Here is a 58,030-nt window from a genome sequence, read left to right on the forward strand (position 1 = left end):
CATATTTATTTATTTCAAACAAATTATGATAAATGAACAAGAATTAGTTTAAGTCAGAGCTGAGACTTAGTTCAAAATATTTGAATGGTGATTTAGGAATATAAATCAATGCATTTTATTCTGGCTAAACTGCAAGAACAACTGGATCTTATCAAGAATGAGCTGTCACAACCCCGAAACCATATTACACCAAATCAATGGCTAATATTATTGGACTGTGAGCTGGCAGAAAAAAAAAATCTTTTCATGCATAGCTACCATTCACTCATGAATCATCCAATAAATATGACTGCACAGATCTTTGTCGTGACACAGAAACACTAACCATTGTGTAACTGGTCAGCCGCCCGTGACACAGGACAATTAGCTACACAGTAGAGCATTACATTAAACAAAGACATTATATAATCATGCATTGTAAGATAATGTGCAATACAGGGCTACCAGTCAGTGTCACGCAGAGGTTATTTCTCTAGATATAGCAACACTTGGATATGTATGTTTATCCTCTTTAACCTTAAAAGTTGTCCACAGGCTATAAGAAGAAAACAGCAACACAAGGTTACTTTCAGAAATATAAATAATGACTTATATATAAGTGTCCTTTAAAACTTTGCATGAAAACTCATGCATTGTGCATAAAAAGTGTTAAAGGATGGGTAAAGAGTAAGAACTTTTCCTGTTTGGGTGTGGTGCCAACTTTGTCTATGTTCAAGTAAACGCCTCAATTCCTTTTTCACAAATGCAGGTGTGCAACAGTGCAGATATGCAACTATGCCAATGTGCACTTCCAGTTCCCTCAGTATGAGTCATGAGTTTGCTTTGAAGCAATTTATGATGCACAGCGAGATGTTACCATGAGACAGAGTGTGCAGAGAGAACTGGATAGTGGCCTAATAATAACTTTTAGGTTTTTTTCTACATAGAAGGTAACAATTAACCAAATGCATATAAAATACGTGTATCATGTTTATGTGCATTCTGAAATGCTCCCGCACACACACACAAGCATGCACACACGCACACACACACGCACACGCACACACACACACACACACACACACACATAACAGCTCTGAACTCTTAATTTTTTCCAGCTCTGGGAAAAATGAAGAGACCATATTGCACTGAACCCCATTGAAAGCCTCCTGGTTATTCCACCTAATATTGATTTCTGAACTCTTCCTAAGTTAAAGCATTATTATTGTTGTTTCTAAATTAATATGTTTTGCATTATCTGAAAGCACTGCATCCTTTTTGTTATTTGACCATTTCTCATTTTGTGCAAATAAGTATAACATTTTTGCTTGGAAGTTTCGAGACGTTTTGTCAGTAGTTCATAGAATAAAAGAACAATGTTCATTTTACTCAAACATATACATGTAAAAAGATAAATCAAAGAAACTTAATTCTCTTAATTATTTTCAGGACGCATTGCAAATATACATAAAAAAATATATAAAATCTTCATATATTACCCTAATTTAGCTCTGAGGGGGCTGCGCAGTTAGTAAAGCTGTTGCCTTGCAGCAAGAAGGTCCTGGGTTCGATTCCCGGCTGGGGGTCTTTCTGCATGGAGCTTGCATGTTCTCCCTGTGCATGCGTGGGTTCTCTCCGGGTTCTCCGGCTTCCTCCCACAGTCCAAAAACATGACTATCAGGTTAATTGGTCTCTCTAAATTCTCCCTAGGTGTGTGTGTGCGTGTGTGTGTGTGTGTGTGTGCATGGTTGTTTGTCCTGTCTGTCTCTGTGTTTCCCTGCAACAGACTGGCGACCTGTCCAGGGTGTACCCTGCTTCTCACCTGGAATATGAGCTGGAGATAGGCACCAGCACCTCTCGATCCCTCTAAGGGACAAGGGAGTACAGAAAATATGGATGGATAGCTCCAAGGAACTCAGAGCCAGCACACAAACAATCCCAAAGACACGCCCTGTGACACATAAATGAAGATGTTGGCTTTTTTCTGAATGACAGGAACTGTCTGTCATTCAGAGGGCCATAATGTTTTCTTTAGTTGCAGCAGACGTTAAGCAATCTCTCCACTATGAAAACACAACCACTATAAAAAAGCAAAAATTAAAATATGTTCCCATACATATTCTATGCATATACCATAAATCCACTCAACAACACAAGCAAACTATGTTTATTTTCATGTAGCACATGTCTACTTTCCCATTTTGATTCAAGTTGGAAAAAAGAGAAAGAAATAAAGGAAGAAAGAGTTAAGTTAACATGTTTCAGTGTTGCTCTGGCAAACCATAACACAATTAAATCCAGTTTTTATTCATTTCTTTGATGTAGATTAATGAGACAAAGTTTTATGGCTCTTCCTGCAGTGTAAGTGGCTCTCTGCCCTCAGGATGTATCCATCAAAGAGAAATTATGAAATACCAGCACTGCTTCTGAACATTGCCTGACTTCCACGATGAGCTGTAAATCTAAAGTCCTTTTCAGCTACTAGTCAAATAGTTTTACATTCAGAAAGTTCCCAGCATTAACATGTTCTGTCCAACTTTACTTTCATTCACAACACAACACTGAGCATCATGTAGGGTACTGGTGGTTTGAACTTCTTTATACTAAGCATGAAACATAGTTTCTTTTCTGATTGATGCACACAGGATCTCAAATACTAATCAGCCCACAACATGCAGAGGGAAACAAAACAAAACAAAATCCCAATCCTTTTTAAAGCTGCAGTAGGTAACTTTAATAAAAAATATATGTTCTCTACATATTTGTTCAAACTATCACCATGTCATAAAAGTATAATATGAGACAGATAATCTGTGAAAAAACTCATCTTCTCCACCTCCTCACAGTGCTGCTATTGTCATCCAAAGAAATGGACCAGTTTCTGTCAAAAACAACCAGTCAGAACCAGGAAGAATAATCTTGGCGCTGTCAATCATCCTTATGAACGCACTGCTAAATGTGCTAATGGCAGAGGAACGACTCATAGTTACAGGAAAACAATTTATCCACCATTACTAGTGGCCATGCTAACCAGTCTTATATTTCGCAGCAGGATCTGGTGACGGGGAGAAGCAGAGAGCAAGAGGGTAGAAAGGTGGGGAAGGGGGGACAGTGAGTAGCATACATGATTGGCAGCACTAGGAACCTCCTCCTGGTTCTGATTGGTTGTTTCTAGTTAGCACTGTGAAAAAGCCAAGGAGCTCAAATTTTTCATATATCATCTGCCTAAGGTTATATTATTATGACATGGTGACAGATTCAACAAAATTGTAAAATAAATAAATAAATAAATAAAAAATTATATATATATATATATATATATATATATATATATATATATATATATATATATATATATATATATATATATATATATATATATATATATATATATATATATATAGGCTATATATCAAGATTGTTACTTCAGATGCCTCATGATAAGTTCAGTTTTAGAGTGACTTGCCAAAGTATTCCTACTCCTTGAATCACATTTTGCTGCATTACAACCACAAACCTCAGTGTATTTCAATGGGATGTTATGTACTGGCCAACCTGAACTGGTGCATAATAAACTATTCCATATTAGCTCTGCTAGAGTTAATTTAGAAAGAAAGAAATACACACAAAAACCTTCACAGACTCATGATAAAACAAAGTGTCTAACTTTTGAAAGATTGCTATAAAAGCTGTCATATCTTAATATTTGCACCCTCCTTTATGTGAAAGGTTTTATCAGCCTGTTTTCCAGATGAGGGTCCTTTGAAAATACACTAACAGAGTCAAGATAGAAAGCCCTGTCTGACCCAGTGTACGTGTCTGAATCAGCAGCAAGATAAGTGGCTGTGCACGCACCAGTCTTGACCGTCTATGTGATTTGTGCTGCGATTGCATTTAGGCCATTATAGGTTATCAGAATTTTATCACTATTATCCAGCTCTGGTCTATTCTAAAAATATCAGCATGCTCTCAGACTTATGTAAAAGATAATTCTGGGACAGATGCAGCTGATTACCTGCTACTAAAAATCTCCAGCTACTTGACATGCAGGAGATGTTATAACCTGCACTTGTTTTGAAGAATGTGCACACTTCAGGGACAGACGTCATCAAAGTATTATTAATATTTTCTTAAAGGATAAAATGGGGCAATGTGAAAAGGTGTCATTGTTCTGCTGACAAGGAAGTTAATGAGTGGGGGACTTTGCAGAGAGAACGACAGCTGTGAGAACAGACAGTCTCCAAACATTAATCAGCATGGATTGTTCACACTTAAAACCTGAGAATACTGAAATTGTGAATGAAGCATTTTGGTGCAGAGCTCAGCTAGTGGCAAGTGAAAAAAGATTAGAGAAATTATTTCTTTTGATTTACTAGCTTCGTGCAAATATTTCTTAATGATACACACTGATTTCTTATCAGTGATCTTGCTTAGCTCTCTCTGAGCACAGATTTCATAACCGACTTCCGTATAGAGCATTTTATGATCAGTGAAGATGAAAACTTCCTCCATCGTCTTACATCTCAAACTTCTTTCCATTAAACTACAAAAATGACAACTAACTTCAACCTAGTAACATTAGAGTATGTGCACAACTAACTATATAGCTTTAGATTCAGGGTCTGTCTACAGCTGTAATACTAATGTTTAAAATTTTTTGCTTTCTGCACTTTTTCAAACAACAAACGTTATTTTTTTAAGGTATTTTATGTGTTTTTCATCTTTGATGATTATATTTAGTTTATCCTTCATGTTTCTCTGCTAACTTTCAGTTGCTTTCTAAACTGTCCTCTTCTCACATCTTTTCATATTTCAGATTTTTTCTTCCTGATATGTAAATGAATACAATTATGAAAATCTACAAACTTGTGCACAACTATGTGACTAGTTGATGGTCCTGAAGCATTAGGCTATCTTGATTTTATTCAAGTAGAGAGCTAGGATTTATAATTTGAATATTTTTGCAAGAACTAGCCCAATGCCTCCTGTGCCGGTTTTGCTAGACATCTGGTAGCGCTGGAATCTCACATAATACTTTTTTTTTTTTTTTTTTTTTCTTATCAAGGAGCCTTCAGACCACCCACAGTTAGCACTTAAGAGATAAAAAAAAACATGTCTGACCAAACAAGTCAACACAAATGCACACGTACACAATCATGGTAGACATAAAAATATGCACAATTCAGTGACATGGTGCATGTGTCAGATTAATTTAACCCATATTTGAGATGGATATCTACAGAAGTTCATTAAAGAGTTGCATTGACACAACCATTAAATCATTGAGTTTGAATCAACTTTTCCCATTAGGACTTAGTAATAGTTATTTGCAATTAGGTTTTACCTCAATGGATGATACGTTTAGTCATTTTAGCTATCATGCCCCTGCATGTTGTTTTGAAACATTTATGTTTTCAAAAGTAAATTTATCTTTGCTGGAAGAAAATATTTTGTCCTGATGGAAAATCTTCACGGCTTACTGAGCTAAAAGACAAGACATATGTGAACATGCCTGAAGAAGAGGCAAACAATGAACAAATCCACAAACATGTAACCACTTGCTTCAACTTTGCAATCTGGAAGTCTCTAATGACCTTTTCTAAACCCTCTGCAAACAAGCATGCAAGTTGATGCAAATTCACATCCCCTCTAGACTCAACCTTTCCAACCATCAGACTTTCTGCTTTCTTGTTTTACAAGCCAGTTCCTTAGCAAAATGTCTGACTTTATTTTTTACAAGCTACTCACAGCCGTAAATAGGAGCAAAGAGATTCAAGTAACATTTATGTTGAATTTCAGTGCTTTGGAAAAACTATTTGTAGGCCTTGAACAATTTCAGACTTAATCACAAGAGAAGCAGAAATCTCAGTGCATTTCACTGATTTAATGGAAGGTAAAATGATACATAGTTTTCAAGGTCGATTTGTTTGTTTTTACAAAACCTGAATAATATGTAATGTGCTGTGCCTATACATTCAACCCTTTCATCCAATACATATTCGAAGCATCTTCTGCTGCAGTATCAGCTGCAAGTCTTGCTGTATGTGTCTAGCTAGCAACGTCATACATTTGAAGACTGGATGTTTCTCGTTCTTTTGTTAGCAGCTCATGCTCAGTCAGTGTGAATGAACATCAGTTTCCTGGAAGGTGAACATCCTTCTTTGTCTAAAGTCCACTTTAGTTTCATCAGACCACAGGACAGACCTCCATAAATGAAGTTCTTTACCCCTGTAAGCATTTGCAAATTGCATATGCTTGTATTTTGAAGTAAAGGCTCATTTCTCTCTGAGTGGTATTTCAACCTATGTTGGTACAGGACAAATTTCATTGTAGATAAATCTCACTAAACAGCTTTAGCAGCATCTTCACAAGGTCTTTGTCTTTTGTTCTGGGGTCATTCTGCACATTTCAGACCAAACTTATGTTCATCTCTGGGAATATGACGCGTCTCCTTCCTGAGTATTATGATGGTTGGACATCACTATCATGTCTTTACTTGCATTTAATTGTTTGAAAGCGGCACCTTAAAGCATCTGGAAACGGTTCCCAAGGATAAAGCAGATTTGTTCAACTCCACACATATCTTGGCTGATTTCCTTTGACTTTGATATTCATGTCAAACAAGAAAGCAGTGTGTTCCAGGTGTGGCCTTAATATACATCCAAAATAAACTGTTTCCCTCAATAAACTCACATGTATCAGTTAACCAACAAGACATTTCCAAAGCCATGACACCATCATCTGGGCTTTTGCTTAGAGGCAGAAATAATTTTGTTCCCCCCAAGATCTTTGATATTTAGCAAAGAGTGAGGACAAAATGTGTATGTGTCTTTTTGTATGCATATAGTGATACTTGCAAACACACACAAAAAGACAGAATGGGAGAGCACAACTATAAATGTCCCTGTAACCGTTAATGTGCATCCCTTTGATAAGATAACATTTGTAAAACTGTTACTGCCACAGGCCAGTGAGGGGTCAAGTAAGAAGATGAATCTCTTGTCCTCACGCAAAGCAGCACTGCAAATGCAGGCAGCACTTGTGTTCTTGTCCAGGCAAAACAAAGGGAGATGAAGACTTGCTCATCCGGTTTTTTCACACTGACTTCTGAGCTGTGTGCATGCAAACAGCTTGTAAATGACAGAGGAAGCCAAGGTGTATTAAGATCAAATGCCTCGGGCCAAGGGAGTTTACACAGCCTGCTGCCATTAATCCGCCCTCTCAGATTTTTCAATCTGTTTCTACCATAACCATCCCAGGCAGGAGCAACTTTCTTGAGAAGTAAATTAAAAAGGCTTCAAATGAATTGCTGGTTTTGCATTCTTGAATAATCAGATATTTTTCCTGTTTAAAATCTTCCTGGAATATCTAGGGTGGTGTATCAGATGTCTTTAGTGACATTAAAGTAGTAAATAAATCTTCCTTTTCATTTGGTGGAAGGAAGTGAAAATTATTTGCTTTTGTTCAATACAGAAAGAATGCTTCAAACATTTTCTTTTTATCTGCATTATATGTACATGTATGTAACCAGAAGCTTAATTTGCAGTTTTTATGCTTCAGAATCAGGAGGTGTTGCCAGTTTTAATCATTTCATCAAAGGATGAGGCCTTCTGGGAGATCATCAGTCAGCGGCTTCTGGAAAAGACTAATGCAGAAGCACAGATAACATACTAATCAAGGGATTGGTGGCATTCTTTTGTCAATGGTAATAGGTCCATTACTCATTAGAAAAGCTAAATTCTCAGGCGTCTTTGCAAAGCTGTTATGAGCAGAGAGACATAAGGCGGCCTAGAATCGGAAGAGGGTGCGTCCAAAGACAAGCACTAGAGGAGAAACAGGCTTCAGAGCAAACTGGAGTGTTTATAGCTCATGCCCTTAGGCACGTAGCTCAGATTTAAGAATGAGTTAGCGTGTCAAGATGGCGTGTATTGCAGCAGACCACGCCTGCACCTGTCAGGTGTTCTGTGGTATGCCTAGGTTTCGTGAGGGAAAACGTGTGCCTGTGTGACTTCGTGCAATATGTGTGCATGCTCCCTCTTCTCGTTGCATACATCTGAATTCTCCTGTGAAACGCAGGTGATTTATCTAATGCTTACAACTATAGCACATTCCCAGAACTAGTGATAGAAAGTATTTTGTCAAAGAGGGCAGTGGTTAACTTGGAAATCTTCCTTATTCTTTAGCAGACAAATAAAATCTGAATGTTGAAACTTTTTGTGTCACTTTAAATAGTTATACTTGCACTTAAAAACCTGCTGTTATTTTTATTCATGCTCTGGTTTGACATTCAATGTAGATGATGAGCATGAGTACTCTAAGCTTTAAAATTTGGTTAAATGCATTATAATAAGAGGGAATCTATGTACGGTACATGAATGTTAGATTGTGTCTTCAAATATAATCTTCTATTTTATGGACAGCAAAATGGGTGTATTTGTAAACCATAGTTATTGTCATCTTTAGAATTACAAGTTTTTCAACCACAATTTATATTTTGCTTCCCCTGATTTAAACTTTCTTCTCATCATCAATGCTTTGCAAGGCTTTCTGAAAGCCATTTAAGGATTTAACACTAATTTCTATAAAACCTTTTCAAATGGCAATTGGAGCATTTTGTGTTGGGCGTGCATGAAAAATATGAAAATCGGTGGAGAAAATAAACGTAATTTCTGAAAAAGTGGCATTTTTAAAATACCAATAAAAATCAAAGCACTTATTTCCAGAATTAAGAGATACACAAGCCCTAGTACAAGTTTTTCATTAGTACTGATCAACAGTTTTTGCAGATTTGATTTTGCGGAAGCATAAAGAAATTAACAACATCCAGGGCTTTTTAGCAGAAAAGGTACATAAGATTCAGATCCCAGCCAAGGCCTTTAAAATATTTAGAAATTTATTTTTAGCACTGGTGGCCTTTACTGAACTGCAGATTTACAGGAATAGCAGTAGAAAGAGAATAGGGAAAGATGTGCAATGAATGGCCCATGAATCAAACCCAGGATTTCTCTGTCAATTTCTCTATCCTCTCTATGAGCTAAGCTTCTCATTGTCCCTTGAAGCCAGGGTCATGGAGCTTCATGTGTACATTTTGTAGCTTTTTACTAAACATTATGTATTCTGCTCAAGAATAAATAAAACCGAACACTTTCAGGGCTTCTTCTGGCAGAACAAAGTCGTGCCATTTTCTGTCAAAGACTGATGAGTACTGTGTGCATATCTGCGTGTGAGCTCAGGAGGAGCTGTCACGCACAGATGTCAGTCAGTGTGGGACCTGTAATTGATAATATATGCCTCTCCCATTGCTTTAACCTGCCAATATAAACTGAAGGCTCAGGACATATCTATAAACATGTATTACGTGCAACTGGTTCTGTTGATGCGTGTGAGTCTGCTGCAGGCAGGTGTATTTTTGTGATTGCAACAGAGATGAGAAGAGGATTGAAGCTGCACCTTAATGTATTCTAAGATTTCTAACTTTTCCTCCTGGTCATCATAAAGAAATAAGTACAACTGATTTAACAGCACAGAAGTTGTCATTAAATGATGCGATGACTTTGATAGGATTTCACATTGAAGTGAAGATGTACTTATATCCACACTTTAGACTTTTTTTTTTAGCATTTTAGAATTTATTTACAACATATAAGGCAGGACGATTTATTACTCTAACATTATAGCAGCTTTAGAACTTTCTAAAGATATATAATATGCGAGCAAAGACAACAGGAGAAAATTGAATAGATACATTAAAATATCATTTCAAAAATGCATGTTGGCGCATAATGGGGGACATTAAATGAAGAATGATTGTGAGGTGCATCATGGTATTTTTGGATTAATTTCAGACTGTGAAGGTGGCAAAGAATGGACCAAAATTTATATGATTTTAAGGTTCGCTTGAAATAAGGTTTGGTACACATGAAAAGCCCCAAAACAGAATTACTACTTTTGTTTATAAAATTTGTAAGAAAGATCATAAATTATAAAAGTCAGAAATATAATTAAAGGACTTATGTATGCTGGTAAAAAAATGGTTACTTGCTACCAATTTCTCTGCAAGTTATTGCCGTGTCACATTCCCCAGGAGAAACAGGTGAAGTTCACAATAGCAAGTGTTTTTTCATGCAGAGTCAATAGAAAGGCACAAAAGCAAAGTATTTTTAACTGTATCAGAATTGTCCTATTAGAAATTGGTGAGGTTGGTTATTTGATGTTAAGCAGTATAATCTCCATTTCACTTTCAGAACTGAAAAGTCAAAGATCTCCCATTGTTGTAATCAGCTCTTTCTCTAGTCTAAATGTGAATATCAGTAAAATCAGAATGAACACATTAGGAGCACATAAATGCACTGAAGTGAAGGGGAACCATTTTTTTATATATATATTTGAAAAAAAAAAAAAAAAGTAAGTAGAGTCATAACCCCATGTGTAATTTAATCAAGCAACTCTTCTGTGATGGCATTTCTTTCCCCCAGAAAACATAAGTGAACAAACTTTCTAATGAAGAATAGGGATACACCAAACAGGTTATAAATAAAGATGAAAAGAATTTCAAAGTACATTACTTATATAATACCCGTTGACTGAAAACTGTTTATTCATTCAAACTCGAAAGACTATGGCACGGTGTAAATTATGCCAAGAACTGACTACTTAATTTAACAATTTTTGCCCATTATTTGAAAAAAAACAAGCAAACATAAAACATTTCAAACCAGGAATGATTTAAGCTTCACTTCACATTTATGTCCTTCCATAATTTTGATCTATTACCCTGTACCCTCCAAATATTTTACGTGCAAATAACAGACAATACTCTAAAATATGCCATGTTGTCTGGTCTGTATCAAACATGTGCTGAATTTATGTTATTTTAGGCAGCGCCCACTTTAAAAAAAGAAATTCCTTTCATCTATGTGTCCCCTCTCATGGTGGTTTCTTTGAAGCTTACCATGGAAAAAAATAGGTGAGTGATAAAATCACAGCTATGTCAACCTTCTCTGAGAACCTGCATCAAAAGCTTGCTAATGTATCTTGAAAGTTAAACAAGAGGAGCTATTTTTAATGTGTACGTGACTAAAAAACTGACGCACCAGCAAAGGGTTCCACCTGATGTGATAAGTCATCTACTGGATTCACTTTGTAGCTCAAAAATAGAACACGTTTGAATAAGGTTTTTCTCTTATAGGGGTTTCCCTTTTCCACTTATAACAATAAAAGGTGTTCCTAAAATTTGGCAAAGTTTTTCTGAGTGAATAGACGGAAGGTGTTTATGTTTATTGAAGAATAAGTTATGTGTATAAAATGGTTTTGAAACCTCTTAGATGAGAGATACTTTAGGGCAACAGGAAACGTGTGAAAACAGATTGGGAACAGAATGAAACAAAGAATATTTCCCCCCAAATAAATAGGCATTTGCTGTTGTTCTTACCACCAGGCAGTTCCAAGGTTCTATAATTATTTCAGTACTTTTATATCTTCTTTTTCATAAACCTCATAAAATTGCTAACATGTTCCTGTAATAATGTCATATTGCAAAGTAGGCTCTTGTGCTGTGCTGCCTAATTACCGAAAGAAACAATAGGGAAGTATGGCTCAAAGTGCTATGATCACCATATTAACTCCCTGTTGATGCCCTTGAACATCTTCAAACACACTCCAAGTTTATGGACTCTTAGTTTTGATCACACTCATGCACTGCACACTGCACACATTTACACACACACATGCTAACAGAATCAGACTTTTTGGAGCAGCAGTAACATCGTGCAAGAGATGCATTTATGGGTGGCCACAGTGTGTCAGTGCGGAAATTCCTTTCATACTAGGAAACATCTGGCTAAGCTTTGGGAGTTGTATCTTTATTGTCATCTAAAGATGTCAGCAGATAGTTGCACAACTTAGCTCATTGTACAACATATCTGGAGTCTGGCATCCCATGAGTTTGGGTTGAAAATCTGATAAATTCAGTTTTTTTTTATGGTGCCAGGAGTCTCAGTGGACTTGTTTTAAAAACAGTGGACCAAATGCCAGGAAATAACATGGTTCTCAAAAGCATCACTGAATGTAGAAATTTTATTAAGAACTTCACAGACATCGATAGTTTTTGCTTCACCATCTTCTCAGTGTTGAAGTCATAGCCAACAGTGACAGAAAAGGGAAAAATTAGTTCAATGTATGAGTTCCACTTGTGGAATTAAATCACTAAAGTAAACAATCTTTAAACTACATTTTTATTGAGATATCTGTTTAAATAAATATATGGTTGCTTTTTCTTATGCTGTTTCCTGCATTTCAATAGATAAAACAGGTGTATTATTCACTATGCTACTGCTGCAATGTGAAGTCTGTTGATTCTGTCTCTGCTGTCCCCTACAGACTGAGAGCGAAGCTTCCCATTGCATGACAAGCACTGAAGGAAATGAGAACATCTCTTTCAGTCCCTTGCCTTTCTCTACTGACACGGTTTTCAAATTGTTTCACATTGTTTTTCCTGATCCCTGTTGACCTGCTGGAGATTGTGCTGAGAGCTGTGGCCGCACGGCAGGGGGCGGAGCTGTCAGGTGAGAAACCTGTAACATGCACGCAAAGGTACTAGGACACGAACACACGCTGCATATTTCATATCAGAAAAAATTTATGCATTTCTTTTGTTTTGACTGAAGGATAAAGAACAGCAGAGTCTTCTGTGTCTCACGTTAGCATCAATCTAATTCTTGAGAGTTTAATTATCATTTCTTTTCGTGACTCGTTATTAGCTATGTTGAGGTAGTTTTATTTCATATGATCAGTTACAACAACAAAAAAAATAATTAGTTTTTATTAATCTCTGAAGATATAAAACTTTACAATGTAGGTGGATCTCCATCATAAATTTCATTTGTTTCAATAATCCTATATAAAAACTTAAACTCACAAATTATGTGGATACTTACACACAGATGCATATAATTAAAGTACACATATACATATACATATATATATATATATATATGAGGCCAAACAAGCAAACTTAATGTTTGTTTGGCACTGCTTTTGGCAGAGGCCCTACTGTATATATATATATATATATATATATATATATATATATATATATATATATATATATATATATATATATATATATATATATATATATATAAATCAGCAATTCCATAAAGCTTGTCAGTAGAAGGAAGCAGAAAGTGCTGTATAACTTTCTGATACATGGTTATGCTGACTATTGGCTTGCTTAAATACAGTAGGCCAAAGTCTGCAGATGGCGTGACTCTCCAAACTGTCACTGAATGTGAAAACTTTCCTAACTTAAAGCAAACAAGGCCAGGTAAGAGGCCTCTGATGCTGCTCCTGGTTCAGTAGTAACATTGACTACAGCCAATTTACCCCTTGTCAATTTCCTCTTCACTCTTGAATGGATGTTTCTTCGCCATCCTCTCAGTGCTGAGGTCACAGTCAACATTTGTGTGTGGAGCCCATAAGCATAGAAAAGGGTCTGGAAAATAAATACTAAACACCCAACACAGGACTATAAGCCAGACATCTGAAACTGATTTAACTAGAATATCCTAGTTAATTAAAATAGCTCTATACTTTTTGACTCAACACAATTACCTATTGCAGATATCTCTAATTACATTCTAAGTAGTATAAATGACATCTGATTTACTGTGAAGTTGTATGGAGCCAACAATTCAAGATTTCTACAAAAGTTCATATTGACAGTTAAATTATGACTAGTCATGAGTAACTTTGAGATACTTTGCTTTTTGTCCTGACAATTCATAATTTCAGTTAAATATGTCTTGAATAACACCAATATTAGAAATTTCTCAGATGTACTTTTAAATAGACAATACATAAGATTCAACTAGCAGAAACTAAAATGCAAATAACTTGAAAGCTAATAATAACTAGGCAAAACTAACTTGGCGATATCTAGAACTGTCTTTTTGACTTTAAGAATTAGACTTGAAATGAACTAGAGAGATCTTGAATATTTTTAATCTAGACTACTTTTCTAGTTCAGATATTGTGAACTAACATTCTGAATGATATCACTGATATCTTCAATAATTACTCTGTCTGGTCAAAACATTCCAGATTTACTTAGCATTTGGAAATTTCAATAAAAAAGAAAAGAAAATCCTCTTTTGTCACTTTGGGAATGGGTTGATAGAGGCACTCTTACCTTTCCAAAGCTGTTTTAAGTGTAATGTGTGTATCAGAAAAAAAAAGAAGTATCTTTTCTTATTTTTGAGAGTCTTCAAGTTCACAAAGTTTACCTTTTCCTCATATCCCATATTGAGCTCTTTCTGGATTGTGGCATTTTCAGAAATTGTTTGAATTCTGCAGGTGAATGTTTGGACAGCTCAGTGGTACAGTAATTTAAATATCTAAAAATGTAATTTTGACTAGTCACCATTAAGTTTGCAAAACCCTGATTTGTATTTGTATTAAGTGTGATCCTTCATTTTAGATATGTTGAAAGGCGTTTTAAGTCAACAAAATATAATTAAAGATAGATTTTTCTTCTTACTAGTCAGAATGTAAATGGACATATTATTCAGGATAGTCAGAATATAGTGGTGTGTATCATATCTTTAGATATCTAGAAAGTAGTTCCAGAACACTGCTTGCCAGAACACTTGACTTTGAAGTGTTTTATTCATTGTTGATGTCGAACCCGGGTAAGATCTGCATGGACTATCCAACATGGTCAACCCAATAACATTAAGTTGAAGTATGTTTTCCCTGTTGTTACCCAGCACACCTTTTCCTTCCACCCAACTTTCCATGAATATCTTGAATATGCTGCTATTTGAACAAACTGAATGTAGTGCTTTCATAAGTTCTAAGCTACAGAAAGCCAAATTAACATAAATGAATTACTAATATATAATACTGTGTGTAATGAATCTGCTTAATGTATGTGTTTCACCTTTTGAAATAAATTACTGAAATAACTTAGCTGTTAAATTATATATTTTCTTTAAGATACTCTTGTATGCTTAAATAAATATAGTATTGTTTTTGTTGTGCTGTTTTCCACATTTCAATAGATGCAACTGGTGTATTAATCCTAATGCTACAAGAACTTTGTCTCTGCTGTCCCCTACAGACTGAGAGCAAAGCTTCCCATTGCATGACAAGCAGTGAAGGAAATGAGATCATCTCTTTCAGTCCCTTGCCTTTCTCTTGCTGACTCGGTTTTCAAATTGTTTCACATTGTCTTTCCTGATCCCGGTTGACCTGCCAGAGAGTGTACTGAGAGCTGTGACCGCACGGCAGGGGGTGGAGCTGTCAGGTGAGAAACCTGTAACATGCACGCAAAGGCACTAGAAGACAAATAAAAAATGCACCCGCATATTTCATATCAGCAAAATCCATGTGAAAATGCATTTGATTTGATTGCAGGATAAAATACAAAAGAATATACTGGAACTGTTGGGATTAAAACTTTAAAAATACTCCGATCCAACGGTGTGAATCAAATCGTAGCATCTGTCTAAATCCTGAAAGTTTAATTACCTTTTTTTTTTCTTTACTTATAATTTGGTAGTGTGTTGAAGCCCAAACAGTTCCTCACTTACAGAATATGGCCAGTGATCATCCTTCCAACTCTTTCTATTCAAATGCACTGACCTCTGACCTCTACCTTTTCCACAATGTATATACTGCAAGAAAAAATATCTTGCCACATTAGTGTAAAGGCATGATAATTGTGAATGTTTGATATATTTAACTCCTTCTGAGAGATTGAAGAACTAGATATTTATTTGCATGGTAAACTAATTTGACAAAACAAATGAAAACCTCACTGGGTAAAGTTAAGTTCTTGGAAGGATTTTTTTTGGAGTTTATTAGTAACTTATAGCACCCTCTGCTGGCAGTGCTGCGGGCTTTATGATCACAAATTGTTAAAGTGGAAAATCACTGCTTCACAGTTTGATTTACCTCACAAAGCTTTCTCAGCTGGGTTTGGCTCTAAAGTATCTAACCTGTAATTTTGGGAATATCTTTGAAGTTTGAATAGCAAAAGCTTTCATAGAAACATTTTTTCTGAGTGAAAGATTTTCTAGTTCCAACTATTTATGTTGGAACATCTGCATGCTTGCAAAATAGCAACAAGTATTGCTGTATTCAATTTATTAGATTTGTTAAATATTCAACAAATACATACAGATGTTGGCGCCAGTGCTACTGTTGTGTGAAAAGCATTCAAATAAACTGATCTTTCATTACAGCAGCATTATCTCACAGATTTTTCTTTAAAATAGTCTAAACATTGACTTAAGAACTCATTTGTTTTGCTCTTGACTAAATCCCCACTGAAAGTTCTAATTGTACCTGTGCTGTCAATATTCTATACATCCTCTTCTTGCCAGTCACTGATTGATCTCCAATGATCAGAACTCATGAGACTGGAGCCTGCAGCCAGAGTGATCACTGGCCTCTTTGCACAATCTCTCTAAATCACACAAAGTTCTTTCTTCTTACTCATCTTTATTTCATCTCACAATTTTCCAGATGATTAAGGTCTGATGAACAAGATGATTATAAAAGAAGTTTGATTTTGTGTCTGTGTGGATTTGCTTTGGGCCATTATTTTTCTAAAACACTTTCACAGACTTTCTGTTTACTGGAAGAGGCCACAGCAATTTTTCCCTTTAATGTCCTGGACTTTGAAAGAGTTTGTGATTTATTGCACTCTAATGTTTCTAAGGCTTTTGGAAAAGAAACAGACCCACAGAATCACAGATCCTAAACCATACTTAATAGTTCATATGTGCTGTGGTTTTTGAACAGAAAACTTCTCATCCTTTTGACTGGGCATGATGACATTTGTTTAAGATCCATGAGTATCACTCTGACATAGACAAGTTAAGGTCAAATGCTCCTTTCTTTTTGGCATTTCTTGACTAGAAAAGATCAATAGAGTTTAAATGGCATGTTTATTCTCTTTTTAATTTCAATGGGTTCCAGGATCATGTTAGATTTTTACCCTTGCAGTTGTACAGTGTATCTGTGAAAATTTCTAGATGATCCAATCAACTTTAAAATATAAAAAACCCTTCAGTTTCATTTGGATTTTCCTTTTATGCTCTTTTTAAACAGTTATCACGTATTCTGAGAAGAACAACTGTTTGTGTTGCCTGACCACAACAATCCAGGCCGACAGATTTTCCTCAAATGGAAATTTGGGGTAAATTCAGACAAAAAAAAAAAAAGGCATTGTGTGTCCCGAGCTTTGCGTAGGTATTTATGGGTTTCCATTCCTTTGCAAGTCATTGTGATCTACTTTCAAACATTTTTAAAAGAACCTCCAGAGAAAGCCGACTCGTGTTTAGGATTAGTCATTAAAGCAAGCAATAAAATATGATGTTTTAAAAATAGATTCAGCTTTCAGATTGAGTTTTGTTTCACACTTTTTTCTTTTCACAAAACCATAATCAAAAGAATTCACTATGGTACCTTGCAGCTGCTTGGAAAACTAAAAAAAAAATACTATTTTCAAAGTTTTCTATAATACATCTGCTGGGTATGGATTATATCTAGGAGAGAACTTGTAACTTGTTTACATAAGCAATACAATTTGATATAAAATACTGAGTATAAAAGTGTATTTTAAATATCAATTGTGTTATATTATTTACGTATAAAAATGTCAGTAACCATCTTTTGTATTTAATTCCTGCATCATAATGTTAAAGCAACAGAAGCCACGAGTTTTTACTTGTTGCATAGAGTTCTTTTCTAATAAAAAATGAAGCCCCAATTGATTTTTGTACAATCATAACAACACAATGCTCATGAATCTCATGAAATATTTCCTGAGTTTCCTCAAAGAACGGCTGCAAAGGTCAAACCTCTGCACTGGACACTACAGGTGCAGGAAAAGCAAACCGTGCAGATCCTATGTTGTAATCCTTTTTCTTTTTTCGGAACCGATGCCCCCACAGGCAATTCATCAGTGGCAAAGCAGAGCTTCCATGGACGGACACAGGAAGAGGAAGAGATGCAGACGATAAAAGTCATCGTTTGAAGTGGTTCAGCTCAAAGGCAGAGCTCAGAGGCTCAGACAGGCGGGTTCATAATGTATCTTTCTCACATGATGCCCTGCACGCACAGGGTTTTTACACACTCGCAGAAATGAAAAGCAGCAAAACTGCGTTGGCAGCAGTTTGAGAGAATTTTTAAATGTCTGCTATCTCTAATTGGCATAGTTTGGAGCATTGTCAGAGTTCCAACAAGACTCATTGCTCCATACAGTGGTATGTTCATTTTCTGGGAGGTTGCTAATGGAGTGGGGTAGTTCTGAACAAAACTAAAAGGTAGGCACTGTGTTTGGTTTTCTGGCCTCGAATGCATGAATGACGATCTCTTAGATGACTGTGAAAGGCTCAGGTTTTGAGATCTCCTTGTCCAGAGGACCATTCAACAAAATCCTCCTCCCCGCTGGAATGAGGAGGACTGTCTAGGGAGATTCCCCTCCGCTCGCCAAACACCTTCTCCTGGAGCTCAATGATGTCATTACGGATGTCAGCCATCACTAGCAAAAGGAAGTCGAAGGAGCCAGGTGGTCCCTGTAAAAAAATCATATAAAAGTCTAAATAATTCTCTTGATTGTGAATATATGCAAGTTTTAAACCATATTACAGAACATGGTCAGTACAGTGGACACCTATTCAAAACTTTGCATTAAGGTTACTTTTTTGACTAGAGATGACGCTGCATACACTGCCACCTACTGGGAAACAAGTGTAAATTCACAAACAATTTACTGAAACTCGCATTGGCCCCCAGGCAGACAAAAATACCCAGGTAATTGCTAGGTACAGATTTTTTACTGGGTGGAAATCCCAGTCAATTGTTTTTCAATTAAAGTCAACATCATGTATCACTGTCTAGATTTTGTCACACAATTTCTACCATTACTTTTATAAAAAAAATCTCCAGCAGTAGTTATTTTCTGAAGCTGATAGCACATGGTATAAAACACCTGTAGGTAATGTCATTGGACTAATATCTAAGTAAAAATGAGCATGGTGTTAATGATAGGGTCTGCAGATGCCTTTAAAACCAGGAAGGATTGGGATGTAGTGAATGTCTGATTCTAGATTCAGAAGTAGCAGAAGAGGCTGATATCAAGGAATTCACTTGGTTATACTCACAGGGGGTCCACTGGGTCCTGGAGCTCCTCTGTCACCCTGTTGGTAGGAAACAGCAAAGATGAACCAGTTTCTCTCAACTGCTTAAAGAGTGAATGTTGTACAGAGAATATTATCACACATGTGGAGCTTCACTTGGGAATTTAAGAGTCAAAGTAGCTAAAGATGAATAAGAAACAGTACCAATCTAATAATTTAAGCTATCTATGTGTGCTCACAAAATATTAAAATTAAACACAGAATTACAATTTATAGGTTGGATTTGATAGAACAAGCCTAAATTTAATCCACATAAAGTCAACTGAATCAAAGGAACTGATAGAATATTTACTCATTTATTTATTGTGCACTTTGAAAAGAATCAACAGATGACTTTTGTGGAGATCTGCTGCCATTGTAGTGCAAATAAAGTGAATACACCTGAATTGAGTTGGGTTTTTATTAAGTAATCAGTAGGTTCCCATGAGGGAACCCATTGTACACAAAATGGACCAAATGGATGCTAAATAAGGATCTGCAAGTTATGGTGTCCAACTCAGAGTTTGTGGTTAGTGTTTATATGCTACAGGGTGATCTTTGTATTCTTATAAAATCTCACGTGTTATATGGATACTACAATGTTAGAGCAGACAGAGTAGCAGCTAAGTGTCTGCATTGCATTAAGGCAACACAGGCACCAGATGGCGACTGCAGCTGCATATAAATGCAGAATCAAGAAGAGATACAAAATTAAAAACAAACATGTACTATCACAACCTTTAATCCGTCTCTTCCTGGAGCCCCGGGCAGTCCCTGTTAAAATGATAAGAACATTTTGACTTTATTAAAGCATATTCACCAAACAAGCACAAATCATCTGCAGTGCAAATAAAGAATTTTTTACTGTAGCTATCAAGTGTCACATACAAGGCAGCCATATTGGATTTTGAAGTGGTGGATTGACTTATATCCTCCCTGACCAACCTGCTGTTCCTTGGACTTCAGAATGCTGTTAGTAGTTTTTCTATTAGGTTACTTATGGATTTTATTCATCAGTGTCAGATTAAGGGAGTCAGCATACAAATATAGCCACAATTTAAAGAATTTTATTTATAGGTTAGTTTGAAAACACTGATTTTCTTGTTTCCCATCACATAAAAACCCAGTAAAACACATTGAAGTTTATAGCTGTTCTTAACCTAAATGTGGAAAATCTTTAGGCAGACGAATACTTTTTCAAAGCAGAAATCCTGTGGCATCCTTCTCCACTGTCCTAATAAACTCCCCAATGAAATCCTCAGTTCTTTAAAAGACTGACTTGTTTTCAGAGGTGCAGGTTCTTTATTTTATCTGCAGTTATCACTGATATGTTCGTACTAATGGAGAAAACTCCACTCTTTGTGAACTGCAATACCATTGAAAGGTTGCCTACGTTTTATTGAAATATAAAGTAATGCATGTGAACTGAAGCAGAAAAAAGGGGGTATTTTGGGTGGAACAGCTGTGCCATAAACTCATCATGTCCTCTAGTTTTATGATGTGCAGGAGTGTTTGATTAAGTTTTTGATCTAATGTATATTTAATGCTCTGAATTAGTGACCTATACCGTAGATTGTTTTTTTGGATTTTTCTTACCATTGGTCCCCTGCGGCCCCTCTTTATGTGCCTGAGGTCTGGTTCTGGTCCCATGGGCCCCATGTCTCCCCGTGGACCCCTTGGACCAGGTGGACCTCTTTCCCCTGGATCTCCATTGCTTCCTGGATCTCCTGGATGCCCTGATGAAGACAGGCAGATTTTATAAAATGGAGTAAAAGTAAAATGGAGGAGTGGGTGATAATATTAAAGTGAAACAAAATGCCACTCTAATTTGTCTAAATAAAATAATTTTCATGATAACTACTATGGTTTTAATCTCTTCCATAAAATGTTTTGCATATGTTATATTTGAGTTGTCACAAGCATCCTTGTCATTTCATTCTTACCTGGGAGACCAGGAGCACCTGGAGGGCCAGGTAATCCAGGAAGACAGGGGCTGTCCGTACTTTTTCCTGCTCGAATTGGCTTGTTGCTGTTGTTTGCCAGACCAGATACCTGCAAACACACCAGAAGATTTTGGAAGCATTAGCCTGAAGTTAAATTCGAGTCAGAGTGATCTTAAGCCTTGACATTAAGCTCACTTGTCATCCCTCAGCATAAAATTAAAATGTTCTTATGATATTTTTGGCTCAAGTGCTTTAAATGTGACAGATTTCTTACCTGGTTGTGCGACTGTGTATTTCCCAGCCGCAGCTTGAGTTGAAACAGGCTGCTTTTCATGTTCATGAAATCTTGACACGTGAACGAGCAGGAACCAGCACTCATCAAGGTGTCGGACTTTCCTGAAGAACTCACTGCACGACAAAACAAACATTCTTTATCTTCTGTTTGGTGAAAGCCACCCATTTAAACAGGATACGCACTACTAATGTTTTTGCAAACACGACTTTGAGTCTTAAGAATGAGGCAAGTTACTACTTGTGTTTTAAAGAATCTGTAAACATCAGGCTATTCTGAGGACTACGTTCCCAAAGGTAAGAAGCTTTAAAAATGCTCAATCTTGTGTTTTCCCAAATAGAAGAAAGGTTTCTCCATTGTATTCTAAAGGATCTTTGTTCTTTTTTTTTGTAGAATTATAGTGTTTAAATAATTTGTCAAATGTAGTCCAAATTCCTTAAAAAAAAAAAAAAAAAAAAAAGGGAAATAGGCCTTTATTTTGGCACCATTTAAAAAGTTTTAAGCCAGACTTTGTTACTAGTATCGCTAGTAACAAAGGTGCATAACCATACTTCTTTACAAAGGTGAAACTATACAAAACCTGAGGGGGTGTCACAATTTTTCCTTCAATGTTCTGTGGATGGAAAATCAAACCAAAATGTGGCGCTCATTGAACATGCAAAGGTACAAAAGTTCTTCAGGGCACAACTGAGAGATAAAATTGAACACTGTGGCGTGACTCCTAACAACAGTCAACTATGGGCAGTAGATAACAATGATCAAGTGGAAGAGACAAACAATATATGCCAAATATTTTTTGTATATGTTCAAAATACCCAGATCAGTTTCAGAAAACATATGTCAACTCACAGTTGTGGACTAGGATACAGGACCGCTGGTCTGGTGCCAGGATGTAACCGGTGCGGCAGCGGCACAGAAAGCTCCCAACTGTGTTCACACATTCATGGTCACATAGACTTTTACCAGAGACCTCACACTCATTGATATCTGTATGTAGATTAAAACATGCAAAGAGACAAAGAGAGGAAGTACAGCTATAAACTGCGACATGAAAACCAATAAAATCTGCAAGACGTCTGATATTTTACATGCATAATATGATTTACACAGAATACTTTGTGGAGGCTGAAACTAGAGGTGTTCATTGTTCAAATAAAATCAAAATTTCTGTGTTATTAGAGGCAATACGTTATAGGAACTCTGGTGATGACGCATGTAGCAAAACTAAGAGAGAGCCATACTGACCCATGCAGTAGGGAGACTTGTGGGTGCGGTGTCTCTCCCTATCAAAGCGATAACCTGGGTAACATGTGCAGACGACTCGACCAAAGTTATCTGTGCACTGCTGCTCACAGGGTGACACGGCGCACACATCCACACCTGAAGACAATAAGAAAAGACCAACTCATTCCATTACTGGGAAATGCTCCAGCAGCTCATGGAAGAAAATATCAAGTCAGTCAAACTTATACAACTTATCAACGAGCTAAAATCCCCCTTTTATTGTGTTACACCACAAATATAACAAGAAAAAAAAAACTGTAAAGTGAAAGAAGCATATGAATACTATAACTAAAGTTAGAAACTACAATATATAGAATGGCATAAACAACATTATAATTGTAAAAACCAGTACATCAGTTTAGAACAAGTAGGAGCAACTGTTTGTGCACTATTTAAAATAAGAACAATTAAATGGTATTACATTTTTCACAGTGAAATCATGTGATTTTTTTTCCTCATGGTTATCATAGTAAGATACCTCTCTGTAGTGTGCTTAGATAGTGAGCACTATCTACTTTAGAACTCATAGTCTAAATTTTAGTTTCTAATATTTTATTTTTGACAAAATCATGCTAGATTAAAGTTCCAAATCTGACACAATTTAAACCACAATTTATGAATTAACTTTTACAATATCATATAAAATTTATCTGCTGCAACATACTTTAAGACTGTTATCGCAATGTTGAGCTGGATTGTGTTATTTCAGTGTAAAGCGAACATGAAATCTACAATCTGACCCCTAAGGGCCTTGTTTTTGAAACTGCTGCTGCCTTTAACTCTTTAGATTTTGTGTAACAGAGCAACACAATAATGTTTACTTTTCTGGAAGTAATATTCTCCTGGTTAATGCCCATAATGTTTGATTTCACCACAATACGCATTTCTTTCTTTTTAAATCACTCCATTGCAAGCGCTTATATTCAGCCTGGAGGCACAGCACCATCTAGTGGCTGATGCAAAATAAAGTTCATGCATTTCACAAACAATGTGAAAAAATGTTTAAATATAATACAAGTAAGCCAAACTTTAAAAGTGGCCTTGATTTATTGTTTATTAGTATTTCTGGAGATCTTGTAGAGGTTTTATTTGAATTTTTTAAATATTTTGATATATTTTCTGCTCAATTTCAGAAAAAGTAAAGAAATTCTTCTGACCCTTTCAGTATAGTTTACACATGAAAGTCTGTTTCTAAAACCTATTGTAAAATCACAGTAAAAAAATTAGAATATGAGTTCTGATATGCTCATCTATTCAATCTAAAGCACCACGGAGAATTACAACCAGCTACTAAATATTCTTTTCTTTAAGCACACCTTTCTACATTAATATAATGTATTTTAAATGTTTTCATTAGCTGCAAACATCCTATTTGATAGAAATAAATGCTTCAAATTGTCAGCTTGTGTCTGTAATCTGCAGTTAGACAGAAGTGTGCATACATAAGACGCATCACTTTTGTTTCCTCTCAGACAAAACTTCTCTTGTTTTAGATCAGTTGGAATTTTCTGCAATTATTTCTATTTGCTCAATTCCACATTAGTAAGAACAGATCAGAGTATGGTTTACCTACTTTCAGGTATGCACTGGCCCATCACAAACCTGAATCCATCACAGCACTTCCTCCTGCAAAATAGGAAAAAATTAAATGTAGGTCTGTTCACATGATCAGGAAACAAATTGTCTTATTCAATACAACTTATTCTACTGGATGAGCTTTTTTTTTTCTGTGTTCCAATAACCACAGTGCATTTATTTGTAAACAATACAGCAGGTTTTAGCATAGCTACACAACATAAGAAATATTTCTTAAAGCTTTGTTAGTCACAGCATGACTTAAAAAATATTTCAAAGGAATAAAATTGCATGAATGAACAATACAAGTGTCAAAATAGCCGGCATAAAGACTTCCTTCTATCCAGACAAAACCCCACTGAGAAGCAAATTTTCAGGCTGGCAAATAAAAGTAAACAGAGTAAACTGTTGTGCTACCAACTGCATTTGTTTTAAGAATAGCAGCAGAGAGAAGTGTTGATATTTCACATCTGGAAGTCAGAGGACAACAGACCACACAGAGGAATGTGTGCAGCTGATGGAGTGACCTATAGATCATTTACAGTAAAGCTGTGGAGTTCTGGGGCACCAAACACACTCATTAGGAAGTCCGGCTTGCAGTTCACTCACCCTTAAAATGAGTGAAGGCTGTTTTACTAATGGAATGTGTTTTTTACTTTCAAACTACTGCTGTGAAAGGCATAGTAATTATCCACAAAAAAAAAGAACGTGAAGGAGGCTGCTCTTGCTATAGCTTGTCTGATTTCCTGTCTGTCATGAAAATTATGCTTTGTGCACATATTTCCCTCCATCCATCCATCCATCCATCCATCATTAAATTAGTAAATAAATGATGAAAACACTGTCCATCATTACTTAAATGCAGTGAAACATTTTATATATTCATAATTTATTTATATACATTCCGTATCTAATTTAATTTTGATTTACTTATTTACTTTTGAACTTTCACTTATGTATTTTTTTCCCTTTTTAATTATTTAAAACCTTCAAAATTGACGTCTTATTTTTTAGGTTACTTTTTCATTTAGATATTTAACTTTCTGTTGACTTCTCCGTTTGGTTACTTTCCTATTTATGCATAAATTACAGCCCTTAATTGCCCCTTCCTTTTCCTGTTTTATTAGATTCTGTTACAGACCTCAGTGAAGTAATTAGCCTGCCACTGACAAGCACAATGAAGAAGAAGTTCAGAACATTTCCCTCTGATTGGTTTAGATTACAGTTGTAGAGCATGTATGGTTACTCTCCTCACAGAGGTTTGGGTCACAAAGGGTGGAGGAGTTTTATATGAAGATTTTTTCTTTTCCTTTTTTATTTTTTTTGTTTTTTATTTTTTACCACAAATGATTTCTAATGTTTGGAAGTGACACTAGTCCAGCCAGCCCACAACAATTCACCACATTTTACAGACATTACAGCTGGAACGAAAAAGCAAGGAAATGGCTTAGAAAGTGGCCACGGTACAAATATTACATACGAAACTCATGCAGACATTTGAGCGAGAGGCAGAAGGGGATTTAAAATGATGCCCCATCTACAGACCTCTTTTTGATAGAATGTTGCTTTTATTGTCCTCCAGCCTCCCTACAATGTAGCTTTAAATCACAGTGAGTCCCCCTCCATGCCTCCTTCTTGTGAATGAAAAATAACCTATAAAACACACCGACTGGCCCACACTGATGAGATCCAGATGAGGGTAGCTTTAATCTGCAGCTTGTCGCTGAGAGTGTTGAGAAGGTTGGATAAGGCCAGACATGGAGGTGATGTGGAGAAAGGGGAGGATTAACGCTGAGATTAAGACTGACACTCATTCAGTCAATCAGTCAATCCATCCGTCAGTCAGTTGGTCTTCAGAGATGAGTTAATGTGTTACAGATGCTGAAAGTTCTTCACTTTGCATGAATATAAATGTTTATCTGGTTTAAGAAGTCTGCCTTTGATTTGTATCATTTCTCTGATAGGACCATGAAAGTTTCAAGTAACCACCTTTTGTAATTGATCTAAGTTTCAATTTTTTTGGATTTGTTCATTTTAAAGAGAAAATGTTGCTACTTGAGAGCCAGAAAATTGTACATAAGGTCTGCCTCACTCGCCTGTTAAGGTCAGTTTGACTTGTTTCTTCTGCAGAGAGTCGTCTGAATTTCTCCTTTGCCACAATAATCCTCCCTGAAATTCTTGAGGTTTTTCTCATGAAGTGTTGGTCATGTGGGCACTCTTACGTGCTGTCGGATGACTTTATGTGCTGCTGGCTTGGTTTTGTGTACATGCTTCTTTCAAAAACTACAAAAACAAAAACTACATTTTACTACAGAATGTATTTCCTTTTGCCACTTTGAATGTGGGTAAAGCTGGGCAGCCATATAACAAGATATAAGGAAGAATAGGAATCCTAACCTAAGGAAAAAGAATCAACACACTAGACTTAAACTTTTTCTGCATGTAAAAGGGCCGCTTCATACTGATATATTGAATCTGACTCTTTATATCATAAGAGGTAGCAAAAAAATAGAGAAAGGATCAGAGGTTCACTTTACAGAAGGACAACTGCTCTAATTACACCGACTTTATGTGTAACAACCTAAATTCAATTGAGATTCTGCAGCAAGACATGAAAAATGTTCACAGACGTTCTTCATCAAATATAACTGAGTTTGAGCTATTTTGAGAAATAAACCTTAAGAGTCATATCCCACAAGACCAGCAGCTGCCCCAGAAACTTCTGATGGGCAGAAGAGTGGAGAGCAGGATCAACACTTTATGCTTTTGCTTTTGGAAGGTGAATGTAAACTGTTAAGAGAGCCTGCAGGCCAATTCAACTTGACATAAGCACTGAAAAAAAGTTTAAATGAAATATAGGTTACTGTTTTGGAACTCCATCAGTGTATGTAAAACTGTTAGAAGCATTTTATTGGCATCAAATGCAGACTATTAGTCTCATTTAAAAGCAACATTACAATATTCTGACTCCCAAGTGATGTGTGAGGGCTGGGATATTATCCAATAACGAGGTGCAGCCTTTTAACGTCAGTCAGGATTTATTCATTAAACAAGACACAACTCTAACAAACTGTCTCTCTGCCATCGTCCTTTTTCACATCCTCTCAGCAAACTTTGTTTGAGATTCGAGACATGCATGCATAGTTTTAGGCCAATGTCAGCATTGTATTTCTCTGATCATTCTAAACTTTCACTAGATGTTGACATAATTTCTTTTTCTCCATTTGGTTCTTCCCTCTTCTGCTCTGATTTAATTATTATTGGCTTAATGTTGCTCTCTCTTTGTGGGGGTGACCTGATGGCTCCTACCATTTCATACAAAGGAATATCCATCAAGTTCAGTTGGACTTAGACCAGGACTTGTCCAACCTGTAACAGCTGCTTTTATATAAAAGAGTCTTTGTTGCATGATTGGTTGCCTTCATTTAAGTTATTTAAACAGTGGAAGCCACTGTTATCCTAAGTTAGAGAGAAATACTCTGAAAGTTTCCCATTAGCTTCAGGTACCCTTGGACTGTTTCATTATTTTTACTTAGATGATTTTTTATTTATAGGGAATGAATTCAATCTGATCACATATTTCTATATTGCCATAGGAGCTCATCTCTAGCAGGCGGATGGGCTAAGTGTAAGACCTCAATAGAACGTTAACTGGAAAAATGTTAGATGTCTTATTTTGGTCCAAAAATGTAGATAACTTTTGATTTAATAGCAAAGTTTTGAATTGCACTGCCTTGCATACATAGATCTTGAAAAATTTCAGAACATTTTCAGATTTTGCCTCTTTTTTACATCTTCAAACATATGTTGATAGACCAAACAATAGTGTAACAAAGAAGTGAAACAGGAAGGAAATAGTTTGAGAAGCAGAACAACCACTTTAGACTGGATATCCAAATTCTCTATCAAATCAAGCTGTTGGGAAGTCCTGGAGAACCAAGTTAGAACAACTCCAGTGCTTAATATTACTGCAAACATCTTGGTGCCAGATACCGCAGCAAACTATGAGAAGTCTAGTCGAGTCCATGCCTTTAAAGATCCCTTAAGGTAGGTGGTTGGAATATTATGCTCACTGCATTGTGAGCATGGTTTTAACTGTATTTTACCCTTTGGGTCCAAACCTGCCTCTTTGTATGATGAAAGGTTCCAGATCCCTAGAACAACAACTGTTCACTGGAAAATGGCAATGCAACATGACATTCTTGAACTGTAATCAAGAGTACCACTTTAATGTGAGCTCATTCTCTAAACTGATTCTTTGGATAGTATCCATTGCATCATAAAAAGCAGAACTGGATTGTTTAGTTGCCTTTTCTTTTACTAATTGTTTACTGTAAGTGTATTAGAGTGAAATGGCTGCCATGTTGAAGTTATTTATGTCTTTTTAATGGTGTTCTGGTGTCGAGTTTTGGCTCAACCTGTGTGTGCATGATTTGAAATTAGCAGCGCTGGGCCACATGTTTTACAGTAAATCAGCCATTGAAAGTGTGCAATAATAATAAAAACAGAATGAACATGATCAGGCAGTCCTTCTTGGCCTCTACCGATACAGTCAGTATGGGTATCGTCAACCATGACAGTGGGGTCTGACATTTTGTGTACCCAGAGCCAATAAATTACAATAAACAGGACCAAAGATAGGGTATTACATTGTGCACGCTGAGTTATGCACTGTAATACTTCCATTAGCTTTGATAGATACAAATAAAGCAAAAATTTCACACACTGACAGCAGCAGACAGCAATAATCTTTTTGATTAATGGTGGGAAAAGGAGCCTGATCCGAACTTTGGGTTTTTCTTTATAAGTCTGATTCAGTCAAACAGCTAACAGACAGTTGCTAAACCAAATAATCAATGTGGATATAAATGTAGCCCAAACCAGTTCAGAGTATACTGATCTGGATCTCAAATCTGTCTTTTGATCTGGCCTTTTTCAAATAAATTTCTTCTATCAGTCATCTCAGCTGGTGCGGAGTTGACCCAGTAAAAGGTGTAAGCAGGCTCTTGTGTAACCTCATTCTACTGGTGCAATTTCAGCCAAAATCAGCTTGAAAGCACGGCTAGAAACACAAAGACAAGATCCAGAGGCAGGCATGTGCCCAGATCACTTTACACTGAAGATTATATACTTTAGAAAGTGGTCTCCTCCCACAGAGGGGATGCTCTCTATTATGGTTTCTGCTACAGCATTGCCATGATTTATTTGAGCAATTGCAGACAGGAATGCACTAAAAAGGATGTTACAGAGTAAACCCTCACTGACTTTTACCCCGGTATAAACTGCAGTTGTCCTGACAGCCTGGGTGAAGCTTTCCTTTAATGCTGCTCTGTTAACTATGCATAACAAGCCCAATCCTCCCAACTGCTAGGTAGAGCTAAAATGACGCATTTGACTCCGGTAAATTGTGTGAAAAGCACACAAAATTAATCTTTTATTGCAGTGGCGTAATCTCAGAGTGGAAAAATGAGAAATTAAATCTTTAATTTGAGCACATGGAAACATTTCAGTCAACACTTTATACAACTCCTCCCAAATAGGTCAAAAGACAACTCTTAGTCTTTTATAACATTTCTCAAGGTTAGAGCGACCACAGAAAAGGATATATGATAATTTTTCTCTGCACAATCTCTCAGAATGTCCAGGTACTTTCTACTTCTCACCCCACAGATTTTCTGTAGGATTACGGTAGGCAGGCCTGGCTGACTATGGAAGAAGTCTGATTATGTGTTGGTGAATTTGACCATATGTTTAAGATCAATAGCCCTCTGAAAGACCTAATTATCAGTTTTCCATTTTAAAATCACTTGTTATTTCAAGCAGTCTCCACTTTTGTTTTTATACTAAGCCGGTTATACTAACTGGGTTCTAGTGTTTGGTTTTAGCGCTGGTTCTTTGTCTGAAAAAATTGTTTAATCCTGGCCCCAACTTTAACTTTGGCCAGAGGAAAAATCCAGTTAAACTAGTTGAAGGTGGATATGAGGAGTCCAACAACAGATCAAAATATACAAAACTCCAAAATTACTTTTTAATTTTGACCTGCCTGATTTAAAAAAACAAGAAGAGCAACTATCTTCTGCTTAAACATCACTAACCTTTTTATACAATGCCTTTAAGTGGCTGACCCATTAAGCAGCAGAGATGGAAGCTTATCTAATATGGATGTTTAGATGAAGAGGAAAGAGAAATAAAACTATGAAAGGAAGTAGAGGATACTGGCATGAGGAGGAGGATGGTTTTTGATTCAGGGATGACGGTTGTTGTGAGCTCACAGCATTCCCTTGTGGGACTGCCGTGGGAGGAACACAGGAAGTGGAGCTCAGTGGAGGTCAACGGCCTCTTGACATACCAGGACAAGGGCCCAGCCATGTGTGTGCCACTTTGATGGATGTATCTAACTAATGAAGCTCATACGTGTTACAGTTAGGGCATGCTGTATCCATCAGCCGATATGTAAGTGATTTATTTGTTTAAAAACCTTTGCAGATGAAGAGAGCTGTAAAACTTGGCTCGCCGTATTGCACTGTGCATGGTTGTGGGGTGATGCATTACACTAAAACACATTAGCATGAGGGAGACAAATAAGACGGGGTTTTGGAGGAGAGCCACGTTTTCATGTTCCTTTTTTGAAGTCAGTATTTGTTTCATACACAAACAGTTTTTGTTTACGTCTTTTCGACACGTTGCTCATTTTCTGCTAGTTGTGAGGTGAGAGAAGTTTATAAGGTGTCTCAACTGTTTTCACAGTTCTCACTCAAAGCATGTTTAGAAGACCATTATTTATACTTTTACCTCCCTTTAGTTTCACAATAGAAGCAAGAAATTCAGTATGTTTGACATCCATCTTAAAATACTCTAATGATAGAATCTCTTCTTTGCTATATCTCAGGTTTCGTTTTTGTTGAAACTCTGCAAAAATTTTACAGCAAATTCTTCCTAAAGATGATAAGGTGTTAGCACAGCAGCAGGTCAGTTCTAGAGGCATACATGTGTGTTCTTTTTAACTTGTGTTAGTATACATGTGTTAAGGTGTTGAGTGTGAGCGCCTCCTCTCTGTTTATTTGCTCTGCCAGTCCACTTCCAGGGCCCAGGCCTCAGGGGAAGCATCAGACCTGCCACCTAACAGAGGAAGCTTTGACTGGTAGCTCATCAAATGAGGCCTGCACCACTTTGACCAGAACACAATCCAACCTGCATTCGTCCTGCTCTCTGCTTCGCCTCAACACTCCAAAATTGCAACACCATCTCTCCCAGCCTTGTAGAAAGTTTTCATTTCTGTATGTTCAGGCCTCAATATGCAAGTCATGAACATAAAAGTGTTTGAACACGATGGGCCCCATTGTTTTCCAACTTTTTTAAAATTATTATTATTATTTTTGAGGGTTGTGCCGTCTCACACCAGACCTCAGACACCACAAACCATATCACCAAACAATGCAGATGACTGAGAATGATGCAGTTTCCCAGCACTTTATTGTGATGCTAGCGATCGTGTATTTTATTTCAAGCTTGATTTTCTGAGAAATGCTTACCAGATTTCCCTAAAACAGCGATTTGTTTTCACTAAATGTAGTGGTTTATTAAACTGTTGTGGTTTTAGGGCTGGAAAAAGAAACTCTGGTAATATGCAAGCAGAACATTTATTGGCTTACTTGGAACATGAAGGAAGAATTGTGCTGAAGGATTGCATCATGAACATTCCCCCCAGTTTTACTTCTCTTTATAGGAACCACAAAAATCCGTACGAGCATTTAGATTTAGCTAGATGGACTTTACATTAGAACTATCCTTGTGCAATCATTGTTGTTATGAAGAAGGTGAAAAGGACTGAAAATGTTATTGTGGGGTTTAGGATACTGACACAGCTCTCCTTGTGGTCTTTGGCCTTTGTGACCCTGTCCAGACTCAATGTCTCTGCAGAAATTTGGCATATATGACCCTGTGAGAATGATCCACCCTGTCCAAGTCAACAACCAGTTTGTAAACACATAATGTTTGAAATGCATAACTTTCAAATAAAGTACAGATATATCACTTATACAGCTATTCAAAGGCTGAAGCTCCAATGAACTATTACATTATTAAGTAAAGATTTAAGTAAATCTAACTGCAGCAACAGGATACAATCACCTTTGGTGCAAGTGTGATGATCAGAGATGCTTTTACAAAGCAAAATGCATTTTTCTAACATTGAGAACTATAATGTTTTATAATAGGGACAAAAAGCCTTGTAAGCTAATTTAAACTTCAACATTTACATTTTGTGCAAAAAAGGAAAAACTTTAGTTTATTTTGTTGGGATTTTATGTGACAACTTCAACACAATATAGCATTGTAAAGAGGCGAGACTTTATAAAGAAGCTTACAAGATTTCTTGTAAAAAAAAAGTGTGCCACTAATTACTTTTAAGTATTACACAATTTGTAAATAAATCCCCCTGTGTGTTATGTAATCCCACTATAAACTCAGCTGTTCTATTAAGACCTCAGAGGTTTGTTAGAGAACATTAGTAAACAAACAGCATCATGTAGATACAGCAGACAGGTCATGCAGGGAGTTGTCTTATAGTTTCATACAGAGGATGCTCAGGATGGTTTGTAATTATTTTGAACTGATGATGAATCAATCTAACAATTAAGGATTGAAATGTGAAACGTCTTAACTGTACCTGCTGAAAACAATCTGATGGCTACAATTTAAACCAGGTATATAAAAAAAAAACAAATTTATTCAAATTTTCTTGTGAGAATATCGTGAGAATGTGTGAATCAAAAACTGTCACACAAGCAGAAGTGTGGTTCAGAGTTTGATATCAGCTCGTTTATTAATTTGATCAGGGGGTTTCTGTACTGTGAAACCCAAACCTCTCAAACAGAATATTAAGATGATTAGGATGATTTTAGTTGAGAGTCTGCAAAGTCAAAAATAAATCATCTGTTTTAATAGATAACAAAATGAAGATGTTAATGTGGCTTTTTAAAATTGCGAGGCTGATGTGGTGAGCCATTCTGTGACTCTGCGCCCTTCAAGATGGAGAGCCCTTGGCAGTTTCAAGGCTTGGTTGGACACAAGATCTGGCGCTGAGACCCAGCTTGTTGATGGCTGTAAAGAAAAATCAGAAAGTAGGAGGGGGAAGCAGGGAGTCATTGGTGATTTGTAGAGAAATATCAGGATGAGGCTGCATCTCTGCCAGCCATTTGAGCCTGTGGCTTATAGTCTTAAAGAAAATAGCAAAAACGTGCAACAGTTTTAATGTTGGTGCTTATTCTAAAACAAGAAATGCTTAGATTTCACAGCACTCAGCAAGTCTCTCCTGACTGTGATCCATGTTCTCTTCCCACACACAGTGGTGCCGGCACCAGTGGAGGGGAGTTGGAGGAGGAGAGCTGGCAGCCTCCAGATACGGAGCTCATCCAAAAGCTGGTCACTCAGATTGAGTTTTACCTGTCTGATGAGAACCTGGAGCACGACGCCTTCCTGCTCAAGCTTTGTCAGACAGTGAAGTTCAATTCATCATCCAAAACAGAAACAGTGGGGAACAACTATAAACCTACAAGACATGGTCATTCATCTAAACTAATGTGCAAGGACGTCCAAACAGCTGTGTGGAGAGCAAGTAACACAGCTCATCCTCTAAAAACATCGTCCTCAAAGCATGGATGGTTGTAACGTCATGCTGTGGTGATACCTTTCTTCAGTATTGGCAGGGAAACTGGTCAGAACTGAGAAGACATGGAGCTAAATACAAGGTAATCCTGGAAGAAAAACTACAAAATATTTAAGGCAGGGGTGGGGGTTCACTTTTCATCAGGAAAACCCTAAACAAACACCCGGCTGAGATCAAAGCATATCTGTGAGTTGGTCAAAGTCCTGACCAAAACCTGTGGCAAGACTTGTAAACTGATGCTCACAGAAACTCTCCATCCTATCCAAGTCTGTTTGAAATATTTTGCCAAAGAATGATCAAACATTTCAGTCCCTATCTGAGCCAATCTGGTAGAGACTTTGCCCAAATATTTCCAGCTGTAGCTGCAGTGAAAGGAGGTTCTACAGACTGAGCACTAAATGTGAAGTCACAGTATGCTTTTCAGACGTTAATTTGAAATCCTTTGCCCTTTACCCTTTCCACAACAAAATCATGCAGCATTTTGCTTTAGTATATTACATAAAATCCCAATGAAATACATGACAGTTTCTGGTTGTAGGATGACAACAAATGTTAAATAGTTTTGCAAGGCCCTATAAAATAATCTGGGAAGCCAGAGTTTAAAGTCTGATAGCTGTGTGTTAGAGCAATGTGTTTCCATCGTCAGGCACGGCAGGATTTTTTGGAAGAGCATATTGGCATGAGTAAACGAATAAAAATCCTGTTATGGACCAGCAAAGCGTTTCACATTAAAATGTGAGTGACAGTGACTGTGCTCCATCCAGCCGGGGGGAAACTGGGACAGAAGGTTATACCAGGGTGAGTGAAATTAAGTCAAACTAATGAGAGATCACTTATGAGGGTTTGTGAGTTTTCATGAAAGACGAGAAAAAAAAACAAACTCTGGCAAACATTTCTACTACAAAATGTAGCTAATGCTCAAAGTGATGGACCGATAAGACCTGGAAGGTTTTCCAGTTCTTGTAAATGGTCTCACTTCGGCATTGATGTTGCGAAATCCTGGAGGTATTGCAAGATTTATAGCTGTTTTCATCTTTAACTCCCTGGTTATTCAGTGCCAAACTACGACCCCTGTTCTCATATTTCGGTTCTGTTACATGAAGCAGAGCTTCATATATGCAGGCACATGCTCCCGGCAGTGCTTGTCGACATCAGACAATACTTGAGACGACAATACAGTTCCAGTCTGTTATCAATTGGCTGGTGATTTGTTTTCCCGAGTAACCGACAGTGACAGCAAAGCCATAAAAGGGTTGGAAAGAACTAATCTGTAGCAGATTATTTTCAAAAACATTAAATGTACTTGTCCAGAGGGGTCTTCAGGTGTGCACTAATCAAAAAAAGATGGACAACAATTCTAAAGTTGCTGGGGAGGTCTGAATTTGGGTCTGCAGTTCTACGAAGACAATTAAAAAACTATTAAACACAGGAAGCTCAAAGCAAAGGCCTCATAAATGTCTTCTCAGAGAACAAAGACGAAGAACCTTGTTAAATTCAGGGGAAAGACCTAAACTGTGAATGGAGTTTAACATGGCTAAAAGAAATCTTGTGTCAAGACCAAGTGTGAGAAAAACAGGCTTGTTAGGGTTTCCACAGCTTGAAGTTTACCGATCACAATCCAAAGTATACAGAGAGAAAGAGAGAGAGAGAAAAGGATAATAGAAGAGAGATGGTGCAAAAAAAGATGCCAAGATGCCCAGTGGAATGTAAACAATCTTTAAGTGCATTGTGTTTGAATGACTATGAGTTTCCACTCAAGAGCTTTCACACAACAGTAAAACAACAGTTTGAGGCCAGGAGAGCTGAACCAAACTCAGAGCTGTCAGTGCCTCTCTGACGTCCCGTCAGATGGATCAACAGTAGACTGCTGGCAGGTGAAACTGAACGTCTAGAACACACATGTTGGTATATCATTTGCGAAAAGCATAAAAGTGCACATATGTTTACAGTTTATCAAATTTGGTCCCACTCACTGCAACCAGACATCCACAAACTAAGACAGTATTTGGCAGCATTTTTATCCCTGTGAACGCAGGTTTACAACCATGTAAAGGTGATCTCATTTATCTGCACCTGTGCACACAAGCAGGCTGAAGTCGAATGTAGCAATATTCAGTCCAGACATCCACACATTGTAGCATTGTACAAATAGCTAGGTGAACAGCCTTCAAACATCTGTTGGAGGATGTATATTCATTGCTGCATCTGTTCTTTGTTTCGTAGGAAAATGAAACCAGGTTGTTTCAGACCTGAGTCGGACTATTTCTATTGTTTTTGTTGGTCCAGTAACTATCACTAATTATATCAGTGTTGATGCATGTCAGATCTAAAGTGTAGAAACTAAGTATTGAGCATGTCAATGGTTTTCTCAAATATTTCTAATGGACTTAAATTCACACCAGATGTTGGTAACGACCCCAAGTAGTTCACATATACAATGAATTAAAAAGAAATTACTCTATAGATTAGAATGACACATGCAATATGCATTAAATACTCAGTGAACCTATGAAACTTTAAAACATGTCAAAGTGTTGGTAAGGTGTGATTTTTACCATGTATTTATCACAAACTGTTTCAAATACTGAAGGTTCTGTCAACTTGTTCTAGCAGTTTTAATTTCCTTTCCTGAAACCAATTTAAGGTTTTTCCGGATAACTGTGTTTGTGATAAATCGAAACTAGATTTTTTTTAAGGTTTTGTTGGCTCTAGTAGCATTTATCTATCAATTTTAAGACAGGAAAACAGGTTGGGAGAGAGAGGGAAGACATGTGCCAAAGGTCAACAGTCTGGAACCTGCGATGGCCACATCAAGGATTAGAGCCTCCATAAATGGGTCGCGCTTCCCTGGCATGTCCAAATCAACCACGCTTTTCTCCTCAGTTTTTCATCAAGCGCTTCTCACAAATTTTTCCATCCATTTTTCTTATAATTACAACATGACTGCCAGTATACTTCTCTTGTAAGAACACATCCATACCTTAGGCTTACTGTGGTGGCATAGGGGAAAGCGCGGCCCACATTTGGAGGCCTTGAGTCCTCAATGCAGCCTTCACAGGTTTGATTCCCATGTACCGTATATCTTCCCCCGTTTCCTGTCAGCCTACTTTCATAAAAGGGACACTAGAGCCCACAAAAGACCCCCTGGAGGGGAGAAAAAAAAGAACACATCCATACCTTGATGTGCTGACCTTCAAACTTTACTCTCGATATGTTATATTTGGGTGACATTCAGTGTAACTCCTCTAAACACAAAGTTCACATCTGGTTTTATCAGAACAGTCTGTCTTCTTCCACTATATTAGTGGCTTGTCCAAATGTTTTGCAGCAAATTTTAAGCAAACTTCAGCATGTTATATCTTCAGTGTAAATTTCCTTAATTTGCTATGGGTGCACAAAATTCTAAGGCTTTTATTTTGAAGGTTATTATTGCTTTCTTGACATCATCATTGCACCCCAGTAAATGTGTTACTTAGATATGCAAGCTAATATTAAAAAAGATCATTTGACACCATTATCAGCATAAACACAGAGAGAAATAAAGAATCTGACAGATGAAGTCTTGCTTGTTAAACTGAGAAAGAAACAAGGATGGTTTACAAAGCTCCACTCTTCCAGGGATGCAGCATTTAGGACCAGCTTTGTAATATCTTAGAAAACTGTAAGATAAAGTTAGTTTATCGAGGACTATTTGGTGGAGTCTACAGCAATACCTTTCCCAGAGAAAAATGATGCGAACATAAATGCACCAATGTGCACTTCAATAAAGCAGCACGTCAAGAACATCACAGGAAATTTGGTGCTTCAGCGGCAAAAAAAACTGACTATTTTTACTTGTTTTCTGCAATACAGCCCAATTCCATATTTTTGTAAGGATTAAGTCTTTGAGATTACGAAAAAGCTGGCAGCTATTTGGTCCAATAAAAGACAACAGGCAGTGATTTGTTCACAGTGGCATAGCCATCCATGGACACGCTACAAATATAATGGGGCAAACTGGTAGGTGATGGAATTTGTAGAGAGAAAAACATTTTAAATTAAGATTTAAGAAAACCTGCCAAAAAAGGAATAAATAAAAAACATGTAAACAATGGAAAGTCTAATTTTATTTTATTGCAATTCAATTCCCAAATATCTTATTACAGCTAATCCTTTCAATCCATGGAAGGTAAAACTGTGTGGGAAAAAAAAACTAACAGAGGCGATATAATGGATTGTTTTATGGCCTGTAAGAGGGAGGAACTCTGACTTCAGATCCCAGCAGACTTTGCATTTTCAGCCCTGCAGCCTATGAGCCACACATGCAACGTGTAGCAGACGGAAGAGAGAACACATGTGGACATGAACACACACAAATGCATATAAACGTCTGCTTCTCATCACCTGCTACAGAAAGCAAAAAGCTTTCCACAATCACAAGCAGATGAATCACACTATTCTGATTTATTCTGCCTGTTTCTCATTCTTCACTACAATCCCCAAGCTTTGGTGTTTACATCACTGCTATAGATCTTGGTAAGCGGTCTGAATAAAGCAAGTTTGTTGCTGTTGTTTCACTCTCACGTGGCAAAAGTGATCTGCTGTTGTCTGTTCTTGTTTTAGATATCCCAGAAATTGGAAGCCGATGAAACTTAGGTGAGCAAATGTGTGAGAGAACAGAATAACATCATGTGAAGAGGAAGTCAACTGGAGTTTCTATCAAGAAACTTAGATATTTAATCTTGGCATGATAACTGTATACAATAAAAAAAAAACTGCTGGACTATTTCCCAAATCAAAAGATTTATGTTGTTGGGACAGATGTTAACTAAATATTAAGTCAAGACAACTGAAGGTTTGAAAGGTTTGTCAAGCAAAATCCATTCAAGTTGAGGGTCGGTGTCAGTGCCTCAAGAGCCATTATGAACAGATGACTCCTACAGAAGGGCTGGTTCAAAGTCCTCTTTACAGATGAAAGAAAAGTTTGCATGTATTTGAATATCAAGGTGTCAGAGTCAGGAGGACTAGTGGAGAGGCACCAATTGCAAGTTGCTTGAAGTCCAGTGTGACGTTTCCACAGTTACTGATGGTTTAGGTTGCCATGTCATCTGATAGTATTACGTCCTATGAAGTCCACAGTAAACTCAGACATCTACCAGAAAATGTTAGACCACTTAATGCATTCTTCTGCCGATAAACTTCATGGAGTATTTGACTTTGTTTTCAAGCAAGACCTGGCACCTGTCCACACTACCAAAGGTATCAAAAGCTGCTATGATGACCAAGATGTCACTGCTTTTGATTGACCACCAAACGTTTGTGACCTGAATCCCACTGAAAGCCTATAAAGAATAAAGTGCAGATTATTCTCCCCCTCTTGAACTGAGCAGGATTTCTGGTGTGGGTAGTGGCTGACGTCCAATGTACCTGCTAAACAGATACATGTCTGGTATGCATTTGGACAGCAATGCAGTCGACCCAGATACTCCTGTCTGTCACTGTAGAACTAATCCTAGGAGCTTCCATTATGTAGGTTTGCTATCTTTCTTGTGTCTTTCCCTTTGAAAAACTGAGTCTACCTTGAGTTGCATGTCTGCTTTCAACCTGCCTGCCAGTTGGCAGTCTCCCAATTTGATTTAGTTCTGCTGCTTTGCTTGCCAACTTTTGAGTCTGTTATCCTGCTCTGCTATTTTCACACAGTCTCCTGAAGCTGCTAAGTTCTCAGCTATCCTTAACTATTATCTTCATCTGTGTTCACTTTATATTTCTTTTGTTTAAACTGAATACCATTTTGTGTTTGGCATGGGCACCAATTGGCAACCTAAACTCCCAAAATTGGATGAAAACCTACTTGTTGGAACCTATAAATATCAAGGAAATCCATTACTGGGAGAGACAGACTAAAAACTTTTTCTCATCATCTATCACCACTGTATTTTCTTTGTTTTTGTGTTTTCTTTGGTAACAGTTGCAGGATAATGTGAAAGAAATAAGTATATGCTTATTCAAATTCTCAGTTTTTAAAGTAAATTTTACAATTTTCTAAATGATTCAATCACTGTTTAACTCTGTCATTGGAGGGAAACTGATATTACGAATAACAAAACAGTACTTCAATAAAATGACATTTAATTGAAGTACTGCTGGAACATCTGTTTTATTTTTACATTTTTAAGAAATATCCTCTGCCTTCATCAACTCCTACAAAAATGTTTGGCTGGCCAAGTTCTTCCTCATGTTGGTGTTTGCTACATAACAAATTATGCCCATGTACAACATGTACTGATTTGTGCATATTGTAAGGTCTGGGATGAAGGCAGCAGCAGGTTGTGGGCCAACCTTTTTTCTGCAATCTTCACAAACATCATCAACCCTTCATTACAATAGGCTGTAGTTCCTTTCTGCCTTTCAAACAACCACCATCATTTCAATCCAGACTTAAATAAGAAGCAGTCAATCCAGATGGACGATATGACAAAGCATTTCTCACCATTCTAAAGCCACACAGTTTGTTACAAACTTTCCGTGTCAGACTTACTTTTCTGCCATGCAAAGAACATTCCTTCTGATCACTACTTGCAGGTGTGTGTCTGATTAATTTAAAAATAAAATAAGCTTGTTCCTGATTTGTTTAAATTACTCACAGTGGTTAAATTATCCAGAAATTTTACTCAAGTAAGAGTAGCTATACTTCACAATAAAATGACTTAAGTAAAATTAAAAAGTACAGCATAAGATGACGCCTAAAAGCAATTATTTTTGCCAAAAGTCACTCAAGTAAAAGTAACTAAGTGAATGCAACTAGTTACTACCCAACCCTGCTAAAGTTGAGCATGTCTGAAACATCCTGGACATGAGCCTACACCTGACCTGACCTCAACCCCAGAATTAATGCTCAAGCTACAAGGCAGAAGTCTGGCTTCTGTCTTACTGGAGCCACACAGAGTCCAGCCAGGGAGACGGGAGCCATAGAGTGCAGGTCGAGATGGAGTCCAGGCCTGGAGTAGAGTCAGTCTTAGTCAGGTTTCAGTAATGAACACTTAAGATGTTTCTGAGTGAAGTAAGAGGGGTGATTGTACTTGGACTTTCCTGTAAGAGCTTCCAGGAATTTTGAGGTTTTCATCAGATCTTTTTTAGTAGAGTAAAGGAATCATTCTAAACTTTAAGGACATTAAATAAAGTGGCATGACCTTAGGGGTTCTCGTGAGGATTTTTTCTTGATCTTCTTGGCAGTTTCTACATAAAATGTCTTATTTGGGAAGCACAAAGTTCTTCATAAGGCTTACACACATTTTGCTCACTAGATTTTTGATTATTTTCAGAAAAGATGAAAGCAAATAAGTACAACTTGATAGAAGCTTAGATGATCATAAGAATGAGTAATGCTAAACATTAGTGCAATCACTTCAACAAAATTTTATGGAGTAGGCAACACAAAAAATTCTCACTGACATTAAGACCACATAATGCATGGGAAATAATTGGTAGAGATCTTTTTTTAATGACAGAAAGATTTTCACAATGCATCTTTATTCTCGTAAATAAAAGCAGAAAACTATTTTGAAAAGTGAAACAGAATGCAGTTTAAGTTTGTCTAAGAAAATGTAAGCAAATGCCCCGTAAAATGTGCATTTAATCCCCAGGGTGAGTCTTACACAAGTTCTAAAATGATTCAAAGAAGACAGTAGTGATAAACCCTCACTAACTTGAATATTAAAGCTCTGTTTTATAGCAACGAGAATAAAAACAGGAGAAATACCTGTCTGGTTTTATGTCTGATGTCCTTTCTAAAACTGCATTCCATAATCAAATACATTCAGCAGAACATTTCTACAGGGGCTAAGTTTAGGTTGAAACATCAGGTTGGAAAAGAATACTTATTTTTGCGGTTATTTCTAGATCCTTTGCGTCAATTGTTGGAAGTCATAGAGCCTTGTGACAATGAAAATACTGTAGTGAAGTTAAACAGAGCTATATTTATGCACAACAAAGAGAGTGACAATAAAACAGGGAAGCTGTTTTGCAGAAAACGATCAGATAAATTTTAGGGAATGTATGCAAGAAAGTGGCCAACAGTAAAATGATATAAGACCTCTGCAAAGATTGTTCAGATTCTAAACTCCAGGCAAAATGTCCAAAGTCTGCATGACTCAGCCTTGAAGGGTTCTTGGAGAAAAATTCAAGAAACATTTCCTTGGATTGCAGCGCCAAAGTTCTTGCCAAACTCTTTTTTCTTTGTTCTTGTTCTTCCAAGTAATTTAACAAGCCTTGTATCATGGAATCAATCCCATTGACAAAATCAAACTATTCTTGATAAGAACAAGTGTTTCAGCTCTTTCTTCAGGAAACAATTAGTTGTAGTGAGCAACACTTTCCTCATGTAGTTGTTACTAATATTGCATTATGCAATTTGTTTCTTCATCTAATTAATTTTGCAAGCTTTCTATCTTGAAACCAGTCTCTTTGATAGAATTCAGCTTTGCCAGATGTGCTGTGGTGGGGTGGGGGTAGCGCGACCCACATTTGGAGGTCTTGAGTCCTTGACACGGCAGACACGGGTTTGATTCCTGGACCTGACAACATTTACTGCATGTCTTCTCCCCTCTCCTTCCCCCTTTACTGTCAGCCTACATTCATATAAGGGACGCTAGAACCCACAAAAAGACCCCCTGGAGAGGAGGAAAAAAAAAATTCAGCTTTGTCTAATAGGAAAATAATATTTTGGAGTGCTGGTTATTTTCATCGGAAACATTTATTTACAATCAATCTTTAAATTTGGAATATTCACTTAGGAACACACTTTGCTATGTCTCCCCCTCTCAGTTTGCCAGCTGCATGTTATGATTTAGTCAAAATGAGCCTTTGTTAAGCTGTTTGTTTAAGTAATAAAGTGGTTAACTTTGATGGTGTTGTGTTGTCGTTTTGCAACTGCTGAGAGACATTGACCATGAATTTTCACAAGCTGTGTCTCTCTTGTGAGAGAAAAGAAATCTAAATTTGGTAATATACTATATCCACTTTGGTCAATTTATTTTCTGTATGTATAATGCCATGTCCCTGGTTGATTGATCAGCTGATTGTTCACAAAGTTCAGGCAGATTTCCATGTCTTATTGCAAGAGAAGTCCAGAGATCTACATTTTGGAAAGTTTCTGTTCATTGGTTTTTGGAGTTTGTTATTTTTGCAATGAAGAGATGCTTCTGATATCCTGCTATCAAAGAACGTCCAGACATCAAAACCCAAGGCAAAAGAGATCAAAGTTGATGTTCTATCTTAAAGTAACTTCTACAACAATGTTGTCCTATGTTAGGAGTAATAAGAAATTCTTCTACATCTTGGGTGATGTGTCTGTCCTATGTCTGGTGCTCAAATGTCCTGCAGCAGCAAATGCACCATCATGGAAAGGTGTACACTGCTTTGCTTAGGCTGATGGGTTTTACCTTTTACCTGTGATGCTAAATAAGGACAGAGAATTTGGGAGACCACAGACAGGATACACCATTCCATGATTTGGTAAAAAAAAAAAAAAACAATAAAAAAAAACACTTGCAGCATAACAAAGGCTTTAATCCCAACATATTAAAATAAAACTGAACTCAACTAGAAGCCTGTAAAAACAAAAAAACTAGAAGTGTTTGGAGCAAAACAAATTAAAGTCCAGCATAAAAACTGTTGGGAACAAATGAAACCACATTAAAATTGAATCTGTCTAAACAACATTTTTTCAAATTTTCCATTTTTTGTCTAAGCAATTGCCAGATCACACATTCGTGGGTTTTATCCACAAAACTGAGCCGTGCATTGTTTCTTAACCAGAACGTGTTAATCAAGTGAAAGCTTAGTTTGTTGAGGTCATCAGTTTTCTTTCAGACTTCTGCAGCTGAGAGTGCTTAGAGTGAAGTCAGTAAATTAACTCTGATCACAAACTTGCTGTAGCTGCCAGCAGCGCAACCAATGTTGAAATAATTCACACATAAACATGCAGACTTATAGACACTCAATATCACTTAGGCTAGAGTCTGGATAAACATATGTGTGTTAGGGCTGTCACGGCATGAATGTGACCACCAGAGAACTGAGCATGAGTAAAACAGGAGAAATGTTCAAATTAATCGGATTCACATAACTCACAATATCTTAGCAGACAAATAGGACTTATTCAACCGTCTTGACTGTTTAGAATATAAATGTGATGTGGTGATGTGTGTTCTTCTTTCAAACTCATGCAAAGCATATTTGATAGTTTGCTTGCCCTTCAGTGCTAATCTCCTTGTACAAACCCACAAAAACCTGTTGGCCAGAAGTGTTTTATGTAAAATTCAATTACTTTTCCCTCTAAGACATTAGCTGGGTTTCAGTGCAAGCAAACAAGGTAAAAACAAAACATTAAAACTACGCAACACGATGCACTCACAACTGAAGTATTTCTGCTTGAAAGCAATCATGCATGTTTAAGAACCATGATTTGCGTCATATCTTTCTGCAACTAAGACCAGTTTGTTTGGAAGAGTGTGAACATGTCGTCTTCAATAAAACCTTCCCCAAAATCTCACATTACCACTTTGATGCAAAACGGGTCTCATGCCAGAAAAAGAAATAAAAAAGAAAACCCCAAAATGAAGAAAAAATGTGAAACCTGTCTCAACACAGCAGCGTTGTAGGTACAAATTTAAAATCATGAAGGTCAGAAACCATAACTATACCTGGCAGGTTTGTCAAGCTTCAGGTTTCTCCAAATGTTTTGCAGTTTATATTGGCTGAAGGCAAAAAACCTCATAGCCAATAAGTATAATCCCTCTTGCAAGTCCCCACACAACGATAGATGTAATATAAGGATAAAAGACAGATTTTTTTTCTCTAGCATAAGATTAAACTGTTAGTTTGTGAATTCAGACCACACCATAAGTGTTTGGAAGACAGCTACACTTCAGTAACTCTTAGATACACACAAAGTTAGCTGCATGGTTTGCTTTTGAAGTGGAAATCCAAAACACTTGCAGCCAAAGCAACTGAAGCATTACTAAATACACTCTAAATGTAAGTGTATCAAGTAATGACAAGACAAAAATAGAATTTTAACATACTAATTTACAGTATATTAGTGTGTTTACATTTACACCAAATGGCAATTTGGAGAAGTGAATAATCCGAACAGTAATATTTTGGAACTGTAAGATGAAGCCAGAATACCCATGATGAACACTGAGAACCTCCAATGTTAAGCTGATTAGCACGAACAGGAAAAGATGAGATGTTTAAGTGCAGGGGAGATGATTTTGGCAAATCCTTGTTCAAACTGGGGCAAACAGTGAATCAGAAACATATTATTGCTGGATATGGGAGTTGTACTGAGAATGACTTCATACATTTTCCGGTTGAGTTTGAAAACCAGTGAGATTTACAGATTAGTAAAAAGCTTTGTTCTTTTTCATATTGCTGTCTTTACTATTTTTTAAATAAAAAATCCATTTAGAATTTTGAGAATTTGTTGAAAAGCTCAAACATTCACATTTGCAAATGTGACATCAGGATGCATTTATCAAAATTTTTTTAACTTGAGACTTGGAGTTTAACATTTTTTGTAAAATCAGATTAAAATTGTATTGCACCTTATTTGTGTTATGATGTCTGAGTTTGAAGTTGGACCAAAATGCAGACTGGAGTGGGGAGCATGGATCACATTGAAAGATGTTTAATGAAAAAACAACAAGGACACAAGAAGCACAGGGAGCCAGAGCAGAACAGGAAGAAATATTTCACAGACTCACTGATGTTGAGGGAGCCAGCAAGGAGGAACTGAGAATGAGTTGCATATATACTGGGGAGGTTGATTACTGAATAAGAAACAGCTGGCTGATTAGAAACAGGCTGCAGGTGTGAGGGGAGAGAGAAGGACAGACAGAGAGACAGAGAAAGAGAGAGAGAGAGGCACAGGGCGAGGGAGAGTACACAAGGAACTAGGAATGAATCTAACACTAAAGAATAACAAGAAACAAGAAATGAACATAATAGACTAGATTCAATAAGGAAGGACCGAATTAAAGTAAAACCAAAACTAAGGAATACAGAATAATCAAACTAGAAGGAAATAATCACACAAACAAAACAACCTAAGTCCCTAACAAGCTGTTCATTCGGTATTACTTGGAGAAATTAGTTTTTACTGTTTGGCTACTTTTCATGAAAAATTACTGTTTCTTTGTTTGTTCTTGTTTTATCCATGAGTCTCTCTGTAAAAACTGTTTTTCAGAAAAAGTGAGGTTTCTACTTTTACTACTACCAGAAATCAAGTCCTTATTGTCTCAGACATATTCCAAAAGTGAATCGCCATCTGTTGTCACTGTCCCTCTTGTTGGACAGTCAAGTGTGGGGGTAGTTTAACATTTTCAGCAGAAGAGACGTTGTTCCATTGATTGCAATAAAAATGATAAATTGGAGTAAGAATCTCAGACTTGTCTTGAAAGCTGGCAGTCCATTTAATGAGACAGAATTATGAGGCAGCGCATCAGTGCAAAATTCTGGCTGGGCTAAAATGAAATAGAAAGTCATATTTGTATTCACATGTAACATATCAATCTGGTGTAACATGAAGTCATCTACAAAGTCCATTTGATCTTGGTCTGTTTTGAATGGCAGACAAAGAAAACATGGCAACGAAAACACAACCTCATCTAATTGGACTCCTCCAGCTCCACACATCTCTGCCTGAGCCAGAAATGAAACAAGACTCAGAGCCCGTTACGGTCTACATCTGACAATAAACAGATCGCATGGCCTGGCATCACCCCAGACCTGGTGCCTTATTTATTCAATGATCTTCTTAGGCTAACAACCACAATCTAAGCCAAAGTATTTTATAGTCATACATGATATATAATCTGCTAAAGGTAATAAAACTTGTTTTACATTGAATATTGCATAATGTCTTCACTTATTTTAGAATGGAGGATTTATTTACTTCAAGTTCTGTGATTAAATGACAGCTGCCAAAGTCAAACCCTAGAAACTGTTTAATATGGAACGAAGAGGTAAAATGGGGCCAAGAGCTTTATAAGGCCAGACTTTAAAACCGTTCTAAGTTTCCTGTAATTTTTTTAAACTCCCTGGAAACCAGCTTCTTTCCTAATAATTCAACAACTTCATCAGATTTGGTGCTTTTTTTGTTGTGGCCTAGTTTCTTATCTTATTAAGTTTGAAAACTACAACTTTTCTCTCTTGTCAGACTTCTGCTTTTTAGGTTAGAATGCAGCTCTGACCCCTTGAGGGACATGCCTTCCCAAAATGTTTTAGTTCTGGAAATAAACTGAGAAAATTTAAGTCCAGGCTTTGTTTTGCTGTTTCAGAGCCAGCACAGATGGAAGAATCAAGGCAAGGAAAGGAAATATAATGTGCTAAAGGCTAAAAATATGCCTCTATTTAATAGTAATATGAACATAACTGAGACAAGGTAAAGAGTAGCTGCTAATGGCTAACATGTAATGTATAATGACACATTTACAGACACTAGAAATTATTATTCATTGTCAGGAAATGAGTATTTTTTTTCTCCCAAGAGAGTACTAGAGTTTCCAGTCAGGGATGTGTTGTGAAGTTGTGGAAATGACACAGCAGGGTGGGTTAGTGGTTGCTGAAACCTTTCCATAACCCTGGAATAAATCAGAGTGAGTGCTCCCGACAGACACCGAATGCCACTTGTTCAGCCAAACTGTCCTTGAGCAAATCACTGCTCTGGGAAACAAAAGTGAGCTTAATCGTTGAATCTAAATGTGTATTAAGGTCTAGACATGTAAAGTTAGTAGGAAATGTCAGCAGCAATACAGAGAAAAGTTACACCACATACCTGAAACAAGTGCCGTTCTTCCCTTCAGCTCTGACACAGGGATACTCCACAGTCAAGATTTTATTATCTGGACATTCCATCCTACGAAATGAAGAACACAAGAAAAGAAAAATGGATGTTATTGACCCCTGGTGTTTTAAAGCAGTGCTAAAATATAAATCCTTGTAAACAGTGAGTGGAGACATGGAGAAAGCTGAGCCCAAAAGGTCCAGGAGAGATTCAAGTTTATTACTTGCTCCGCTTTTGTAGTTTGAACTATGACCTCTTGACATAAGACCTTAAAACATTGACATATTCAAAAACTGAGTTTAATGCACTCAGATTTTATTCTATTTTTTACCTTTTGCATAGTAGTATTTTATATTTGTTGCTATAAATTGAACAAAGTGAATACATAGCTGGGAACTTGGTGACTGCGAAGTTGTCAACAGTCCGTTTAATGACATTACTCTGTCATTAAATGGACAAACATTTAATTAGTTCATCCCATAAAAATGCCAGTCTGGTTCACCACAAATACATCAACTCGCTTTCATACGATACACAGCAGCTGTAAAATCAAGTAACTTTCTTTTCCTGTTAGTCTAATACATTTAAAGGCTTATGTCACTGCGATCATATATGCTAAACATTATCCTATGTAAAGGCCAGTTTCCACTAAGAGACTGACTGTAAGAAGGCTAGGTTTTAAAGTATTTTAAGCAATATTTAACTTTTTTACATTTATTTAACTAGTTGGTGCCTTGAATTTAAATTTATTTTGGGATTGCTTTACATTTAATAATATTTAAAATTACTTACTTACAGCTTGGTGTAATCGGACATCACCTGAGTCACTATCTTGCTAAAAACATGGCACCCTTTTGTGCCATGTTTTTAGCTGAAAGTCCTTTGCTATGTCTCATTCAGCTGTGCACATCTAGAGAAATCTTTGCCCATGCGTTGCAGAAAACTCAAATTCAGTCAGATTGAAAGAATAACATCTGTAAATATCAAATAACATACCTTCCCACATATTTCCCAGTGGATTAAGGTACTGACTTTGACTAGGCCATTCTGAGATGAGCATGTTTAATCAAAGGCATTGTTGCCTTTGATTAAGGGAACAATGCCCTAATCAAAGGCATTGTTGCTCAGGTTTTTATGTATAGGCTCATTGTGCTGGAAGGTCAATGTCCAACTCTGTTTCATTTTCTGACACCTCTAGCATATTTTCCTTTAGGATTGACCTGTATTTTGCTCCATTAAACCTTCTCAGCAACTCATACCTCTTTTCTTGTTTTCCCTGCTGACAAAAAACATTTCCCACAGCACAATGCTGCCACAACTCTGTTTAGTCAGGAGAATGAGATGGTTACAGTTGCCAACCTCATTTAACATTTTGAATGCATTTCTTTCTGTGTCCTCTATGACTTGTGAAAGCCTTTAAGCAGGATTTTTCATTGATTTCTTTCAGCAATAGCTTTCTTCTTGTTGCTTTTTCAAAATAGCATGGCAAATAAGTCTAAGTTGTCTTGTTGCTCCCCCAGAGTCATCATGTGTCTTAAGTTGCCTCTTTAGTTAAGACAAGTTAGACTGAAGCAGTCATGTCCTGGCAATGAGTAATGCCTAATGTTGTCTGTTGAGTGTTCAGTGTTTGCCTTTATCTTTATGATGCTGTTTATTCTCAAAGAACAAACCTCTGACACCTTCACAAACCATGAAGTTACATTACTAACAGGAAGACTCTGTTTAGTCATAGGGTGACAATTCAAAGTAGTTTGTTGCAACATAATTTATTTAGAGGTTAGTAATCAGGGTGCTAAATATAAATGCAAGCTTTATTCTCATATTTTAATAATAACAAAAAATGCAACCTCCCCTGCCTGAAATATTTCATCTTTCTTTCAGTCTACCAGATTCTCATATACGGGGTTAGTGGTTTAATTTGATGTTCAGCGGGTCGCATCTGACTGACAGCCACCTCCTCACCTCCTGACCTGCTCCCACTGGGTACCTGAATAACATCCGTCAAGTTATATATAAGCAGAAGCAACACTTGGCTGGCAACTCTACACCTATAACCCCGAGGAGTTTTGCTCTCTGCGTCTCATCGGAAATCATATTAAATTAGAAGCGCCGCAGTGGTTCATCCAGGAGACTCCTCTTTGACAGCCTGCTAGCAAAAACCAATAAAATGCAGTACAAACTGTATTACGCAACTGGATCCGTGCGCTAAACTTTGGGTTAAGTACTTATTTGGAGTTTAAATTAGATTAAGGTTAACCTTTTCTGCCAAGAATGTTGCCAGACTTTGAGCCTCAAAAACTGTTAACTTCAGGGAGGGAAATTTTCTTTTAAGTACTGTGATTTTTAGCTGAAAAATAAATTAAATAGGTTGATTATAGATACAAATAATTCGCCACTTTACCTTGACGTATCCACTGAAATCGTCGTCCTGATAGAGCTGGCTCCAGATTCCCACAGGAAAACAGCACAGATAGCCCCAAACGGTAGAAGAGTCGCACCATTAATTTGACCCATGTCCCTCTTTGCGCTGCGGGAAGGATGATCTGCTGAAGTAACACTTAGCACCCGCCAAACTCCTCTACTTTCATGTGTCAGTGACCCGCGTAGGTAGTGCTAGTCAAAATATCAGAAATCGTGGTCAAGTGTCCCGCAGAGGTGACTCGCACAGAGACTGCGGGATCAGTGCGTAGTGTGTCCGGACCCTGTTTCCTAACTTTACGCAGTGAGCCAGACCCCTTGGAGAGTCGCTGAAGGCTTCACAGCCCATTGCGCTCCCACTAATCCCTCTGGATTTACATTCCTGCCTCCAAAGAAGAGACTTCAGGCAACCGAGTATCCAGTCAAAATGCGTAATGCTGGTGGCTACACATGCCAAGATGTGAAAAAAAGAGACTCCATTTTAAAATAATCTTATTTCACCAGATTCCACAAATTTGACGCTAGATGTGAACAAAAGATAAATAGCTGTGGAAAAAAAACCCTCAACACAGATAAGATATTTTAAAAAAATCCCTTTGTGGAAAATGAATAAATAAATAAAAGAAAAATAGAATCTCGGTTGACTAATGGATTTTGCATCACACCGTCAAGTGTTAAAATATTAAACGACTTAAGTTAAACTTTATTTATTCAGCATATTTCATAAAGATACTGTGAATTTTTAAGATTAAAAATGTTTAAAAATATATAGAAAACAAAGAGTATCTAATTTAGACAAATGGAAAGATAACTTAATTAGCACTTAATTAATTAATTGCAATTAATTAATAATCAATTCTAAAATTAGAAAGATTAGCAATTTTAACCATTTACAACAAAATGTGTACATAATTATAATTTGCTCAGTGTTTTGGTAAAACCCTCAGGATGTATTTTGGTTTAAAACCAGACATTTGAGTTGTTTTATGTGCAGTATGGTTTGGGCACCAGTATTTATGATGCTAACAAATGCAGATTAACTGATGTAGCAATATGGATTACCATCCCTAAGACTTTTTAAACAATAACTCTGGACCTTCATAAAAGTTTGTCTTCGTTTCAAATCCTTACCTGCCTCATTACAGGTCAAGATCAACAAATAAAAACAAATGGTCAAAAGTTAAACCCATTCTTCATCATGGTGCATAATGATGAGGAATATAATTGTCTGAAGTGTTCCTAAACAGAATTTGTAACATTGCTCTTGCTAATGGGTATTACATTATCAGCATAATAACAAGTGGCAATTATTCACTTGTGTTTTCTTTGCTATTAGATGAAATATCTCAATGAAATGTTTTGCCGGACTAAAGGCCTTGTCGATGTTTATCTTGGAAAAGCTGCTGAAGGTGGAGGATGAAAGTGTCTGCTGGAAAAAAGAAGAAATGTTTTTTGAGAAACAAACCTATAAGTAGAGATCTTTTTAATTCATAATAATTATCAAGTCATTATTATTGTTATTGTAAGCAAACATCCAATCACAACCTGATTGCTTGAGATGTCAGTTTGTTATGGGCTTTTGCCTTTGACTGAATACGGTGAAATCTGATTAACCCAGTGCACTCTGTTCGTTTTCTTTCTGTTCACACACAAGAAAGAATTGTGGTATGTCAGTTAAGAAACAGTAGATTCCTGTGTACTGCACCAAGTGATTTTTTTAACCACTGCTGTGAAAAATGCATCTTATTTGGCACACATGTCCCAAATATTATTGTAAACCAGGCAGAAGAGAGGCGAGAGGCTGTGATATATATAGTGAGCATTTAGCAGCATTAATATATATCAAGGCCAAAGTTATTGAGTAATAGGAGTAAATTGGAGCCAAATGTTCTGAAACATAAAAATGTAAAAATAAATTAATAATAAATTACATGCATTTTAAGCTACAGTTTTCTGAAATCTGTATGGATCACCCATGTATGTGTTCTTGCCTGTTGCAGGCTTTGATCATGTACCAAAAATAATAAAAAGACATTATATATGTGTGAGAGAACTCTGTCCACTCATGCCCTCTGAGGACCGAATAGCACAGCGGTCAGTGCATCGTCTGATGATGCGAGGTAACTCTGCACTTAGTGGTGGAGGGTGTTCATCCATGCCATTAAATAGAAACATCTGGCTTTATTCACAGCAAAATGAATAACACTGGAAGTACACATGCACTGTGTACACGCCTGCATGTGGTATCCAGCACATCAAATTAAACAGTGCGGACTCCTTTGGCTCCATTTCCCTCCAGAATCAAATAAATTCATAAAATACATAAAGCAACATTATTAAGGAACCGCAGCAAAAAGGCAGCTGTTGAAATGGAGGCCTCTGCCTCATTATTGCGACCACACAGGACAAGGTTTCTCTTTTTCTCATGCAGGAGAGTCTCCTTTTACCTTGGTTTGTGGCTTTTATGTAGTATCAATCTGGATACAAGCCACAGAAAGGAAATGTGGGTTTCATTCGCTGCTGAGGATACATTTTGCTGCAATATAATTGTTTAAAAGTATATTTATAAAAGCACATCTATGAAAAACATATAAGCAAAACACTGCATCATTGTCTTTCCACTATACAATTATGCAATGTTTTGTGTTGACCTGTAAAAGCTGACTTCAACATATTGAAGTCTGTGAAAAACATGTTTTAAGTGAAGAGAAACTTTAACCTTTTCTATTTCTATATTGTATTTACCCACATTAAGCACATCTACTGTATAACAGGAGGGGCAATGTCTTCTTTATCCTGAATCAATTTGTGTTTGAGAAAAAAATATTAGTTATATAAATGTTTTCATCAGTCAGTGGATGGCCCACTGTTGGTTTGTGGGGATTTTCCTGATCTAAAACTGTAACGCCCCGAAGGAAGAACGATGCAGTTTCCAGGCCTTTGAGCATTATTATCCCATGTAGGATTCTGGATCATATTTTCCAAAACACAGCAAACATTTTTGGAGACCAGTACCTTTTGATTGTGCATAAGAGGAAAAACTAACAAATCAAAAATCATACAGGAAAATCACCTTATGTATCTTTAACTTGTACTTTTATAAAACCACTGACATTCTAAGAAAAGTTTGGTATTACTATAACTTCCAATAATGCCTTTTTTCCTAACAATTCATCATATGTTCATATTGAGCAAGTTTCAGAAGACACACAGAGCTCTCAGCTTTGGGAGCATAAAATAAGATGGATGAGCTCATGACAGAACCTTCACAGAGATAACTTATTTAGGGATACACATAAGACAAATAAATTTTGTTCTTTAGATGCCACACATAGAGCTCAAACCAAACAGACAGAAATTATGTCTCACACTCACAACAGGTCTCTTGACGATGAAGCTGTTTTGTAATCAAATTTAAACCACACAAAAGATTCAGGGTTTGTTTATGTTTGGCAGAAATAAACTATTAAACTGACGTTTGGCTGACCTTTGGAAAATTGATTTGATTTACCTTTTTCTCAATGTTTCAGTTTGTTAGTTTTAGGTTTAGAGACAGAAAAACAATCCACTTTCTAACATCCATAGACAACGTTTGTGACTCTTTACTTTCTGCGGTAAAAAAAGAGAAGATTCTCCCTATTTACATCTTAAAGCTTGGGAAATTAATCTTCCTAAAAATTTGGAAAAAACACAACACATAAAACACAATCTAGTACTTGTTGAAAAAGCCTGTGATGGCACAGAATTTTCTGCAGCTGGCCACCAGGTTTGCCCACAACTTTGTGGAAGAATTTGTTCCCATTTGTATGTGTAAGAAATATCTAAGTCTTTGAAATTTCTCACTTGTTGCTAAGAAACCCAAACCTTCAGCTCCCCACATGGATGTTTTCTGTAGGATTGATGACTGGAGACACTATCTAAGCTTTATAGGATTCACCCTCTGTTTTTGGTTTTTGTCATAATGAAAGACTCATGATCCTTCGTCAGTGTTCTTACTGAGGGAAGAAGGTCCTCGGTTAAGATTTTACGGTATGTTTAGTCCCACATCATGATGTTTCCACCGCACTGCTGGCTGATGATCATCCTCAAACTGGAGGGGCAGAATTTTGCATGGTGGTCTAGACTAAGGCAGCTTTTTAACATGTTTCTGCATATTAAAAAGCTGGCACATTCTTTAAGCTTTGTCCAGCTTTGTAGCTCATTCCAGGTCAGATCGTATCCCAGATGTACTGTGACAACGCTTTTATTGTGTTCATGGAGTTGGACTTGAAGAAATTGGTTTAGCAGGCAAGTGTGTTTTTCTCATATAACCATTTGCAAACATAAGTATATGTTATTCATTATATAATAAATTTTGGGGCCACAAAGGAACAAAACCAATTCAAAAACAAAGTTCTGCCTGTGTTGAAGGGAATAAAACTGTACTGAATAGAAAAAATAAATTAGAAGTTTTGTATCCCAGTAGCTCTAGATTGTTAGTTGATACTAATGAACCTTTCCACAAAATAGAGACTCTACATTTCTTAGCAAATGAGCAAACTTACAAAATTAAATGCAAGCTGGCAAAAGGTCTTTAGAAAGTGATGTGACAAAGCCAGAGAAAGAGGGGCTTTAAACGTGGCTTTCAAATTCTCTAAATAATGTTCAGCAATTGGCAGTTCAGTTTTACAAACGATTTACTGCATGAGAGGGGTTGGAAATTTTCATTATTTACTACGTGTTACACTGGTGCATTTGACAGTAGATACAAAGCCAAGGCTTAGAAAAATCTTGATAGTAAGCTCTTCACCTTAAGTGATGTGTTTGAGCAGCACTACAATGAGTCTTTTGCCATCATTAAAAGTCAGATTTATAGTTTAACCAGACAAAACCTTCCAGTCAGCTCAATTAATTTGGGTTGAGAGTAGAATTTTAATGAGGTGACTTTATATCACAGTGACTAAGAAAGAAACCCTCTGCAATAATTCCCTGTACTACTTAAAGGCTCCAGACACTTTAATGGCAGTTCATTCGAAGTTAAAATAATTGTATTCTACCCATAACCAAGCCGTTTTAGAAAATGCAGCGACAGTGGCAAACTCTTAGCTTTGGAGTGAAGTTTCACAAGTTTTTGTTGGCATTATTCTGCAATAAAATCTGTAAAATAATATCTAAAATATACAATAAAGAGCAATTATTCAATGTAATCACAATAAAGAGCAATTATTCAATGTAATCACAATAAAGAGCAATTATTCAATGTAATCACAATAAAGAGCAATTATTCAATGTAATCACATAGACTTAGTCAGATAGAGAGTTTTTCACCAAATAAATTTGACAATATTTGACTCAAACTGAAAAATAGGCAGTTGTGTCTTCATCCTGATTTCACTGAAGTGAATTGGATTGTATTGAAAAGAATTTGACTGATTTGAACTGAATTTGGATTATGTTTTAGGACATGAATTGACTAAAGGTGCTAGTGAACGAGTTAAATTTTGAGATTTTAATTTGTCCTTCTTTTTTGTTTGTTTTCATTTTTAGAAACATAAAATTATGCTATCAACATAAATTTGACATAATTTCTGCAGGCATTTAGGAAACACACAAACCAATATACTTCTTTTTCTCCTTTCAATCTTAGTTAAACAGTAAAAGCTCATTCTTAACATAATATTAATACAACATAATGATTGTGGAGAACTCATACAAACTTCCTGCACTGTTGAAATAACCCTCAGGCAATCATCATTCTATTTTGAACAAATTGCCTTCATCAAAAACTAGTCCCCAGTTGAAAGCATAATTCATTATTGTGAATTTATAGCCCCATTTTGCCCCCATGTAAACTCCCACCTCTACTGTAGCAGCTACAATCTTGTGTGATTTATAGTTTGTGAGACGCTTTGAAAGTGAGAGGCTCTCTTGGTCTCACAGGTGCACCCAGCAGTCAGCAGCTGAGAACACAGACTCACTAGTCTGGCTCTGACATGACTCAAATCTGAACACATGTTGCCTTGTCCACTACAGAGATCACTGTCTCAGACGTGATAACGTGGCCTGCATTAGTAGGAAACAAAATAAAGAGGGATTTCATTACGGCCAAAATGCAAAAAGATTTTGCAGGTGAGAAATGTCTGAATGTCTTTGATCCGACCATTAGAGGCAGGTCATTAAAATGAATAACAGGAGCAATGACCTCAGGGTTTCAGGCTCATTACCGCAATATTTTGAAAAAATTAGACACAAGCAGAGAGTACAACTGCAAAGATGTAACACGGTATACAGGATTACCCCAAATGCTCATGGTTCAAGGGGTTAAGTTGGAGTTAGATCACCTGCAGCCAATGTCACAGAAACACATCTGTCCAATAACTGCATATACTAACATGTGCAAAATTGATGACAGATGTGATTGGTTTCACCGTGTTAATAAACAAACCTCCCCAAACTTGAGTGATAATCAGCCTACTTATTTGTGTGTGATCAAACTTTTGATTTTTCTTTCTGTTTTACACTTTCTTGTTTACATGCAAACTAAAGCACAAGCTAAAGCAAGTATTCCAAAAGTCCTCGCATTATCAGGAGTTTTCAGTTTTAAATTGTCAGTTTTTGTCATTATCCACTGTTGTGAGTGACAGACTGGGCTTTTAAAACCTCTTATTAAAACATACCAATGCTGGTATGTTGTGTCTCTAAGCCACTGCTCTCTCTATTTCTCTTCCTGGACTTCTCCTCCTCACTGGATAAATTAGTATATAAATATTAACTTTATTAACTAAAATTAGAGCTAGAAACTTAACCTAACACTAACTTCTGCTATCTCTACTTGTATCTTGTGTGGCCCTTGTATTATGCAGTGTCGTCCAGCCTTCTAAAAATGTATGTTACCACTGCGTCTTTTGGCTTTTTTCTCAGCTAACATGTGCCTTGCTCTGTGTGTTTTATACTTTTCAGATGTATTTCAGACACTAAAAGGAATGAAATCATTAGCTACAAGCCTGAGCACTGTTTAACTACTTGTAAAATTGTTTACAAGTCTCTAGCAAACAGATCCCGTCCTGTGTGTGACCTCCATTCGTTGTGCGAGTGGCGTTGTAAGTGGCTTAAGTGCAGAGCTGTTCAAACCGATGTAGGGGGGTTAACCCTATTCCACACCCTGACCAGTCAGGCCAAAGAGGTGGCACCCCCCTGCTGTAGCACCATCACCCAATGATCCAGAGAGATCTCCCACTTTGTGTGTGCTCAGCGATTGGTTTAACGGGGCAGAGAGCGTGGCTACGTCTGGAATGTTTCCCAACACAGCCATGACCTCCTTGGATGAGAGGGATTACAAGCTGTGGGACAAGACCAACCTTTCCTTGCATGGTGGGCAGATCCTCAAAACTGCTGATCAGCAAGCCGACGGGGTCACAGCCTGGAAGAACAGGACTAGCCTCTATACTCTTCTGCACAATCAGGCTTAACAAGAACTCCAGTCTGACTAAAGAGCAATAAAAATATTTTAGATTTGAGGTGGAAGGAAAACACAGGCTTTTATTACTGCTTTGTATCTCGGTAGTGTTGTTAAGTAAGACCTTAGAACTTTACGTTTTCTGACAGCAGCTGTGGCCTGATTGAACTATAGTTGAAGCATGTATTACTGCTGAGTTTCCAGCCATGCTCCTCTCAGAATCATGCCCCATTAGCTAAATTACACCACATGTAGACAAAAGTCAGATAAGACAATAAAAAATGTACATGTTTGATGTTCATTTCCCAAGACCGATTTTTCATTCTACGTTGCCAACATGCAGCGGGGTACGCAACGAGAAAAATGTGTGAATTCCCTGGTTGAAACTGCAAACGCTGGGAAGATAATGTGAAACCTTTTGT

General features: G+C 36.9%; 1 protein-coding gene across 1 annotated transcript; it reads right to left on the minus strand.

The window, feature by feature from the left end:
• Positions 1–17,226: 17,226 nt before the first annotated feature.
• LOC122824960 (collagen and calcium-binding EGF domain-containing protein 1-like) lies at positions 17,227–50,522 on the minus strand. The gene is made up of 11 exons (XM_044105932.1): positions 50,157–50,522; positions 47,747–47,827; positions 24,259–24,311; positions 22,647–22,781; positions 22,251–22,388; positions 21,384–21,517; positions 21,110–21,218; positions 20,763–20,902; positions 19,905–19,940; positions 19,152–19,187; positions 17,227–18,563 (listed from the first exon to the last, which is right to left on the minus strand). Exons 1-11 carry the CDS (start codon positions 50,267–50,269, stop codon positions 18,381–18,383), a joined length of 1,158 nt encoding a protein of 385 aa, XP_043961867.1. The 5' UTR covers positions 50,270–50,522; the 3' UTR covers positions 17,227–18,380.
• Between the last annotated feature and the right edge of the window lie 7,508 nt (positions 50,523–58,030).

Source organism: Gambusia affinis, linkage group LG02 (genome assembly GCF_019740435.1).
Source record: "Gambusia affinis linkage group LG02, SWU_Gaff_1.0, whole genome shotgun sequence".
Taxonomy (NCBI): domain Eukaryota; kingdom Metazoa; phylum Chordata; class Actinopteri; order Cyprinodontiformes; family Poeciliidae; genus Gambusia; species Gambusia affinis.

Coding starts and splice junctions, on each gene's coding strand:
- LOC122824960 (XM_044105932.1), bottom strand. CDS start 50,269: ATGGGTCAAATTAATGGTGCGACTCTTCTACCGTTTGGGGCTATCTGT. Junction 47,828..50,156: donor ATTTCAGTGGATACGTCAAG/GTAAAGTGGCGA, acceptor TTCATTTCGTAG/GATGGAATGTCCAGATAATA. Junction 20,903..21,109: donor AGGTGCTCCTGGTCTCCCAG/GTAAGAATGAAA, acceptor TGTCTTCATCAG/GGCATCCAGGAGATCCAGGA.